The sequence below is a fragment of the Canis lupus genome, chromosome 12 (assembly GCF_048164855.1).
Source record: "Canis lupus baileyi chromosome 12, mCanLup2.hap1, whole genome shotgun sequence".
Classification (NCBI taxonomy): domain Eukaryota; kingdom Metazoa; phylum Chordata; class Mammalia; order Carnivora; family Canidae; genus Canis; species Canis lupus.
This window is the reverse complement of record NC_132849.1, coordinates 22,132,792-22,204,880: the sequence shown is the minus strand read 5'-3', so window position 1 is coordinate 22,204,880 and position 72,089 is coordinate 22,132,792. Positions and strand designations below refer to the sequence as shown.

General features: G+C 35.4%; 1 long non-coding RNA gene across 1 annotated transcript; it reads left to right on the top strand.

Annotated features, from left to right (window-relative positions):
* The first annotated feature begins 25,307 nt into the window (after positions 1-25,307).
* LOC140600665 (uncharacterized) lies at positions 25,308-51,384 on the top strand. The gene is made up of 3 exons (XR_012003837.1): positions 25,308-25,357; positions 27,672-27,804; positions 51,265-51,384. It is a non-coding gene; the product is annotated as an uncharacterized lncRNA (long non-coding RNA).
* The last annotated feature ends 20,705 nt before the right edge of the window (positions 51,385-72,089 follow it).

The following is a 72,089-nucleotide window of genomic DNA, read 5'->3' as shown; positions in this document are numbered from 1 at the left end:
GAAGAGTTCTTTAAAAATCTTAAACCAGAATCCATACAGATAGTAAATGAAGTAATTTTATTATATATTTTTTATGTATAAATTATGTTTTATTTCAATGGTGGAAAGATCCTTTGGCAACCTACATATCATGCAAGTCTGCCTAAACTAATGTCAGCTTTGTCATGATAGAGAGTCATGAGAGTTCTTTGGAACATGAATTATACTTCCTTTAATCAGGACATAGAGGTGGCATTCTTTCTAAATGCAACACATTACTGTAAATCAGCAGACCTGATTCTAGTCCTAACTATACCATGAACTAACTCCACACAGAAGATAAGTCATTTAACTTGGGGTGGGCTCAGTCTCTTCATTTCTAATAAAGGACTTTATATAGCTACCCCTTAAAATGACTTCTAGACCTGAATGCCTTACAATAATTGTGATTTCTAGCCCCCGAGCTTCCATTTTACCAATGTCAAAATATGGCAAAAGATAGATTTGTGTTATATGGATGGAAACAATGCAAAAGATTTCTCAGTGCCAGGTTGTACAAAACTCTGTACTCTCCACACCTCAGCATTTTCACTCTCAGAGTAAGGATTGATCTTTAATCCTTTCCTGACCAGCTTGAGAGGTAGACTTACAAGGAAATAATAAAACTGAGTCTGACTAGAATGCAAATTCTGAACAATTAACAGTAAATTGGGAATAATCCAGGCCTAGAGGGACCAGACCAGTTTCTACCCTAATTGAGAATCTGGGGGAAGTGTTATCTATTTCCTCTTTTCTCAAGTTTACTGGCTCTGTCTATACTGTAGCATAGTGCAAGAAACTTGAAAAAATACACAAAAGATTTTTCCTGCTTAAACTGGCTCCTAAATACTCGATATTAAGCTTGACTTTAACATAGAAAGGTATTAAAACCAGATTAAATTTAGCTCACATCCAAGAATATTTTCCAACCTATTTCTTTTCCTTGCATTCACTTCTTTTCCATCTGCCCACAAATTTTCTTCACACTTAAGAGTGGCTGCCTTTTTTTTTTCTTTTTTTTCTAAAGCCATTGTACTGGTAATGGCCTTTCTAAAACCCTAGGTCTCATCTACTTTTCCATATTTTTGAATTTGTAATCTCAAGCCATTTACCTCTGTCCTCATCATCCTGGTTACTATTCTTTAATTTCTTCATTACTTTTGTTGTGGTTTATTTGAACTTGTAATTTCATTGTATGAATTAAAGTTCTTCATGACACTTACTTACATTAAAGATGCTTAATCTAATTATACTGTGGACACAGCTTGCCCACTCATACTCAAGTGCTCTTATGGCACTTGCCACTTTATCCTCTGCTAGAGAACTGGTATTGTTTCAAGATTGCATCTTAAAGACTTTATAAATTATTCTGAGAAAATTGATGGACATGTGAATCAGGAGACCTGAGTTCTATCCCAGGTTTTACCATCACCGATCACTTTGGTATATTTTTTTTTCTTTTAAGTTCACTTCAACAACGTTACCAAATACATGTATGACCTAGGCTCTGTACTTAAAGTCTGAGATCCAAAAATAATAATAATAATAATAATAATAATAATAACTGTTCCCTGACATAAGGGACACAAGTTAAGACAGGATGGCAACATAATGCCAAAAAACAATGATGGATTCTTGTTCTAAGTACAATACACAAGGAAGGAGCAGACATATCTTACCTACAGAGTGGAAAACTCTCAAAGAGTAGGTCACAAATGACCTGAGATGCCTTTTGTAGATGAGCAGCAATTTGCTAAGCAAAATGAAAGAAGGAGTCAGATAAGATAAGCAGGGCAATATGTGCAGGAATTAGGAGAACACATAATTTCTTGTCGAGAAGAAGAAATAATACAGGTTGTTGGATCCTCCTCCCACAGTCAACTCTACTAAAATTAGAGAGGGGAAAGAGAAACATGGAGCTTAGAAACTATACTGGGGAAAAAAGACAGTTGGATGTCTTAACTTTGTATGTGCTCTTGAGGTGAAATGGGGATGGTTGGCTGCAGCTGAGATCTTGGAGAAGCAGTAGAAATTCTCTTTCTTTTTGGGAGGAAACGTTTTGAGTTCAGCTCTTACCATTTCCTGGAGTTGCCTTAGCAGAGTCAGTGCAGGCTGTTCTTTCACACAGAAATCATTAGTCTGGGCATCCTCTGGGTTGGATGGAATTAGGGTTTTACAAAGCCTCCCTCAGATTAAGAGGTAATGTCAGTGCTCTGGGTGGCCTTTTGTACTCCCTCCCTTCCAAACACATAAGCCTATGTCAAGAAAGCCTTCAGATTTTCAGAAGCTTCAGGTAGATTATGATCTACTTACCTCTTACTAATTTGCTAATTCCTGGTAGTGAAAGGTGAGTTCCTGACCAGAGGTTTTCTTCCATACTATGCCTGAGGTTCTCTGCCTCTCTTCTTCTCTATCTTCTCACTCACCTACAGTGACCCAGGTCATGTCTGAATTTCTGTACTTCCTCACCACATGTTAAGAGACATAGTAATGATACAGAAAAGTTAACTCATTTACCTGAGGTCACAAGGCTGGACAGTGGTAGTTCTGGGTGATGAATCAAGGAATCCTATTCCAAGGTCCATGTTACAATACATGTATTACGTATATTGATGTATACAGCCTTCTGCATATGGAGAAAGCAGGGTCACATAAAACATCTTACACATACACATTAAAGCACAGCTCAGAGAGATTATTGCTTGAGTTATTAACCACTTGGGCATGTTTGAACATCACAGCACTTATTCCTGGCAGGAGTCCATAGGAGCTTCTCTATTGCAACCCAAGAGAAGAAGTTAAGTACAGCTAGCAAGAGGGACACCTGGCCTCTGGGTTTGGACATCACTTTTGAAGATAATCAGTAATATATTAAATTCTCAGGAAAAGTATAAATGAGGAAGGAATTAAGCCTTCTAAAGCATCCATGTGCATAAACCTATTCCAGAGCCTCAAGGAACCACAAGTTTGAACATAACAAGCTGCAATGCTTACTATCACCTCTTTTATATAAATTAGGGAATTTAGGATAAGATGCTGACATTAGGGATCGAGTTCTCAGAATGAAACATGATCTGGGTATGAAAACAGAAGGTAATTTGCAGCATAGCAAACAAACAACATCCAGTTGCACAGTGAAGCAGTTTTCATAAACAGGGAAATCATCTAAAATACCAAATCTCCTCTGACTCCCATCAGAGAGCACAAAGGGCATAAAAAGATAGAAGAGGGGTTTGGAGTTTTTACATAAAGAAACACTTGAGACAATGGGATGCAGGAGGAAAGCATTCGAAAGGAAATTTCCTGCTGAATCTGTGAATATGAAAATGGCCATTTTGGTGAGAGCCAGTCCAAGCTAATGTCAATCAAATTCATCCTGGCCAACTGCCTTGAGACTGTGTGCCAGGTTCATGGATAGTTTAAAGCAGTCATAACCTTTAAGTCTTGAGACAAAGGAAGCAGCAGAACCACTAGAAATGATCTCAGAAAATGAAAATATAAGATATTGTAACTAAATGCAGATCTTTGTCAAAGTGAAAAGGAAAGAATGCCCCACTTCCACCCTTGACTTACGAGTAACAATTGTTAGTGGCACCTGGGTGGCTCAGTTGGTAAAGTGTCCAACTCTTGGTTTCTGCTCAGTGGGGAGTCTGCTTAGAGATCCTTTCCCTCTGCCCCTCCCCGCACTCATGCATGTGAGCTCTTTCTTGCTCTTTTTCTCTTTCTCTCAGATAAATAAATCTTAAAAAAAAAAAAGTAACAATTGTTTAAGAAAAATAGAGTTGTAGCCTTGGGTTGATATGCCCTATAGCCAAATGTATAGGCACAAGAGGCTGCTTGTTTGATTCACAGTTTTTCTGTGATCCAGATCATTTTACTGCCATAAGTTTGACATGCAGGTATAACAACTCACAACCTCTGCTTCAGGCATAACTTACCTTGGTTGTTATTAGTTTTGTGTTTTGTTTTGTTTTCCCTGAGAAATCAAAGCAGATCCAGAGGTTTTTCTCACCTCAGTATTTCAGGTATTGCTGGAGTTCTTACCAAGAGTTTGTACTAAACTTGACCCCAACTGTATGTGATTCCTCTTTCCTCTTTTACTCCCCCACCCCTTAGTTTCTGGTCAGGTTTTTTCTGAGCTGCCAATCCTGAGTCACTTTTAGAACTCAACACAAGTAAGGGAAGATACCTCATAAATTGTGTCCACTTGTTCCTCTTTTTCCTGCTGTCATTGCAATCCCCCATAAAAGAATGGGTGTGAAGGAAGTCAAAGGTCAGCACATAAGGATTTCTCAGAAACAAGGCTGATTCTGTTGCAGGTATTGTGCCTTTTTTTTTTTTTTTTTTTTAAACAAGGATTTCCCTGAACTGGGAAGTTTCTCAGCATTCAGCTCTGTTCAGCCCAGCAATTATTGAGATTATTGAACTTCTATCATATGTCAAACGTCATATAGCCACTTCGAGACTAAAAACATAAAAATAGCATACTCACTCTTCAAATTATGATCTTCTAGTAGAGGAAAGAGTGATCCAAACAATTATAATATAAAGGATAATCCAATAAGTTCTGTAATATACAAGAGATATGGAAGCACTGAGGAAAATGGACTTCTTTTTATTGAGAAAATCTGGCAAGGATTTTGATAAAAAGGAAAAAGAAGACTGGGTTGGGTAAACAGAGAAAAGATGAAAGGTAAGGAACATTTCAGGAAGAGTAGAGATTTTTAAGTAGAAACACCGAAGTTTGTAAGTGTATATTTGAGAAACAGAATAGTTCAAGTGGTTGACTTATGGAAGAAAATACAAGGAAATGACTAGGGGCCATATGGTGCTTTTACCTTTGTCCTGTGGTCTTTTGCACCTGTATTTGGAAATGAATTTCTTTCAGAATTACTGTTCAATTTGTGTGTTAGTCTAGCTTTTGTGAGTTGTGTAGCTCTCTAATGAAATGGCCCTGGCTAAGTGATTTCTGTAGTCTTTTCACACTTAAGGCTCAGTAGATTATGCAAAGGTCATAGTGGATGAGGAACACTAAGACAATTTGCTTTCTCCAGAATCAGTATAATTTTCTTGATGTTCCTTTTGTACAGTGTTGTTTACTTAAAAGCCCTTAGGTAGATCTATAGTCTAAGCTTAAGTTTTCATCTATGAATGAATTGTTATTTTGAGCAATCACTTATCCCATACATATTTAATTCTTTCTACATACCAGATTATGTGCTAGGAAACAGTAGTAGAATCAGAGAAACAAGTATCCTGCTCTTTGGGGACTTAACTTTCATGCATTTGAATTAAAAATAGAATGATTATTGGTTTTCAGCAGAACTTCACTAAAATGTTATTTTTATGTAGACTCATTTATAAATTCTTTGAAGTTTAGTGTTTGGAATTACAAAATGTGTTTAATGAAACCTGATTAAAACATGAAGTTTTACTGAATTTTATTAATATTCACCATGGACACAAAATATTTTGCAAACTATGAAATGTTGTACAAAAGTTAGTTGTACTTAGTAACAAAGTTACTCTAATTTTTCTGGCTTTTTAGAATTTCTTACCCTGACAAACTATGGAAATACCATACAGAGCATATCTTAAATTCAGAAAAGTAATTATTTTTAATAAAGGAAAAAAATGAAGAACTGTGAGGTAGAATCTCATGCCGGTGCCTACCACAGCACAGTGAGTTCTGAATTATTAATGAGATGAGAACCCAAAGGATATCTCACATGGTTCAGTCCTGGGCCTTATGGCAATGGCAGAGGGGATAAAGAGATTTAGAAAAAAAAAATAAGGAGGATAAATTTAGTATACTTGAAACAGATTGAAGAAAAAATGAGGATAAATTTAGTATACTTGGAGCCTAATTAAGTATGATGACTTGAAGGAGAAAAAGAATGAAAGTAGTTATGAGCCACTGTGCTGATGTGGCATCACTGATCAGTGCAGATAATATAGGAAGAAAAGCAGGGTGGGGTTCAACAAGATAATTGCAGCTCAAGCTACTTGATTGTTAGATGCTGTATTAATATCTGTTGTTATATGACATGATCCAAAATTTGAGCAGCTTGAAACAACAAATATTTCTTAGTTCATACATTTTGTGGAGCTCGGGTATCTGGAAATGGCTTAGGAGAGTGATCCTGACTCGATCTATCATGAGGTTGCAGTGAAGCTGTGGGGCAGGTCTGTGTTCCAGTTCCAAGCTCATTCATGTGACTATTAACAGATAGCATCAGTTCTCATCATGAACACCTCTCCATAAGACTGCTTCTCACATGCTTTCCTCAGAGCAAATGATCAGAGAAAGAGGGAGAGGAAAGAAAACTCAAGAGAGAACCCACAAGTTTTTTTTATAACATTACTCTCAGAAATGTCGTGTCATCACTTCTGCCATAAGCTATTGATCACAAAGACCAATCCTGAATACAGTGTTCAAGGGTACCACACAAGAACGAATTTATCAAGAGGTAAGCATCATCTTAGAAACTTCCTACCATAATTCAGTTAGGGATCTCCAAAACCTGATAAATTAATAGATGAGATACTGAGAAGGGCAGGGGAAGGTCAGGGTTAGAGATAGAGATTTGAATATTTTTAGCCTCTGGGTGGCTATTAAAGGCCTGAGTGTAAATGAAATGGCCAAGTCAAAGATAGTAGACCAGTCACCATCACAAGAGTGCATGCAAGCCTTCCCTCTCCATGCCAAGTGAGGTAGAGGAAGAACGGGGGATGGCAGCGCACAATTTCCCAAAATCTTTATTATAATTAAAAAAAAAGGGTTTCTAGAAATAATGCCTGAACTTATCCCACTCACATATGGTATCACCTTCAGGAATCTGTGTTATATTCACATATTTGTTTATTTAACAAATATTTAGTGAGAATCTAATACATATATTATGTCTTGGCAAAAAATGTTTATGTATAATAAAGACTTAATATTTTTATTATGGAAGAGAAACTCATAAATATTGCATCTCAGGTGGAGAGCATTCGGGTACAAGTAGAGAAAGAACAACCCCTGAAAGAGACTGAGAAGTTTCCAAAAACAAGAAGAAAAGTAGATTCCATAAGTCAAAGGAGTATTTTATGAAGAAAAAACCTGGTAATGAAATTTATAATAATAAATAAGTAATAATAAATAAGAAACAAGTAAGAAATAACAGAGAATAAACAAAGAAATAAGAAATAAATCAATGTGAATAATATCTTAAATGTCTGTTTATACTGGAGATCATAAGACAACTATTTTTTAACACTCTTAAAACTCTTGATAGTTTGGTCACTGCACATACAAAACTTTCTCTTTTTTAAGATTTATTTATTATTAGAAGAAGAGAGAGAGTGAGTGGGGAAAGGGGCAGAGGGAGAGAGTCTCCAGCAGACTCCCTGCTGAGCGAGATCCCAGCTGGGAGTGGGGCTCAGATCGCTCAACCCTGAGACCAGGACCTGAGCCAAAATTAAGAGTCGAGAGGCTTGACTGACTAAGCCACTCAGGCTCCCCATGAAACTGGTCTGTCTTGATTTGTTTTTCAAAATACACATCATCTTATACCAAACCAGGTAGAATTTTGAAACGGGCTCAAGTTTTAGTGTCCAGTTTTTCCTGTTAAAAATGAGCTTGCTTATTTTTTAAATCTTATCCACTCCTTTAGAATAAAATTTTATTAAATCTGACCCCTAGGAAAATAATCTGTATGCAGAACCTCTATTGTAGAATATTCTTCTAAGAAATAACATTCTCTTAATTTAACCAGATGCATTCAGTAATGATTTATTATTTACTTTCTTTTATATTTCACATTCAGTAAGTGAGCAAATCCCACTGGCTTTACCTTCAAAAAACAGTCAAAGTTTTAAAGCTTCTCAAAATCACCAATTGCCTTCTGGTCCAAGCCTCCCACAAGTTCTCACAAATACAAAATATTACAAAAGTTTCTAACTCTTCACCCTGGCTCCCTTTGACTCTCAGACCAGTGCTGATTATTCCTAGAACAACAGGCCAGAATGGGCCTAGTGAAATGTAGATTTAGATCACAGCTCTTGTCTTCACCAAATCTGGCTCCTTTCTTAGGGCTAAGAGTCAATTTGAATTGTATCTCTTACTCTAGGGTTTTAATTGCCTTTATAGTAAAAGTATATAAGCTTTAGCACCAGAGGAAAAAATATCATTCTCCCTTGTGTGCCTAAGTGGCATGTTGATTGGTCCTTAACAGAAGTGAACTATATTTTCCTTCCAACAGATACAGAGACTGATTAATGGCTTCTGATTTATACAAATAAGCTACATCAGATTACATAAAACATAAGACACTGACCTCCATTCATCATCAATATAGTTTTAATGTAAAAAATACAAAGCCATGGTCATTTTACTTCTGAATTCCTTTTACAAGTCATAGTTCCTTCCTGTCATCAGTTCTATTCACTTTAATGACAGTTTGTTTTAATTAAAGCAGCCTACAATACTTTAAGAACCTATTTTTAAAACCACTTACTAATATTTTTTCAGAGTTAAAAAGCTGTTAATGTGCTAGAGGCAATAGAAATTATGGTGACTAATAGACAAAATAAAACATTTGATCTATATCTCTTCTGATTAAAAAAAATATTATTATTATTATATTACATTTTCCAACTAAGAATAGTGGTAATAGGGGATACCTGGGTGGCTCAGGGGTTTAGCGCCTGCCTTTGGCCCAGGGCGCGATCCTGGAGACCTGGGGTTGAGTCCCGTGTTGGGCTCCGGGCATGGAGCCTGCTTCTCCTTCTGCCTGTGTCTCTGCCTCTCTCTCTCTCTCTGTCTCTCTCTCTCTCTATCATGAATAAATAAATAAATAAATAAATAAATAAATAAATAAATAAATAAGTCTTAAAAAAAAAAAAAGAATAGTGGTAATATTTTCCAGTGTCTTGATGTCAAGATCAACAACTTACATTCTCATATTTTTTAAAAATAGATTTTGTAAGGTTATTCTGGTTCTCAAGTTATCCTAAAAGGCTGTCCTTGAAACTGAGAACTGCAATTACACCGTAATGGATACATTAGCACTGTTATGTAAATTTGTTTATAACACATTTTCCAGCATGACATCCAAGTAGGTTTGGACTAGAAGATTTACTTCAAAATAATGAATTCTTGTTCAGAGGCAAGTCCATGTAGGAATCCTGGGTCTCAGTATACTAAGGCTACCAGACCCCTAACTACTCTCAGCCTACTGGCCATATCCCCTACTCCATCCATCTCCACCTCAGTTATCTTTCCCAATATATAGACCCAATCATTTCTCTACTGTGAAATCTATGCTAATAACTGTCCAGAGATCCTTAAGATATGCATGAAAGTTCTGCTACAATTTTTTTTGTCACAAATTGAAAATGAGGTTCCTACATGGGAGCCTCATTATCTAATCTCATTTCTGTGTTGCAGTCATCCTGGATCTGTTCACTGTTTCTCAAATACTTGTTGATATAGCTCTGTTTGCCTGAATGCCTTCTTCCTATGCCTCAAAAATCCTTCAGTCTTTCCTTTGCATTTTTAAAAGTAGTATTTATTAAAGTAAAATTCTGATCAAGCTATCTTAAATCATGTTTTAGAACAAGGTGAAGGTATAAATAAATAAAATTCAGAACGGTTGCAGCAAAAAAAAATATGAACCATCCATTTCCATTATGTAGATATATAATGAAAGTTAACAGTGGCTGTTCATTTCATCCTTTTTCCTCTTTCTGAGTAGGTTTGTTTTTTACACAGTTATTATGATATAGGGTATATTTTATTTTTGTTTTCTTGTAACATTAGATTGAGTATTTTTCTGTGTTATCACAAGGAGTTTGTAAACATTGTTTTATGATTTCATTTCCTTCATTGAGTGGCTAAACCAGATTACAGCCATCTTCAAGCACCAGTATACTCCCACTTCCTTGCAAATGATCATCTTCCCATGAGGAGGCTCACTCATGCCCCCTTGCTATCCTTTAAAGAGGGGGTTACTGATACCACATTCTCTGTGCCCTATAGTTCTTGGCTATAGCCCTTACCGTGAGGCAGGATCAAGAGTCTGGAAGCAGCCTTCTTCCAAATTTGAGCAAACAAGGATTTTTTTTTTTAAGTTTTTGTTTTTTTCTATCATAATTTTAAATTTACAAATAAATTACAAATATAAAGAAAGAATTTCCAAACACCCTTCATCCAAGTTCCTTTATTTAACAACTTACATTACCATAGAATATTTACCTTATTAACTTTATCAAAATATGTCAACTAATGTAACTGATTTTTCTGCTAATGCTTTTTTTTTTTCTGTTTCAGTCTAACTCAGGATCCCACGTGGATTTAATTGTCATGTATTGTAGGTTTCCCTTGTGAGAGTTCTTCAGTCTTGTCTTTCATGACATTTTTTCATGCTTTCACTTATATATTTTCCATGTCACTTGTGAAGCGTCAGTTAATATGTAGATTGCTTTTCAACTTGAGATTGTCCAATGTGTCTCATTAGACTGAGGCTGCACATTCATGGAAAGAATGCAACATGACGTCCTTGGGACGTCTTTTCACAGTGTACATGATGTTGGTATTTCTTACTGGTCATGTTATATGCAGGACTTGACGAAGATAATGTCTGACAGGTACCTGCACTGTAAATTTTATTTTTTCCCTTTGAAATCACTAAATATTTGAGGAAGCATACTTTTGAGATTTTGCAATATTGTGTTTCTGCTTTGATTTTCACTTACCCATTTCTGTATTCACCAATGGATCTTGTTCAGGAAATCGTGTACTGAGATATACGAAATGGTGATTTTTCTATTTTCCTTATTATTCAGGTATTTATTAATTTGGATTCTTTTGCAGGAAACACTTGTCACACCTCCTCACCCCCTCATTTACTTAATCTTTTACTTGTTTAAGTATAAACTCATGGACATTTGTTTTTATTATTTTTTCAGTTCTTACCTTACACTCTGGTATTGCAGGATGCCCCAGACTTGTCTTTATTTCCCTTGACCAAGTCCTGGAATTAGCTAATTCACTAAGGAGATATATTGTGTAAGGAGTATATTTTCCACTTGTACTACAGAATGATATTAGAAAAAAGATTTGCTGGGCATGCTCGTTGCTATTGGATATCAATACTTCTGGTTCCTCTCAGTTGATAGCATTAATAAATATGTGAGTACATTAATAATAATAATATATTATTATATAATAAATGAATAAATATGTGAATAACAAGGAAAATAGAAAAATCACCATTTAATATATCTCAGGATATAATTTCCTGAGCAAGATCCATTGGTGAATACAGAAATGAGAAATGATAACATTAAGGAAACACACACACATACACACACAAATAATGCCTATACACATCTACATTTAATTCTGTATTTGTGTGTGTATGTGTGTTTTTAATGAGTCTGTGTTGATACTTTTGACTGTAGTCTAACACTGCAGACTTTATTCTGGTTTGTACCCTTTCCTTAACTATAACTTCTTTCTCCAGCATTAAGAAACCCAGATCTCATCATTTACTATCTATCATCTATCTATCTATCTATCTATCTATCTATCTATCTATCTATTTATCATCTATCAATATTTAGTATACAAATAAAGTGGTTTCAGAATTCCTAACTGTACCCCTATGAGAAACAAGTGTACCAATGAGGATACAGTGTTTGTGAGAAGTTCTTTTTGTCTTTGGATTTACATTATCCTTCCTTAATCATGTTTCCAACTTAAGTGGCACATTTCTCTGTGAGAGCTTTTCCCAGGCCCATCACTATTAAAAAGCTCCACCAATGACACTTCTGCTTGTGCTTTCATAGAAATTAGACCACAATTCGATAGGTGTCCTGCTCATCCTAAGAATGTAGACATAAAGAAGACATAGTCTCTGCTCTCAAGGAGCTTATTGCCTCAGAGCTGCTTGGAGCCTGTCTTTTTGCTCACAGTATTGGATAATGTGGCTATAACATGCTGTCTGGCATGAGAATGAGTTTAGCAAGTATCATTTCAGTAAGTGAATGAGTGAGTGGATATTCTACATAAACAAAAAGTCTGGAAAGACATATGAAGGCGGAAGTCAAAAAGGTGTTTGATAGTTAGGAGCCCTGGCTTTGGAGTTGCACATACCTAGATTTGAATTCTAACTATGCAATTTACTGTCAGCTATTTAAACTTAGGCTTCATGGGAGTAGAATTACAGGCAGAAGATAACTGAGAAGATCACATAGATGCCCAGTCATTTTTGGGAAACCAAGAAAATGTTGGTGCTAGCAGAATATCCAGTGAGTATATGACAGGTGAAGTTGTTGCCATGACTCAGAAATGGAAACAAACACAATGTTAAAAAAAATCCTAGATACAAACATATGGACATTTATTTTTGTTCATTTGACATTATTAGATTTGACTATTGCTTTTGAGAATCTTTTTTTCTTAAGAGAATAAAGTAGACTTCTTTAAACCTCCTCTACCACCCCAGCCAAACTCTAACCTCTGAGTAGTTTTAGACTCTCATCAGCTATGGCTGATGTGAAAGTTACATTTGTGAAGTGGCAAGCAGGGCCCCTTTGAAGGCACAAATCGTGTGCCACCTTTAGTTTATATTCCTTTCCCTCTCCCTGTACTTACACATAGACTGGTAATCCCTCCTCTGAGTAGTTAAAGATAGTTGCTGGTTCAACTACAGATATTTTCAAATCTTAATTGCTCACTGAGTAGATATCAGTAAAATCTTTCTTAAGGTGTTCTGGTAACTGTTAAAATGACTAAAATCATCAGATTGAATTTGATAATACTTTTTTTCCCCCTTAAATGAGTATGGCATTTGACAAGAGTACACTCTGCTAAAGTAATCATTCGTAGGCTGTGGTCATTTTCTCAGTATGGATCCATTTCCACAGATCTCTGTTTTCTGAATCATTCCTCATCATGGTGTCATAAACCTTAATTTCCTGATGAGCAAATCAGGAGAGGACAGAGGACATGGATTCTTTAGTAGTGTCTATTCCAAAGTAAGAAATGTGATAAGGACATATTGGAAGCATATGAATTTTGTAATCCCCTATAAAACCAATCATCCTTCTCACTGTGAAGCAAGTGAATCTATTGCTTGAATCTATTTCATCTAAAGAGAACTTTAAGAATTTACAGTGAGCTTACAATTTATATTTCTGATGTTCATCATTGTGATATCCTAAATAATTCAAGAATTATTTGCAGAGAGACTATGTACAAAGGTGTGGACAAGTTTAAGAGGACCAATTGGGATAGTGCAGACTCATGGTTAGCAGCAGCAAAGCTCTTTTTTTTTTAATTTATTTTATTTTTTTTTTTAGTAGCAAAGCTCTTATCAAGCTTATGCTCAAAAAGATGAGGGCAGTGGTTCTCATCTCAAAGTATGAACCTTGGACCAGCAGTATTAGCATCATCTGGGAACTCAATAGACATGCAAAATTTCAGGCTACACCCCTGAATAAGAAATACTGAAATTGAGACCTAGCAATCTACATTTTAACTAGTGATTCAAATGCATGCTATTATTTGAGAAACAGTGAACCAGAAGAAACAGAGGTCCCTAGGGAGAGAAGCATGTCAAACAGCATGTCTTGAGAGGAGTACTGACCTTTAACTGAAGAATATAGCTCAAATTAGGCCGAACCTAAGTACAGGTTTGCCTGCACAGTTGAGGTTTATACAAACTCTTTTACAAGTGTAATCATTAGTAGTGCCTCTTCCACTTTCAAATATGTCCCAATTTGGAATAAAATTATATGCCCCTCCCAATCTAAGTTATGTTGCAGCAAGAGAGCCAGGGGAACAAATATCTAACCTTTCTGCATCCTCTTTCTCATATCTTTTGGCAGGATCCTCAGTATCCAAACCCTGGTTCAGTGGCAAATGAATGATGTGGATATAATTCACACAGATCAACTAGAATGGACACAAACCAAGGTAGAGAGGGGTAGAAAATGGAATTGGAGTGGCAAGTAGAAGCTATTTATCACATCTGGTGCTTGTTTTCTTTACTGATTTAAGGGAAAAAAAGTGAAGAAATGATGTGTCACTTATTTTTTTATAGTCACTTATTTTTTACTTCACTGCTTTCTTTATTCTTTTTTTGAGTCCTCAATAGATGCCACTCCTTTTCCTCAGCTAGCAAATTATTCACTTCTGACGTTTCTACTGAATTTCTTTGGTCCTTCCACTTTTGAAACTGAGAGGCTGAGACAGGATCAAAGTAATAAAATGTTGCCCCAAATGTGCTTCTTTTACATTAAATTTATCCCACTTTAACTCTGATCTCCTCAAAATCCAGCCATTAAATTTCCTTCAAATTGTTCTATGAAAGAAGGTATAAGATTGTAGCCTCCTTACTACAGATGCCCACATCTTGTCCTGGTCTTGAGTTAGGAACTAAAATATTTTGATCTGGGTAAGTTCTTTTAGATAATTTAGATAACATTTATTCATTTAAATGTAGACTTCATATTAACTGCATCTCCCTTCTTCAGAAATATGAGTGAACATGGTTTAAATTACATTTTCTGACCCTATATCAACCCAGAATGTTGTCCATTGTTTCTATCTATTCCCAGGACTGGCTTTCTTCTCTTTACCTCATCCATCTTGCTTTTGTATTGTCTCATTTCAACTGACAGTAACCATAGGTGCAGAATTCTGTTTTTATACCATTATTATTGGGTTTTTAAAGACTTGTACTCTATATTGAGAGGTAAGAGTATCACACACCCCTTCCCATATAATGTATATAGTCTTATCACAGTACATTCTGTTTTATTCTATAGCGCATAGAATAGCACTGTCTGAATTGATATTATTCATTTACTCAGTTATTTTGCAATATTTACATCACTATGCTATAAGCTTGTTCTGTTTATTTGTTTTTTGGTTTTTGGTTTTTCTTTGTGTGTGTATGCGTGTGTTTATTGTGGTTGCCCCACACCTAGCACATGGTAAATGTGCAACAAATAGTAGCTGAGTGAATAGCCAACTGAGTAAGGGATAAATGAATAATTGAGTAACAGCACATGCATTTCACCTCTTTACTTTTTCCCGCTGATCTTCCTATCACTTTATTTATTCCTCTTCCTTTCCTTGCACCTCAAATTTGTCTTCATCCTCTCTATTCACTCACCTCCTCTCCTCATTCTCCTTGTCCTTCTCCTTTTCCTCCTCCAAAGAAATATCTTCTATATTCAGGCACCCGTAGGATATTCATTCCACAAACAGACACTTAAAATTTTTTTCCAAATTGTCTTTCTTAAAAAAGTTAGGGCTTCCTCTCACTAAAATAGAATTTCATCTCTTATGCAGAAGATATGTATTGAGCCCTAGTTCTGTGTCAGTACTGTATTAGATAATGGGACTACCAGAAGGAGCATGGCAGACATACTTGTTACTCATGTGGGACCTTACATGGTGGGGAAGAGAAACATTAATCAAATGATCAGTTATGCATTTTAATTATTACAAACTGAAATTAGTCAAATGAAGAAAAGTGATAAGGAATCATGAAGACATAGAGGAACCAGATATGTTCCAGAGATTCAAAGAAAACTTCCAAAGGCAAGACAAGTTCATGAAAAATTTTGAGATCAAATTACATCTTTTAACCTTACCTTTACAGCAAAAGAATATTCTATAAAAATCTAAATATAGGCTTTTGAATTAAAATATTCCTTCAGCTATAGTACAATGTAGGGAACAGATTGGAAGGGATCATAAATAGATGCATAGAGACCAGTTAAAAAAATATTACAGTTGTCCAGGTGAAACATGTTGGCAGTTAATAGTTGCAGATATAAGGAGAAGTGGACAGATTTCAGCAATATTTCCAAAGGAAAATAAATTTAACTAAATGAGAATTTTACCTCTAAGATAGTTATTTCCTCTGAATTGTGGAATCAGAGAACACAGAATAATTTAGAGCAGCTATTCTAAAAACAGCAGTGATCTTGAGCTGAAGGACATTCCACCCCGAGGGTCAAATCCCAAGCCAGTTTTCCATTAATGGTGCTGATTTTTAACTATTTTCCCAGCATAATATGATACAATATTTAAAATATGAAAATGGGGACACCTGGGTGGCTCAGTAGTTAAGCTTCTGTCTTCAGCTCAGAGGGTGATCCCAAAACTCCAGGATTGAGTCCCACATGGGGCCCCCTGCAGGGAGCCTGCTTCTCCCTCTGCCTGTCTCTGCTTCTCTCAGTGTGCCCCTCATGAAAAAATAAGTAAAATCTTTAATTAATTAATTAATTAATTCTGAAAGTGTGTAAAAATAATACAGGGATTAACTAAATTTATCACTCAGATTGAGATAAAATGTTTCAAAAATAAAACCATGCTAGAGCATTCCATTACAAGAATAAACAGCAATTTTTGATGTTCCTCAGGAGAAGCTTTTAGGGATTTTTTTATTTTCTTTTTCTTAAATATGTATATGACGATTTTGAGTATTGTACTTTGGAACAGAATTAGCAATCATATTGCATATGCATACATCTTTAATGGTACTAAATATTGCCAATTTGTTCCTGGAAAGAAATGTACCAGTTTATCCATCAGTATATAACAGTATATGTTGCCTTACATATTCCCTGACATTTGGAATAGACACTTTTTTTAAACTTTAATGATAATAAAATTATATTCCAGGTACTACTTAATTACTACTTAAGTTCTGAATCTTGACAAATATTTATTGGCCACATGTTTCTTCTATAAATTACTTGTTTTCTCCTCCTTGAAAATTATCTTTTCACTTCTTCTGTTATCTTTTAATTAATAATGTTTTTCATTAAAGTTAAGTACAATTAGTTTTACCTTATAAACAATTGCTCTTGGCTCTTTTATTTTTTGAGAAAGCTTTCCTTTCCTCAAATGTATAAAGACATTATTTTGTTTTGAAGTTTATTTTTGGATTTATGATTTAATTCACCTGAGATTTTTTTTTTATAGTGAGTGTGTCTTAATTTAGTATTTCTTTGTGAGGACCTAATTATACTAGTACTGTCAGTTGAACAGTCTTGTTCCTCTAATCCTCCACATTGTCAGTTCATTTACACATTGTTTTCAGACATGCAAAATATGTCTGACTTGATTTTGTTAGTGCTATTATTTTCCTTTACCATACTATTTTAATTTCTATCATTTAGTAATAAATCTTGATCTTCAGTAAAGTAGGATACATACTTTGTTTTTATTGAAAATCACATTATTTACCTTTTAGCTTTCCATATGTCACTTAGAAAAGGTTTTTCAGTTTGCTTTGGTCTCAAAAACATTGAATTTATAGAGAATTAGGAATAACTGACATTTCTAAAATACAGTCATCCTGGGGTGCCTGGGTGGCTCAGTCAGTAAAGCATCTGCCTTCAGCTCAGGTCATGATCCTGGGGTCCTGGGGTCCTGGGATCAGCCTGTGTTGGGCTCCCTGCTATAAGTTTCACCATAAAGATAAAAATTTCTGATTAAGTATAACCTCATATATATATATAATTATGGATGCATTTCTTCAAATTTCATTCTTTAAAGAGTTTTAGATATAACTGTTAAGTGCTATCAATTTTATATACATGTTGGATATCATTTGATGACACAGTATAGATTTTCTGCATTTATATTCATGAGTGGAGTTATTACCTAATTGACTACAGAGTGCCCATATAGTTGGTAAAACTCTATTCTGGGTACTTCTGGGAGGTGTTTTTTGGATGGAATGAACATTTAAATTGGTAGACTGACTAAAGCAGATTGCCTTTCCCAATGTGATGGGACTTGTCTAATCAAAAAAAGCCCTAAATAGAACAAAAAGCCTAACCTTTCTCCAAGTAGGAAAATTTTTTTTTCTGCCTGACTGCCTTCAAACTATGACATATTTTCCTACCATCAGATTCAAACTAAAACATTGGCCCTTCCTGAATCACAAGCCTGCCTGTCTTCTGATGGGAACTACACTAAAGGTTCTCCTGGGTCCCAGGCCTTTGGAGTCAGATCACCATCAGCTTACCTGGGTCATCGGCTTGCCAAACTCACTCTGAAGATCTTGGGACTTGTTAGCCTCCTAATCATTGAGCTAATTCCTTATAATAAATCTATTTCCCTCTCTCTTTCACATTCATACACATTTTATATATATTATTCTTTTTCTCTGGAGTACTCTGAGTAATGCATATAGTGTTTTTGTCTAATTTTGGTATAAAGTTATCCTAGCTTCATAAAACTAGTTGGAAAGACTTTACTCAGTGAAGTAATCTGCAAAAAAATAGGAATTATCTATTCTTAGAAATTTTGTAACACTGTTAATAGAATAATCTGAGCCTTGACTTTTTTTTTCTAAACTGATTCACTTTCTTTAGATATGGTAGGAAGGATATTCTGGAAAACCTCCCCACTTTAATTACTGAGTACTATTCAGGTTTTTTGTTTGTTTTAATGTTCATCTCATCTATGTATTCAAAATATTTTTTAAGTTAACATATTCTTTTCTTTTCTAACACTTATCTTTTCCAACTGTATATGGCCTTCACAATAATGATCATTAGGGTCTTTCTTTTTTTCCTGATCAAATGACCAGAAGCTTTTTTATTTAGTCATTTTAAAATACCACCTTGCAGCTATTTTTTTCCTCATCATTCTATGAGTGCTTTATATTTAAATAATATCTATCATTATCTTTATTGTTCTTATTTTTGCATTTTTTATTGGTTTTCTTTTCCTGATTTCTTAAATTTATGATCATCTCAATAAAAACTTAAGATAAAATTTCTTCAAAGTACTGTCTTAGCTGCATGCCATATGTATATTTTGTTATAGAGTATTTTCATTTTCTTTTTAAATTAATTTATTTTCTGTTATGATATTTATTACCTAATAAAAGAGTTACTTAAAAGGGGCTTTTATAATTGTCAAGGAAAATAACTTTTCAATTATCTTTTGGCTTCTGAACATTTCATTGAATTATGCTTGCTTCTTGAAATTTATTGAGCTTATATGGTGTACCACATGTCTCATTTTATTTTTACATATTTATTATTATTATTATTATTTCTTTTTTCTAGAGAAGGAGAGTGTGTGTGCCCATGAACAGGGGGACAGGCAAAGGGAGAGGAGATAGAATTTAAGCAGTTTCCATGATAGAGTGGAGTCTCATCTCAGGACCCTGAGACCATGACTTGAGCCACCTTAATCAACTGAATCACCCAGGGGTGACTTAACCAAGTCACAGGGGCCCCCACATTTCCCATTTAAAAAAATATATTGTGTATAAAAGTTAGAAGAAAAACATTAAGTCTAATTTGGGAGTATCATTTTCTAGAGTGACTCCTATAAAGTTTGTCATTCTGATTCTCAAAATCTTTATGTGTCCTTATTTTATCTTTTTGTCTATTCAATCATTCTAATTTTCATTTTGAGAAAACTCTGTTATGATGGTGGATACCATGATTTTTTTCCTTGAAATTTCTTACAATTACATACATTTTTGCTTTATAGATTTTGAGCTATATAATTCAGTCTATAGCAGTTTAGAAGGCTTGTTGTTTTCTTGGTGATTTGGTTTATCATTATGTATTGATCACTTATATCCATATTAGACCTTTATTGTCAAAAATCTGTCTATTATCAATATATCAACACCGACCTTTTTTGTTTAATATACATGTGACATTCCTTCTATGTTTTTATTTTCAACTTGCCTATACATTTTAAGTTTAGCTATTTTAAAAAGTATAAAATAAAGTCAGACTCTATTTAAGAGATATATTATACTAAGATATTTCTTAATATATTTACAAAAATGAAAGCAGAATTTTTTAGTTCCCAAGAACCACAACTGAGGATTTTATCTTGGAAGTTTTCTCTGCATAGATAATATAGATTTGAGTCCAAAGCCTATAATAGAGAGACTTTTAAATACAAAGCTTTATAAGAGGCTCGTTTTATTTTCTCCAGTTTGATACAGATTAATTTTCTTATTGTCTCATTCCTCCATCTTTATTGAGACTGTACACCCTTCCAGGATTCTTACTCAATACAAAAGTCTCATTTCCCACTTTCCAAGACCTACCTTCCCTTATATAAAGTTTTAACTGCAATGCACAGAAGTTCCCCTCCCCCCAACAGTGCTCTTTCCACCTCAGATCTCACTTCTGATTTCATCTTCCTCTTGTTTTCTGGTCATGGTAGAGTTCCTTACAACTGCTTTGAGGTAGTTTTTTTCAGCATATCTCAGTATTTAAAGTAGAGGATTTTTCATAATGTCCATTTTACCATATTGGTAAGTAAATTATAAGAGGCATACTTTTTTAAAGTATCTGTCTATCTAACTAGCTAGCTATCTTATCTTCTAAGTATCTTATAGTTTATCACTTAATATATAGAATATGTATTTACTTATCTAAATGTGGCTATGTTGACAAAAAAGGACATTTAGACAATGAAATGTATTCTGCATTTTTGAGGATCTTACAATCTACTTGTCTAGGCAGTTCATGCATGTAAGTATATATATCACAATAAAAGCATTGCTAGATTTCTATGTACTAAGTGTCAAATAAATGGTCCACATAGCTAAGTGCTACATACAGATATACAATTAATATTAAATAAATTACCCCTCACCCCAAACACACACTCTAAAAATAATTTACTATATAACTTACTCTTTAGGATCTACCAAGTCTACCAAACTTCCTATATAAATTATAGCTACAGCTACACACTTGGTAATTTTGTTTTTACTCTGCCACAGAATTGCTTTTCTTATAAGTTATGAGCATTCTGGGCAATTGTCTTTTTGGTTTTCATTTTCTTGTCCTGCTTATCCACTCATATCTTTGCAAAGTAGGGCTTTGGTTTAGATATAGAAATTTTCTTATTCTTTGCATCATGAAATGTGTTCTTCCCCAGCCCTGGGCTTTGCACAATTAATTCAGTGCATGGAATTTCTTTATTTTCATTTCTCAACTCACCCTTTTCTGTCACTCAATTCTGTACTAGGGGCACCTTAACCCTCACTCTGTGAACCTGCCAAATTATCTCCCTTTCATTTTAGTATCCACTAATATTTTCCACATGCAAAATACTGAGAGGTATTTTGGGTATATCTATTTGTTGCCTCTGAAATATTTCACATTTAGACCATTCCCTTCTTCTACTCAATGCTGGATTTCTAAAAGGAAAATTAACCACTTCAGGCTCCTGCTCCTTAAGCAAGAGAAAATTTATTCATTTAAACCCTAAAGAGAGGCACCTGAGTAGCTCAGTGGTTGAGAGTCTTCCTTTGGCCCAGGTTGTGATCCTGGGATCCCAGGATACAGTCCCCACATCAGGCTCTCCACAGGGAGCCTGCATCTCCTTCTGCCTAGGTCTCTGCTCCTCTCTGTCTCTCATGAATAAATAAATAAAATCTTAAAAAACAAAACAAAACAAAAAAAAAAACCTAAGCAAATTGTGTTTCTCCTAGGATCTTTTTTTTTTTTTTTTTTTTTTTTTTTAAATTTATGATAGTCACAGAGAGAGAGAGAGAGAGGCAAAGACACAGGCAGAGGGAGAAGCAAGCTCCATGCACCCAGAGCCTGATGTGGGATTCGATCCTGGGTCTCCAGGATCACGCCCTGGGCCAAAGGCAGGCGCCAAACCGCTGCGCCACCCAGGGATCCCTCTCCTAGGATCTTAATCCATTCAGGCTGCTATAATAAAATATCCCAGACTGGGTAGCTTATAAACAGAAGAGATTTGTTGCTCACAGTTCTGGATGCTGGAAGTCATGATCAGGGTGCTAGCATATTTAGTGAAGGCCCTTTTCTGGATTGCAGACTTCTTACGATATCCTCCTATGATGAAAAAGTCTGGAGAGCTCTGTGGGGTCTCTTTTAGAAAAGCTCTAACTCTATCCATGACCACCCTCATTGTCTAATTCCACCTACATGACCTGATTACCTCCCAAAGGCCTCACCTACTAATACTATTACCTTTGGGGGTTAGTAATATGAATTTTGGAACAAAACTTCAAACACAAATATTCAGACCCTGCACCCAGCTTCAGAAAAAGCTGTTTAATTTTGTAATCTCTCTTCTTTTCATTGCTCTACAATCAGTGAATCCACATCCACTTGCCATCCACTTGTTCTTGTACTGCCCATGAAAGGAAGACAGTATTCATATGGCAAAAGATGTATGGTTCCCCATCACCAATTTGGCCTTTCTTTTCAAAAAAGACTTAGACAAAATTATGGATAAAAAATTTCAAAGAGTTTTTATTTGAAAGCATATTATGTTTTAAATACAGCTTACCAGGTAGCTCCATAAAATATAGGATTTATCTTACAGTCTTAGGTATTTATATCAAAAATTATAGTGGTCTTTATAAATTTATTCCTTTTCTACAAGCTTAGGATTATGTGAGTATCAAATCACTGATAATTGAAAAATGAGTAATTAATTGACTAGATAATTAATTTGATTAATTGGAAAATTAGTTTGATAATTGGTTAGCTATTTGGAAAAATACTTTGCACATTTGGCTGCAGAGGGAACAAACCTTAAATAATAGAAGGCATGCATTGGTCAGAAAGTGAGCTTTGGAGTCAGGCTATCTATTTTGAATCCTAGTTGTATAACTTAATTGGTATCAGAAGTGAGAATATTTCTTAACCTCTCTGAGTTCAGTTTCCTCATCTTTAAATTATGATAAGACTATCCTTGATTCATGTATTGCTTAGCATGGTAATTTACAACTTTTATGTAGTCAATAATAATGTCATCCCTAGAAATTGGCCTTTTTTAGTGAAGCTGTTTGTATTCCTCTGGCTTACTTTCTCTGTTGGTTATTTCAAGTCAAAGAGGGAGAAAATCTTTGCTGTGGCTTCTAATTAGTTAGATTCTAGTGAATAGCAGTAATATATATATATACCTACAAAGTCATTTTTACCACAGTTACTTTAACCTTCCTTCTCCTACATTCTACATTAAATATACAGATAGAACAATAAATACACTTTGTTTTTGTTCTTGTAAATCGCTATTCATATGTAATTATTGTGGCTAAAGTTTTGGGAAGAGGCATGACCTGGTGTTGTAACACAGAATTTAGCAAACAAACTACCTCAATCCTCCCATAAGCATTTTTTTTGCTATCAGAACCTACTAGGTTCCTAAGAGAGAAACCTGAAATTATAATAAAAGTCAGCCAACATAGTAAACAGAATTGTTGAATTAGATCTGGGACTGGTTAGCTATGCTTTTGCTCCAGTTATCATTTCTAACATTCTTATCTTTGACTCACTTTGGTTTGCTCCTTCTGACATTTTAACTCTGCAGTTGAGTCTCAAATTATATTATGACCAGGTATTACTGGTCAATACCTTCAAATGCTTTCCACGTCACTTAGCATAAAGGCCCAAATCCTCATCATGGCCTACAAAAAAGGCCCTTTATTATCTCCTTCCACATATTCTTCCTTTGTTTCTCTGACTTTATCTCACGATTCTCCCCTTTGTTCATTTCATCTATACCAGCTTCTTTGCTGAGTCTTGAATATATTCCCAACATAGAGAATTTTTATGTGTTGCTCTTTTATATATAATATTTTTGATCCAAAAAAATTACGTTTCAATCCCAGCAATAGAGATTATTTTTATTTTATCATATCAAGTGTGGAAGACAGAATAATATTGCTCCTCCAAGATACCCACATTCTAATCCCCATAACTTGTGTATATCTTACCTATAATGACAAAAAAAAAAAAGACTTTGTAGAGTGATAAAAATTAAAGATTTGAGATGAGGAGAGTATTCTGGATTATCCAAGAGGACCTATTGTAATCATAAGGATCTTTATAAAAGGGAGGCAAAGAGGCCCAAAGTTGGAGAAAAGGATGATGAAAGAAAGGGAGAGAATACTATGTGAAAGGGAGCCATAAGTGAAGGAATGAGGAGAGCCTATAGAAGCTGGAAAAGTCAAGGAAATTAATTGTCCCCCAGAGGCTCAAGAAAAAATACAGCTACCGACATCCATTTTAGGACTTCTGACATCGAAACTGTAATACAATAAATTTGTGTTGCTTTAAGCCAATAAGTTTGTGGTAATTTGTTACAAGAGTCATAGGAAATGAATACATCAGGTTTTCCCTGATAGCCTCTTTAGTGTAGGATTGAGCCATATGATTAGTTCTGCCCAGTAGCCTGTGAGCAAAAGATATGAATGACCCTTGGGCTAAAGCATTTAAAAGCTGATGTATGACTGTCTCATCTCTCTTCCCATAGCACAGAGACATCCAAGGTTGTGTATTCCTGGGCAGCCTTAAAAAAGTGGAGCTACCATCATCCTTGGTAACTCACTGATGTGAAACAGAGGACCTTACCCACCCTCACTGAACAAGCAGTGAAAGCATTCTCTGGTTGATTTATCTAACTGAGATTTCAGAGTTAATTTTCTTTTCTTTTTTCACAGTTAATTTTCTTTTCTAATTCCTTCTTTTTTTTTTTGTTGTTTTTCTGAAGCATAGACTCACTACTCTGAATAAAATACCTCTCCTTCAGTGCTTTAGCCAAGCACTTTCTTTCCCTTTTTAGCCATTATTTCTTTTCTCCAGGAAAGAAATTCCTTGACCACATTAAAAAAAAAAAAAAAAAATCAACCTTTTGCTCTGGCAATAAATTTTCCTATGGCCTTGGTTCCATTTTGTTTCTTTTAATTTTGTTCTCTTCTCTTCTCTTCTTTCTTTCTTTACCCTGTGACACTCTACATTCTTTGTTTATTTTTATCATTCGTCTTCCCCACACTATCATTGCCCTAATATAGCCTAGTGGCTTAATATAGCCTAGTGGTATATGCAAAAGGATTAGTAGAATTTGTGAATGTCAGCTTCAACAGGACAAAGATTTTTATCTGCTTATCACAGCTTATTCCCAGCATCTGGAATAGTGCCTGCCATGTTTCACAGACACATGCAAATCTTATGGATGTGACCATCTATTCTTTAACCCTTTTGTTTCTAATCAAAATTGTTTCAACATATTTCCTGGCTTCAATTTCTGTTCCAGGCTGCTCTAACACTTCATTCCTAAACCATTTCTCCAATTTTTCTATAAATTCTACTATGCAAAGTATGGCAAGAAGTCTTACAACTCTTTTTCTCCCCTGAACTTCAATAAAACACGAAGGACAGAAAAAGAAACAAGAATGTTTGGACCAACAACAAGTCACATGCTAGAAATTGGGTTACAAAAATAATTATAACTCCTCTTCAGAGAGCTCATGACCTAGAGTGGTGGTATGTAATCAAGTCAAAGTTATAATCAGTAAGTAAAAACATGTAACTTTTATTAAAATTCTGACTTTAAAGTACATAGCATAAGGAAAATTTCCTGGAGTATATTATGTTTAAACTGAGGAATTTGTCATTTATTCAGGAAAAAAAAAGTATTGACTACTCACTATGTAACAGTCATTATAATAAGTGCTAGGAATATACAAGTAAGCCCCGTCTGTCAGGACAGGACACTGTCACTGTCCTCATGCAGCTTAGTGGTCTAAGGAATTAGTGGAGGCTTGTGAAGAAAGTGTGGCATTTGGTTCAGACCAAGTAGCAAGAGAAATTGCACGTTGGTTATGATGAATGGCAGATAATCTGGAAAATCTGGCTTACAGGAGCACATGGGAAAGGGATAGGACATAATGAAGATCAGTGAAGGCCTTATATCAACATTTTTAAAGGCTTAGAAATGTCTAATGAAGAAAATTTAGGGTCATCAAATCATTAAACAGAAGAGTAACATGATCGTGTTTGCAACTTAGAAAGATTGCTCTGTAAGGAATATAGGAGATAGATGAGCAGGAACCAAATATAGGCAGATGTCCTATTAGCATCCTATTATAACAATTCTATAGAGAAAAGTATAAGATACTTTGAAATTAGACATGGCAGTGAGTAGAGAGAGTAGTTGAATGACCTAGAGAAATTTAAGTTTTCAAATCTCAAAGGAAAAGATCGTTTCAGAAATAAAGTCAGTCAAGACATTGGACACAAACCTTTCAATTTGATATATCCTGATTAAAACTAGGCAGGTGGTAACCTTAATTTAATTGGTATTTTCTATGTGCCCTCATAATGATTTTCTCCCTCCTGGATCTCAAACCATATGCTATGCTTTAAGTGCTGCTTTTCTTTTTTTTCCAAGACATTCTTAGATAATGCCTGTTAATTTCCCCAAAAGAGATTCAGTTTAAATAAAATCCAAATGTTTCAACCTAAAAGGAACATACCAAAAAACAAACAAACAAACAAACAAAAAACTGTGAAAATCATAACTTGTGACAATGATGGATGTCTTCTTTGGTTTTAAATTTAGAACATATTAACTTCTAATGGTGAAGTAACTTGCAAAGTTCTTAACTTACTATCATTTATTTTGTTCTGTGACAGCTTTTCATTGTTGATCATGGACAGTTGGAATTATATCTGGACAAGTTTCCAAATCTCTGAATTTTTGTTGAAATATATATAATGACTTTACCCAATCCCAAGAAAGTACTAAGAGAGAACCCAAAAGCAATCCTCTGGTAACTACTGTGCTGAGACATTTGGCTTAAAATGGCAATTGTGTGACCTAGTGCAAACTCGATGTAGTTTAGGAAGCTGCATAAAACTTCATGGTTCTTAAAAATATTTCTGAAGCTCCAGAAAGAGTGTTGCCTAAAAAGTGGGATAAGCAATTTTCTGTTCTTTCCAACTAAGCCAGTGCCTGTTCATGGCCCTTCTAGTCCTATTTCTTCAATGGAAAGAATAGATGATGAAAGAAAAAGTTGGGGGAAAATCCCACCAGGAGAGAAATAAAGAGACTGTCTGTCATGGGCAAACAATTGCCCATGCTCAATTACCCCTAAACCTGGTAATCCCTAGTTAAGAGAGAGCCTTGCCTGTCAGACTACATGAGGAGAGGTATTCTCCACCATTCAGAAGAGGTATTTGCAAAAGGAGAGCAAGCATTCAGAGTTACTGTGACCTGAATAGTGATGCTTTTAATTCTTAATCTTTGTCATAATAATGGCTTTGAGTTAAAGAGGCTTAACTGTGCTAAGCCTGCACTTTAATTACATTGTTATAAGCAATCTTTACAATAGCCCTGTATGCATGCAGTTGTTTCTGTAAATACAAAGAGGAACATGAAGCTCAGGAAACCAAACCTAAGTCACATTGCCCCATGCATGTGGAAGTAGAAGAGCAAACTTGAAATTTAAATATCTCTGATTTCTTCAATCATCTTCAGTCTTTTGTGTTGTTATGGCCTATGTTGGGTTTTCACCCAGTAATGATCCAGGGTAGTCTCCCTTCTCCTGCTCCTAGGGAAGGCTTTGGGCTTTCCGAAGTAGTTTGAATGCATCTTTACTTTAAGTCACTGACATAACAAAGTATTAACATGCAAGCCCACAACCTAGTTCATTTGTTAGGAGAGGATTCTGAGTAGAGAAAAACCTGAGTTTGCCAGAAGTGGAATAGAGTCGGAAGGTGGTGGACATAGTGGACATTCTCAGAGATTGGACAAAAGCAAGGAGGTGCATGTAACCGACTGTCAACTCTGTATTAATAGGCCCTATCTGCTGTGTTCCTAACAGCTCCAGGACAGAGGAGCAACAACCAGCATCACACACAGATGCTTGAATACATGTTGATGCATCCAAGGAAGATGGAGGAGGACAGTTAAGCCATCACCTCTGTGGTCTGGGCTCATGGCTTCTGTATTACATGGTAAGAGAACCACTGCTAGTGAATAATCATTAAATAGTTATAGTCTAGATGACACTGGACTGTGACTGTGCTGTGCACATGCAAAATAAATAAATAAATAAATAAATAAATAAATAAATAAATAAAATGAATGTACATTAGTGAACCCATTTAGGGGTGCCAGGTGGGATCTAGCCCATAGCCATAGCAAAAGATAAGTCAAACTGAGAAAAACTTAGAAAGGAAAACTATCAGAAGGAACATCAGAGAAAAAAAGATGAGAAAAAATAAGCAGGGAGTTTGAGGCAACCTCAGAGTTTTGTTTTTTCCAATAGAAGATAAAATGTTATCTTGTGCCTTAGTTAAAATCGTAACTGTCCCTTGACTACTACCATCTCCACGTTGGAATAGTATTGTCCTGTGACTATACCTCATTACACTCTGTGATCCAGATTTGCAGGGGGAGGGGAGGAGTGTTGTTTGTTTTGTTTCCTGCAATCTCTTTATTCATTACTGTTCCTGTCTTTGTCTGGATTCTTTAATATGATTCTTTTATAAGCACTATCTCACCATTATGGCACCCACACTGAATAGCTGCCCTCCGAAGAGCCTTTACTTTTGACCTTTACCATAATCAAAATTATTTTTTAGCAACCTCATTTTAAAAAGACTGCTTCAGATTTACTCAATCATGTGACTGTGACTGCAAAGGTTAGCAACTATGTTACTGTAGGATGTGAATGTAGTTACTCATTGACTGGAACAATTCTAGTAATGTGGAGAGCACTAAGAAACAGCCAAATAATACAGGGTCTATTTCATGTGGCCAGAATGAGTATTGAGTGACTCCCAGATGGAACTGCAATGGACATACTCTCTAAAGGGATGCTGAAAAGTCAGATGATATGATAGGAGCTCTCTGCACATGAGCATTTCATGGATATTTAACAAAAACTGTAAGAATCATGTAATGAATGCAAATGAATCTCTGGACAAGAGCTTTCCCAAACAAAACTTGAGACATAAATATCTTCCTAGTCTTTGGAAATAGTGTCCTGGAAGTGCATGAAAGGCATCCCAGGAGAGAGAAAAGAAGTGCCTCAACACTGGACCAGGATAGGAGGTGTTTGTTTGAGACAGTGTATGGTACCAATTTAACATTCTCCACTATGTTTAGACATGTTGAAAATTTATCCTGCAAAGTTTACTCAAAAGTGAGAGACCAAGCTTAATATATTATGTGTCACCCCAAGAGTTCTATAAGAAAAGAGAAAGAGATGGGCTTTTTTGAATCTTGGTTAAAGGATTCAGGGGAGAGAGCATACTCTCACTTCTGTTAGCATTTCAGCAGCTCTGAAGGCGCTCATAAAATGGACATTAGCAGAGGCAGATGGAGTTATGGCAACAAAAGTAAGCATGATGGCAGGGTGTAACTCTGGCAAGGTTTGGGCCAGGAGGCAGGGATAATGTTGGCATGACTTGATTGAGGAATGTTATGGCCATGAGCAGCAGAACCTAAGTAGTAAAAAAACAAGGCTGTACTACCTGGATAGAACCACCAATGAGAAGAGGTGACCTCCACTGTGAACAGGGGATAGAAGTCAAAAGGAAGTTAGAGCCGCAGTGCCTCATTGACAGCACAGAGACTAGCACAACAGGCAAAGCACATTCACTCTCAGTGTCTGTTTTACTCAGACTTTCTCTTTCATCTCTTCCTGACTAGGGTTGGCAAGGAAACCATGGGAAACAAGGAAACAGCAAAGATCAATAAACCCCAGTATTTATTCTCAGTATTTAATCAGAGCACCCTAGGATGTCCCTGCAAGAGAACCAAAGGAAATTTTTTTTTTTTGTACTTGAACTTTGTGAACAGTATTATACAGAGTAGAGTCTTGATTATTTAGTAACTGTGAGACATTGGACAAAAGTACTTAAACATTCTGATTTTACTTTTTCTAAAATATAAAAATCTGTGATAGTCATACCTAATTTGCAGGAACATTCCAAGGATTGAGGTGTATATGTGTGGTAATGTTTAACATAATGTTTTATTCATCCCAAATTCACATACACATAAATCCTAGTTTATTTTTTTTCTTCCCCTTCCCAACTTCAAAAGAAAGGCTGGGTGGTAAAATTTAGGTTAACAGTGAGCATAGCATAAAAAGAACATTTGACTTGGTGATTTGGTTTCTAGAACCTATTTTGCTACTAAATAAGTCAAGTGTAATTGCAGATTATTCTTAGTTTACAATTAAATTTAGCTCTGCTATATGAGAAGCTAAGAATAACATACATAACCTGTCCAGATTTCAGTAACTATCAACTAGATGAATGAACTGGGGTTTTTGTTGGACCTATCATTGGAACTCTGGCATAGAGTAATTATACTATAAGCCAGACACATTTCTTCTGCCTACAAAGAAGGCCCACTATGTTGTGAAGTCAGAGATGAAGAAAAGATAATTTCACTCGTTAAGCTGTAATTGCCACATATTTTACAGATTTATACCAATTTTTAAAATATATAAGAGCAAATATCGTGGGATGCATGAGTGGCTCAGTGGTGAGCATCTGCCTTTGGCTCAGGTCGTGATCCCAGGGTCTCAGGATCAAGTCCTGCATCGGGCTCCCTGCTTGTGTCTCTGCCTCTCTGTGCGTCTTTCATCAATAAATAATTAATATACATATATATATATATATTTTTTTTTTTAAAAAGCAAATATCCTACCAATGGTATAAAATTCACCATCAGGTATTAGCAGTTTCAAGGTTTCATAGAGGAAATTGGTTGGCTGGTTAAATGAGGCTCAATCATTGCCTTGAATAAGAATAGCACCTATGTGATAGTCAATTGGACAAAAGCCACTGGCAAGAAATACCTGGCCTTATGCTTCAGAGCTTTAACAGATTGCTGGCTGAAGTAAGAAAAAAAATATTCTTTTTACATCTCACAGTGAAATTAGTCCAGAGCATTCTGGGAACTCACTCATTTCTTTACAACATCTGGAAAGGAGACTGAATATTGATCTCTTTGGACTGCTATGTTTTATCGAGGGTGACGATTTCTATAATTCAAGGGAAAGGTTATTTGAGAATAATGAAGACATTTTACATCGCAAACCCCAATACACATCCAGATAAAAAGCTAAATCCCTGTCCTCAGGTTGTGCAATTGAATACAAAAGGTAAAAGTAAAAATGTAGCGATCACCGCTGCTCTGCTGCCAACTCATCACAGAAAATACCTCTTATGGCTGGGGCCTGGTGTCATCTGCAACATTGTTGTTTGCTGAGGAAATGCACACAGGTCAAAGCTGACAGAAGAGCAGACTGGGCCTCCTATGTTGTCCTTTCTCTGCCATTTCAATTGCATTGCCCTGGGGTTGTGTCATCCTTTTGTTAACACTGAATATTCATCCCTTAGAAAGCACAGTTATAAGGACAGCAAGTACAGTGCCATTTGCCATTTTCCCATTAATTAATCAGTTATAATTGACATTCAGGATATACCCACATGTGACTTCAGAATCATTCCAAATATGAAACTGTCAGCACTCATTATTGATCAGTTACAGGTAGTGTGCTATTATTAATCTATTTAAACCTATATATATCAATCCATTATGGAATGACTGAGAAAGTTTGAGCCCTCTGTAAACAGGGTTCTCCTCTTTGTGTATATCTAATGTGACCGAATACTCGAACATTATCTTCCTGTAGACTTTCTCTTCCTCGTCAAAGCTATATTTCAGAAATATAATGTTCCATGCTGATTTTCACAAACCACATATATTATTATTTTTCAATATCTACCTAAACATATGATTGAGCACATTATTAAAATTAGAGGCTGAATGAAATCATTTCAAAGAAAATACTTATGAATTCTAAAGGTGCAAATGTATGGACCTCTAAACATGAAATGGTATTGGTAAAGATGTTTATTTTAGAGAACTTACCTTTCTCTTGATTTCTGTAAATACACTACTTGAAAGCCTCAGAATGGAAGAAATGGGGCATCTATCTGCCTACTCTGTCTCATGTAATTTTGGCCTTTATCAAGATTCTTTAATGCATACCAAGAACAAATAGAACTGTGTCATAATTATACTACACAATTCCCATTCAACTAGCAGTGGCATTCATTCATTCGTTTATTTAATAAAGATATATTTCACAACACCTGTGAACATAAATCTGCCTATGTGTAGCCTGTTGTCCTATTAGGTTGTAAAACCTTCTTAAATAACAGGAACTTGAAATCTGCTTTTAGGATCCCATGTTCACCCTCACAAATAAATTGAGTAAAACCACTCCTATCACCCAACCTTGCTTCACTTGAGTGGTGAAAGGTATTACATGAAATAGACACCATCAGTTCTAACTCAGCCATCCATATCACCAAGTAATTAGCCTTCAGATTTATAAAAATAAACTTCTCAAGTGCCCCAGAACTTACTTAGCTGCCAGATACCTTAGCTGCTAGGCATATAAAGCATTGTGATAAGGTCAATGAAGGCCATAGAGAAACTGCAATATCTCAATTCAATTAGAAGAGAATATTGTTTGTAAATATATATTTCCTGCTGTCTTGCTTCTCCACCCCATCCTGCACCCTTTTCACCATTCATATTCAAATGAAGAAGGGCAGTAATTTTAACAAGACATTGTGTTTTTTCAGGACATTCTCTTCTTTATAACCATCATATCTCTTTCATCCCAGTCTTTATTTCAGACCATAAGTACATCTTCTGGCCCTAAAAGACTTGCATTTCTCTAGAAAATATTAAAATATTACGTTTGAAGGTGTCAAAATTTTTAGATCTTGATGTTCTGGAAACATTCTCTCCTCATATTATTTTCACTTATCTTTACCTGACAGGTTTCTACAAAGTAGTTTTTTGTTCAGTCACCTTAGAAAGCCCAACATGAGATGATACCTTTAGGCTGAATAGCACCCTCTGATTCATTCAATGAGCCACTTACTCTGCCTACTCAGCTCACTCTGGCAGGGACACTAGAGACCTCAGGTTGGGAATAATCTCCCTTCTGTTCTAATTGTGCATGGATGTGCTTCTACTGAAAAATCAATCAGTAAACAAATATATTGAATATATGCATTATATACAATATATATATGTACTGCTTTTTAATATGAAACAGGGTTTGAGGATGAACTAATTATATAATGAAAGTCTTTGCAACCATAGTTTTCATCAAAAAATAGTAGTAAGTAGAAGTCATTCTTTTGTGTTTGGTGTAATAAAATTGAAAGCTTTATTTTTTTTTAATCCACTTGAAAAGTTACACGGCTCTTTCCATATTTCTAAAAATAGTTTTATTTATTTCACAGAGAGATAAAGCACAAGCAGAGAAGTGGGCCACAGAGGGAGAGGGAGAAGCAGGCTACACAAAGAGCAAGAAGCCTGATGCAAAACTCGATCCCAGGATCCTGGGATCATGACCTGAGCTGAAGGCAACTACTTAACTGACTGAGCCACCAGGTGCCCCTACATGACTGTTTCCATTTTTAGATGGAAATTTCATCACTTTGGTGTGAGGCCCCATGATCCCAAAGCCACTAAGGAATATACAAAGAACTGGGGGAATGAAAGAAATCAAAAATAAACATAATTGCTTTAAAGAAGGTGTGAAAATGGAAATTCATTAACATATCCTTTGACCAAAGTGAAGCAAATCAACTGAATTTTCTGAGTCATAAACTAGAATACCAAAAAAAACCATACTGAAGACAGTCTGTAGGAGGTAATTAAAATACTAGCAAATGTTTGCTTTGTGCAAGGTGCTATGCTAAACACTTTAAATAGATCGTGTATTAAATCTATACAGCAATCCTGTTAGAGTAGTATTTGTATATCTCCATTTTAGAAATAAACAGAATATCAGTGAAGTTAGAAATCTGCCCCAAGTCACACAACTAGCAAATAGGGAAGATGGATTTGGAACTTAGTTGAATTTAGAACTTTCTAGCACTAAAACCCAGTACCTAAAACAGTAGAGGGCCCAAAGCAAGCTCTCCATAAATGTTATCAGTGTTATTTATTTATTTGGTTTTTAAAAGATTTTATTTTAGAGATAGTAGGAGTGGGGGGAGGGGCAGAGGGGGGGAAAGAAAGAATCCCAAGCAGACTCTGTGCTAAGTGCAGAGCCCAACCCCTGGGGTACAAAGTCAGGACCCTGAGATCATGACCAGAGCCGAAATCAAGAGTCAGATACTCAACCGACTGAGCCACCCAGGCACCCCTTACCAGTATTATTTAAATACTGTCATTCTACTGCCTTACATAAAGCTGTAAAAGACCATGTACATAGAACTGGCTGCTACATAGCTCTAGTGATTTTGTGGGTTCTGCAGGTTCTACTCAAATACTATATCCATCACTCAGACTTAATTTTAAATTCCATGGTGGGATTTTATCCCTTTAACATTGTTCTTTGATTTGCAGAAAAGTTTAAATTATCCTCAGGAATATAAACTATAAAGCAGAAACCTCGTTGAGACTATGTTGAGATTATGTGTAGGAGGACTAATAATGATCATCTTAACAAGCAAGAGAACTTACTCTATATATAAATTTCAATGTTATCCCCAACCCCCATGTTCACCAAGCACCAATAGTAATGGACCAGTAGTTATAATAATACCAATAATAGTGATTTTCTCTGTCAAGAACTACTAGAACAGGCTTCATGAAAAGTTGCAATGTTTTGGAGACCCCATAGAACATTTTTCACCCAAAACTTAAGAGTCAAAAAGTTTGGGGAAAAAAGCTGAAGAAATTGGAGACAGGAAAGTTGCTTGAGTGGGAAAGGAAGTGATGTTCTCTTTATCTTAGGTTCTCTTTATCTAAGCTTCTACATAGCTGGACAGTTGTCCAGGATTAAATTAGATCTTATAAAGATTGGCGTATGACTGACTTACTTCTCTTTGCCACATAATAAACTGGTACTAATACAAAATGGCAGTATATGAAAGGTATAGAAAAAGAGAAGCATCTAAAAGATATCTAGGGAAGTGGTTTAGAGCCTTAGTTGCCCATAGATATCACTTACAGATACAAACTTCATGTCCTCCTGTCTCCACACCTTTCACAAAGGTGATTGTCATTCCAGATCAAGTGTAAATGTGACATCTGCATTTGTAGCTGTTGGGAATTTCCAAAGTAAAGAAATTTCACTGTAAAAAAATAAGAGGAACTCTATAAGTTCAAGTCTATCAGGCAGTCATTTCACATGAGAACTTCTATTGACCACTGATGAGTTTTATACTTTTGTGGGTTTTTTTCTTATTTCATTATTTTAATTTATTATTATTTCATTATTTTAATTTAAAATTATAATACATAATAATATATACTCATAAAAATGCAAATTGTTTTTGAAATAAAATAAGCAAAATTTACTTCTTCCCATCCGAATACCTTTCCTAGAAATACATCCATCATAGACTTCCTGCATTAAATGTTAAGTCTTACAAATTCATGCAGATATGTAAGTACTTTCTGTGAAGGCAGGAATATACTGTTCATATTATTCCATAACCTTTTTCAAATTAAAAAAAAATAATTTGTGATAAAATACACATAGCAGCTTCTGGTTTCTGGTCCAGCATGTAAGAAACTTGGAAGTCTTATCTCCGTCCTAACAACAAATAAAAAGCTGAACAAACTGAAAAATAAACAACTCTTAAATTTGTAAGAGAAGAAAGGTCAGACGGCAAACTGTTGCTTCCAAATTGGAGAGACCAATTAGGGTGAATACAGAGAATTGGAGCTTATCAGGGTAGAAACTCATGAGCAAGAAACTCTATAAAAGAGGGGCAGCTGGGTGGCTCAGTCAGTTAAGCATCTGCCTTCAGCTCAGGTCATGATCTCAGGGTCCTGGGATTGAGCCCTGTGTTGGGCTCCCTGATCAGAGGGAAGCCTGCTTGTCCCTCTCCCTGCTCATTCTCTCTCTCTCTCTTTCTCTCTCTCAAATAAATAAATAAAATCTTTAAAAAACAAAACAAAACAAAAACCTCTACAAGAACCAGTACCAGGGTAGAGAAGCCTGAACTGTAATTGATGAGACATTGGAGACTTAGTGTGAACAAGTCTGAGAGACAAAAACTCCAGGAGGACTCAGTCATTCAGGGGATCCCAAACTTTTGCAAGTTTTATCTCCTGGCGCTCAACCAGGTTCTCACAGTGAATATCTAAGAAAAATCCTCTCGTTCTTCTGGCTGGTGGAAAGGGAAGAAAAAAAGCCCTTTTGAAATATACAAAAATATTCTGTTCTTCTTAATAGATCCTGCTCTCAGAAGAAACAGTTTTAACTAGAGCATAACCTGCTGGGCTTTTACCAGACCCTAACTGACCAGGGGAAAGGAAATACCCAATTCCAGCTAACTTTAACCATTTTGTCCCACCTAATGAGGAGAGAGAGACAAAGAAACACTTGTGAAGTTCACAATCTGGAGGCATAGGCTCCCTGAAAGAGTGAGATCTAATCACAGAACTATAGAACACTTCTCCTTCCACATTTTACCACCACATAACTAACAGCTTATTTACAGAAGTTTCTTTTACTCACCACATAATGTCTGATTATTAAGAATTATAAGGCATACCCAAGACAAAAACCACAGTTTGAAGAGACAGAGAAAGCATCAGAACCACACGCAGCTATGGCAGGGATATTGGAATTATTAGACCCGGAATTTAAAACAACTATGATTAATATACTAAAGGCTATATTGAACAATGGAGACAGCCTGCAAGGACAGATGGGCAACGTAAGCCAAGAGATGGAAATTCTAAGAAGGAACCAAAAAGAAATGCTAGACATCAAAAACATTGTAACAGGGATGCCTGGATGGCTCAGTGGTTGATCATCTGCCTTTGGCTCAGGGCGTGATCCCACCGTCCATGGATTTAGTCCCACATCGGGCTCCGGGCATGGAGCCTGCTTCTCCCTCTGCCTCTGTCTCTGCCTTTCTCTCTGTGTGTCCCTCATGTATACATGAATAAAATCTTTAAAACAAACAAACCAACAAACAAAAACATTGCAACAGAAATGAAGAATAGCTTTGAAGGGCTGATATGTAGACTGGACACTCTGAACTTGAAGATATTTCAATAGCATCCTCCAAAACTGAAAAGCAGTGAAAAAAAGACTGAAACAAACATAACAGTATTTGAGAACTATGAGGCAACTGCAAAAGGTGTAACATATGAAATGGGAAAACAAAGGAAAGAAAGAAAGGACTGAAGTAATATTTGGAAAAAATAGTAGAGATCATGAGAAATTGTGATTTTTCTCTAATTAATGGCAGAAAGAGAACCAGGAATCTACAGATTCAAGAAGCTCGGAGAACACCAAGCAAGAAAAATTCCAATAGAAACCTAAACCTGGTATGTCATCCTCAAACTATAGAAAAACCAAAGATAATGAAAAAATTTCTGAAAGAAGCCACAGGGGGAAAATACCTTACCTATAGAGAAGTGGAGAATTGTATCAGACTTCTCTTCAGTACCATGAAAACAAGAAGACAGTGGAATGAAATATTTTAAATATCTAGAGAAAAATATCCAGCAATCTAGATTATATATTCCACTAAATCTTTTAAGGTAAGGAAAAACAGACTTTCAAGATAAACAGAAATTGGGAGAATTTGTTGCCAACAGAACTGTCTTGAAAGAAATGTTAAAAGAAGTTCATCAAAGCGAAGGAAAATGATATAGATGAGAAACTGAGATCTATATAATGAAGAAGGAGCGTTAAAGTAAGGAATAAAAATTTTAAAAATAATTCAATTAAAGGTGGGAAGAGGACCTGAATAGACATTTCTTTTTCCCAGGAAGACACACATGGCCAACAGACACATGAAAAGTTACTCAACATTACTCATCATCAGGGAAATGCAAGACGAACCACAATGCGATGTCACCTTACACTTGTCAGAATGGCTAGAATCAAAAAGACAAAAAATAACAAGTATTAGTGAAGAAGTGGGAAAAAAAGGAAACCTTCATGAACTGTTAGTGGGAATTTAAATTGGTGCAGTTACTATGGAAAACAACGTGTAAGTTTCTCAAAAAATTAAAAATAGAAATACCATGCGATCCACTAATTCTGCTGAGTATTTACCTAAAGAAAACAAAAACACTAATTTGAAAAGATATATGCACCCTTATGCTTATTGTAGCAGTATTTATAAAAACCAAGATATGGAAGCGACCCAAGTGTCCATCAATAGATGAATAGATATTGTATTGATATATATGAAATGGAATTTTACTCATCCGTAAAATATAATAAAATTTTTCCATTTGTGACAGCATGAATGGACCTGGAGGATGTTTTTTAAACTAAATGAGACAAAGACAACCATATGATTTCACTTATATGTGGAATCTGAAAACCAAAACAGATGAACAGACAAACAAAACATAAACAGAACCATAATTGCAGAGAACAAACTGGTGGTTGCCAGAGAGAAAGGGAAGGGGATGGGCAAAAAGGAGTGAAGGGAAGTAGGAAATATAGATTTATAGTTATGGGCCAATTATGGAGGTCCAGAGGCAAGATGTCCCAGAGACTTGTGGGAAAACCTCTGATGGGATCTATGATGCAATGAGAAGTATCAGTGTTCATTTGATATGTTCCCAGCCCTGGCTCCTATTTGCCCAGCTGCTCTTTCCCTCTGCACTCCTCCCTGTTGTGCAGCTCATGAGTCAGTACTCTAGATGAAGAGTGTCCTGCACAGCTGAGGAAACCAGGTGATCAGTCACATGCTTTCACTGTTCCCCACAGGAGAAATCACGGTTGGAGATAAACTCCATTAGTACTGATCTGAACCATGCTGAGGGAGGAATGATCCAGGTAAAGTAAGACTTCCTTCCACTCTCCAATGTGTCCAACTTTGGATATTTTTGCTCCATCCATGTACTGAAACTTTTCTGCTGGACTCCTGGACTTCCACAAAGACTTTCTTATTCTTGGGTGAATGCCTAAGTCAGTATTTTCCAGTCTCACAAACAATATCCAGCCAGGAAAGGCTGGAAGCAATTCATAGGCCACTTTAGGGTCTATAGTTGGGACCAAGGTCTATATGCCTATTATCTAATGGAAGGGTAGGTGAGACTTCACCTGAGCACCTTGGCCTATGGTGCTATATCTCACAGCTCCTACAAAGGTACTTTTGTCAAAGGTACTTTTGTCTGTGGATGGATGCCAAATTGTTTTTGAGGGTAAAAATGAAGAGGGGTATCTTATTTTGCTACCTTGATTATGTCACTGTTCCTCAAAATGCTCTTTAAATTTTCTTGACCCCAGATTTTATATCAAATGGAAGGTTGGGGAAAAAGTTCTGGATGGCCTGATCACTGCCAGTGAGTGTAGGGAAATCCTTATTAAAGGGATAATTACTCAACTAAAAAGCTTTTCATAATTCTTGTAGTTAAAGATCTAGAGAATATGAGCTCAAACAGAGGAAAATTCACCATATAAAAGAGTAGGCCAAAACAAAGAAAAAAAACATGAATATAATGTAATAAAATTATTGGACATAGACTATAAATATGTGGTCCAAATTTTACAATATTAAACATGAAATGGACAATAAGAAGTAAATAAGAAAAAAAATCAAGTTTGTTTAATTTAAAAATAACCTCTACCACTTCATGCCCACTAGAATGGTTATAATAAAAAAGGAAAAAGAACAAGTGTGTAAACATATAGAGAAATTGAATTCCTTATACATTGTTATTGGAAATCTAAAATGGTTTGGCTGCGGTGGTAAACATTTTGATGGTTCCTCCAATTGGTAAACACAGAGTTACACAACTGTGCAACTGGAAAGTCGAAAATCGGCATGGCAGGCCAGCAGTCTGAAAGTTTGGACAGGAGCTGGTGTTTCAGTTTTGAGCCCAAATTCTGCATGGCAGCAGGTTGGAAACTCAGTCAGGATTTCTATGTTTTAGCCTGGAGGCAGAATTCCTTCTCTTTCAAGACACTTCACTGTTGATCAAACAACTGGACACCGTAGCCTCGCCACTTTGACATGTAAAATTGACCTTCACAACCACTTTCTAATAGGAGCTTGCAGTGCCAGAACACATTTGTCAAATCCCTTTCCTTTGTTAAACTGATGGTAGAAGGACATTTTAAGACAGTGCTTTTGTCAGTCCAAAATTCTGACCAACTCATGTTGATTGAGCATGTAGCATTAGTTAGAAACCATTCATCATTTAGAGATGTTTCTTTTTTTTTTTTAATTTAAATTCAATTTGCCAGCATATAGTTTAACATCCAGTGCTCATCCCAAGTGCCCTCCTTAGTGCCTGTCACCCAGTCACTCCACCACCACCTTCGTCCCCTTCTGCAACCGTTTGTTTGTTTCCCAGAGTTAGGAGACTCTCACGGTTTGTCTTTCTCTCTAATTTTTCCCCACTTAGTTTCCCTACTTTTCCTTATAGTCCCTTTCACTATCTTACATTCCATGTATGAGTGAAATCATATGATGATTGTCTTTCTGCAGTATAATCTAGCCTATCCTGGGTGGCATAGCAGTTGTGTGTGTGTGATATCTATATTTAAATTAAGAAAATATATCTTAAGGGATCACTGGGTGGCTCAGCGGTTGCGCATCTGCCTTCAGCTAAGATCATAATCCTGAAGTCCTGGGATGGAGTCCCACATCAGGCTCCCCACAGGGAGCCTGCTTCTCCCTCTGCCTATGTCTCTGACTATCTGTGTCTCTCATGAATAAATAAATATAATCTTTAAAAAAAAAACAGGAAAAGAAAATATATCTTAAAATGGAGGCATTTTAGGAGATGAAAGAAAGACCTGAATCTACAGCATTTTAGCAAATCTCTCATACTAATGACATTTAGTTCGTAGTACTAGTGAGTCGTAAGTTATCCAAAGTTGCCAGTGCCCTAAAACTCATCAGGCTGTGACCAGATACATTTAGTTGAGAGAGATCTGAGAAAATTGTTTAAATCCAAGACCATCCTTTTTACTGGTATGAATTGGATTTCACAAAAATATTTCATACATCACCATTATGTAATGTAAAAGACTTACTGTTGATTTTAAATATTTGGAGATTGCTAACCTACAGAATGAACAAACAGTATAAATTGGATATTTAGAGTAGGACTTAATTATTCAGTGTTATTACTAGGAAGAAGCATAGATGGGAGGTAAATTACACGGTCTCCTTTATGAATTAAAAAATTACTATCAATCAAAGTACTAATGTTAAAATCTGTTTATTTTCTCTGAAAGCATAATTCCTGATTAAAGATCTGCCATAAAGATGGACTGCCCTTTGGTCAGTTCTATGCAGCATAATAAAAAGATCTCTAGACCAGGAATTATATGGAGTATATTCCTACTTACACTATTGTGAGAACTTTCTTATCTAATATCTTAAATATACTTAAAAGGAATGATGGAAATATCTGCACAGCAGCTGAACAAAGCAGGAAATATATTTGGTATTAAGTTAGTTCACAATGGCTCAAATGCACCTTATAGGGTAGCATCCATAAAGTCAGCCAGGGCTGGGATGTCATTTATTGTATGCTTTGAAACAGGTTCACTACATACTTTGTAATGTGCTTGTACTAGCTTTCTTCCTAATATGGGGAGATAATTTGTGACAAATTGTAGGTAATACATAAGTTATGTCCTCTTTCCAATATGTCTTGACTCTAAGACATTGTCCTTGGTGTATCAGAAATAAAAATGTTCAATTAATATTTAAAAATTCAACCTCACAGCAATAGAACTCAAAAATAGGGGATGTATAAATGACTTGCTTTTTAGATTGGTCAAGATTTTATAAGTTATTTTTTTAAGATTTATTTATTTATTCATGAGAGACACAGACAGAGAGAGAGGCAGAGACATAAGCAGAGGGAGAAGCAGGCTCCTTGCAGGGAGCCTGATGTGGGACTTGATCTCAGATCCCAGAATCACAACCTGAGCCGAAGGCAGGCGCCCAATAGCGGAGCCACCCAGGTATCTCAAGATTTTAAAAGTTACTGATGGAAAATCTCATATACTGCTGGTAGGGTTGCAAATTAGTAAAATACTTGCTTCCAGACTATTTAATAGAAGTATTGATTTAAAAATTGTGCTCAAGTGTTGAGTCAAAATTCTGCACATAGTAGTATATTATCCTTAAGACAACATAATGGAAAATAATACATGTACAAAAATGTGTATTACTGTATTGTTTGAATTTGTGGAAAATGAGGCAATCTAAATAGCTATTTATAGGTATTAAATAAAATATGGCATAGCATTTTCATAGATAAAATGGCAGAGACAATTTTGGTCATATATATAGGAAGTATATATATCATCCCATATTATAAGGCACTCATTTAAATGTTTTTATAAGCAAAAAAAAAAAAAAATGTTTTTATAAGCATATATGCATAATATCATATATCATGTCACATTGAATAAAATATTAAATATAATAATATTAAAATATTAAGAGCGTTATATGCAGGCAGTGCAATTACATAATTATATATAACTAAAATACTTAATTCATTTGAATTTTTTCTTGAGTAAGCATATACTACTTTCATAATAAAATAACATTCTAGGATGAGTTAACAGAGTCACAGGTGGTCTCTAAATCAAATTACTGACTAAGTATTTAAACTGAAGCAGACTATATTTTTTATTGGTTTCTTTTGGTAAAAAGATGACTTTATTCAAGAATGTAAACTAGTAAGCATAGCAAAACTAACTTCAAATCGTTATGATATACAAAGGCACATCACTTTGCTTATTAAATATGTTTTCACCTCATCCATGTGTCCCACATGGTTTTATTATTCCCATTAATTCCAATGAGTCTGAGTGTGGTGAGCAGGGAGGAAATGTCAGAAGCAGTGGAAGGGTCATGATAATAGCATGACCTTTCATTATTCAATTATTAATTTTTCATAATTATTTCACATATTTATTCTTACATCCAGAAACCACTTTGTTTCTTGGGTTAAAGATAGATACAAACACTGAAGTGCTGTATTCTATAATGTATTATATACATTATACTGTATTCTATAATGGAATCTCTTTCCAAGTGTGTGGTAAAAAAAAAATGCTAAATATAAGGGTGACAAAAAACACCAAAAATTATTAAATGAAATCTTCTCACTAAGGATTGCTCTGCAATTGAGATAAATGGACTTGATGAACTAGTGGTTTTTTATTGCTCTTCTTAATCTTCTTAATTTTAGAAGGAAAAATGGCCCATGTAGTGCTTTGGGGCTTAACTATTCTGAACATAGAAAAGTGACTGAAAATTAATTTAGCAACTATCTTGATTAATGTATAATCCTTTTATTACAGTCCTCTCATTCTCAGTAATTTGGGGAGGTTCTATGAAATGACAGCTGCTGAAAGATTCGTTAATATGTTGATGATGGAGGTGCCAAAGGTTTGTAAACTTAGGACATATTCAGGGGGTATGATTTTTCCATGCTTAAAGAATTTCAAGGCCCATAGCAAAGACTTTCAAATTATTCCATATAAGAAAGAGAAAACTAAGAAAACAGATCTCTGGGACCAGTCTCTACTTCACTGATGAAAGACCCAATTTTAACAGCTATGGGAAGGAGGTCTTGAAAACCATAGGGCTCTCCTCAACCTCTGTTGGGTAGAGGTTCATGGATTTTTATGTAGTTGCCAATAGAAACAATAATATAACCATTCTTTAGGCACAGATATCTGAAAATAGCTTTAACTATGACAACAAATTTCATGCTCAAATTAATACTTTTCCTTTAACCTACAATTCATTCATAATTAAACATCATGAAAATGTTAGAAGAGTTTGTCAGTTCTACAAGATTTTGATTAGATCATTTCTACCTCCATGAGAGCTTAATTCTAACCTCATGTTCTCAAGGCAGTAGGTGCCTAAGGTAGCTCTCTTCTCAGCTGGATAATATTTATCTTCATCTGTAGAGCATCTATTACTGCAGAACCATTCTTTGTGCCCTGGTGGTAGAGTAGAAAAAGAAACACTGGTCTTGGAATGAGCATATTTAAGCTTAAATCTCAGCTATGTTAATATCTATATAAATTTAAGAAATTTGCCGTGTCTCAATTTCCCAAAGTAAAATGTGAATAAAAGTATCTCTGCCAGTCATTATAAAAATTTGCTGAGATGGTTTACTACAATTTCACTCAACAGACACATCCTATGAACCTACTATGTGCCAAAGCATTGGTAGGCACTACAGCTACAGAGGTGAAGCAATCAGAGCAAGTTTACTGTTACATAGAGGAGAATATTAAAGTCAACAATACGCCATACAAATAATGGCAAGCATTACTAAGATTCCAAAAAAGAAATTATGAGAAAGAATTACATGAGATACTACTGTTAGGTTGAAGACAGTCTTCTGTAAAGAAATGGCATTTAAGCTGAGATCTTAACAAATTATTGAGAGACTGCTAAGCAAAGATTGGGAGGTAAAGCATTGAGGCAGGCCGAATGAAAATCAAGGTGAGAAAAAACTTTGAAATCAGAAATAAATAGAAACAAATAGAATGCCCTCAACAAGTGAATGAGTAAACTAACTTAGTACATCTATACAGTGGAAAATAATGCAGTGATAAATGAGCTATCAAGCCACAAAAAGACACAGTCAATTCTTAAATACATATTGCTAAATTATATAAGTCAGCCTGAAATGACTATATACAATACAATTTCAATTATATGACATTCTGGAAAAGGCAAAACTGTAGAGGCAAAAAAAATGAAAAAAAAAAGTATATATACGTGTGTGTGTGCACACACATATATATCAGTGTTTGCCAGAGGTTTGCAAGTAGGGAAGGTAACCTTCACTCATTGAAGCACAGGGGATTGTTTAGGATGATAAAAATATCTTGTATAATATTATAATTGTGATATATTACGTTATATAGTTGTCCAAAAGCATTGTACTTTAAAGCAAAAAAAATGAATTTTTAACACATGAAAATTTTAAATATTTAGGGTTTGGTGGAAAATCCAGAATGGAATGCAGAATGTGAAAAAATTAATCTAATTGTATTACAAATGTATAAAACAACCTCCTTAAATGGGGATGGAGAAAAAGCTGCTGACCCGAGTAACTTTGGAAAGTGGAGTCTGGAAATCTAAAAGCAAAAGATACTGTACATATGCACTATACTCCAGTTGATAATGTTGTATCTCATGGGAATATGGGTTAACAATTATAATGTTTTTATTAAACATGTATACTGGAAATAAAAAATAAGTGAATGACAATCGTGGTAGGCAAGTTTTTCTCTGTTGTAGCATGAGGTTAGACAAGCAAGGGGAGGATATTGTAAAGGTCTAAGTGGTAATGGATTTGAATTGGAGATGTCAGTACAAATTCATTTTCACTTAATGTAGATACAGGCGGATACTACACAAATACTTATAGATATATGTATATTCTTGTGTTTATCTATATGTGTATATTTCCATGCTCTGTCAGTTAACAGAGCCTAGAAATAGTGACATGCCAGTAGCAATGAACACACTAGCACTAGGTTTGGTTCCAAGGCTCCTTGAGAAATTGCTGATTATAGGATGGGGCAGTAATATACAAGATGAACCTGGATCATACGGTGGTGCACAGGAAAACCAAACAAAAAAAACCCACAATAATGGGAATATATCAAAGGGAAACAGAAGCCAACAGAAAGAGCTACCAATAGCCAAAATTGGAAGAATTTGACCACCAAAATAAAGTGGTGGGTTAAAGCTCAAAGTATAAAGTAAATATTTATGAGTTCATATTGATATAAAATCGTAATTAAATAAATTAGTAAATGGGGGAGAAGAGACAAATCTCCCAGTCAGAAGAATTCCAAGTAAGTTTTGTATATACTCTGCCCTGAAGGAGAATGAACATACTTTTTACTTTAAAAAAAAAATATATTTATATATATATATATTTTAAAGATTTTATTTATTTATTCATAGAGACACAGAGAGAGGCAGAGACATAGGCAGAGGGAGAAGCAGGCACCATGCAGGGAGCCTGATGCGGGACTGGATCCAGAGTCTTCAGGATCACGCCCTGGGCTGCAGGAGGCGCTAAACCGGTGCACCATGGGGCTGCCCTAACTTCTTACTACTTAAGTATGGACTGTGCATAGTGATTTACTTCTATAGGGAAGAGTACGACCAGTAAGAAAAGGAAAGTAAATTTAGAGGTGCCTGGATGGCTCAGTTAAGCATCTACATTCAGCTCAGGTCATGATCCCAGGCTCTTGGAATCGAGCCCCACATCAAGCTCCCCACTTGTCAGAGAGCCTGCTTCTCCGTCTCTCTCTGCTGCTCCCCCTACTTGGGTGTGCATGCTCTCTCTCTGTCAAATAAATACATAAATCTTAAAAAAAAAAAAAAAAAAAAAAAAAAGAAGCGAATTTATACCGGAGAGCTCTGACAAACATTACCTTAGCCAGACTATAAAGGTCAGCATCAATAGTGATGTCATGTTGAAAGTACATATGCTTGGTATAATGCAATGAGAGGAATATTTTTTCTCTGTAGTCTTTCTCCCCAACTTTAATCTCAAGTCTAATCATGAAAATAAAATCAGACAAATCCCAGTAAAGGGCCATTTTACAAAATACCCTAACCAGTATTCCTCAAAATTTTCAGGGTCATCATAAACGTGTAAGTCTTAGTGTCACAGCTGTGAGGAGCCTAAGGAAACATGATGGCTAAATCTAATGTAGTATCTCGGATAGGATCCTGGAGCAAAAAACACTCATTGGATAAAAACTAAGATAATATTAACAATGTAGGGATTTGGGTTATTAATATTTTATCAACATTAACTCATTAATTGTAAAAAATATATCATATCAAAGTAAGATTTAATAATAGGGGAAACTTGCTGAAGGATTTATGGAAACTGTCATATTCTGATCAGTTTTTACATAAATGAAAAACTGTTCTAAAACTAAAGTTTATTTTAAACACTGAAAAAAGTCACCTGGAACAGAGTAAGTAAAGGAGAAGGGTGATACTTAATGTAGCTGGAAAGCTAGATACAGGTTAGGTGACACAGGGCTTTGCAGTCCCTGTAAAGGTATTAGAAATATCTTCTCAGTACACTGGGAAACAATGGAAAACTTTAAATCTGGCATATGATATGATCCCATATATGACTTAAAATGATAATAAAACTCTAGCAGTTGTGTACAAGAATGGATAGGAATTAGGTGTGGGTGGAACAAGGATATGAGAATTAAAATGGCAACCCTAAGGAAGTTCTTATAATAGTACAAGATAGAGATGATGGTAGCTACAAAGATTCTGATAGAAAATCTTTAATGATTTTGAAGTATATTTGTATATAAAATGGGAAAACATAGTTATAGATTGAATATTGGATTGAGGTAGAGTGAATTGTCCATAATAACATACATTTCCAGCACTCACTCTGGTAGCAGAAAATTTACAGAGATGTATAGAATTACCAGGAAAATCCTTGGAGGAAAACACAAGATTTTGTTTTGGATATGTTGAGTTTGGCTCAAATTTGGAGATAATCAATTGAATATGCTCAGAAGAGAGATCAAAATAAGAAAAAAAATGGATAGTTAAGACATTTTAGGTGATATTCACAGATATGAAAATGAATGAGATCATCTAGGAGGATAGAATACAAAGTAAAAAAATATAGAACTAGAAAGAACTGAAGTATTTGGGCAGGATAGTAAGAGTGGAGAAATAAAGAGAGCTTGACATGTTAGAACATGGAAATTGTATCAAGAAAGGGAAGTTTGTGGGTCTATTAAGTGCTGCTATGATGGGATCCCTGGGTGGCGCAGCGGTTTAGTGCCTGCCTTTGGCCCAGGGCACGATCCTGGAGACCCGGGATCGAATCCCACGTCGGGCTCCCAGTGCATGGAGCCTGCTTCTCCCTCTGCCTGTGTTTCTGCCTCTCTCTGCCTCTCTCTGTGACTATCATAAATAAATTAAAAAAAAAAATTTATTAAAAAAAAAAAAAAAGTACTGCTATGAGTTCTAAGCAGATGAGAAAAGAAAATGTTTTATTGGATGCAAGAATATAAGGGTCATTTTTGTCTTAAGAGCAGTTTTTGTATAATAGTGTGCACAGGAATCACGCACTGGGGAGTGAGTGATTAGTGAGGAAGTCAATACTGCAGATGTTGAAATATTCCAAAAAGTTTGAGTGTGATGTGGAAAAAGAAATAGGACAGTAGCTGGGAAAATATATGAATTAAATGTGAGATAGTTTTAGATAGATTTACTCCTAGGTATTTGAGGAGAACACTGGGTTCATTGAGAAAATGAGAAGTGATAGAATCTGGAACACATATATTGGCATTTCATATAAGGAAGAATACTTCCTACATGGTAATAAGATAGAAGGAAACAGATAGAAGGAGAAGACAATGACTAAGGCAGAGAATAATACTTTAAAAAATGGTGGTGGAAGAATGGGGAATTTTTAAATTGCTTTTATTTTCTCAATAAAGTGTAAGCTGTATTAATTAGCTAAAATTGAAAGAAGAAAGGAGATACTTTTTTTAGTATTGTAATTCAGGTATACATAAATGTTTTTTAGAGTGAACATACTAGAGAAATATAATCAAACATCTTGCAATGTCAAGTACTCTTTTAAGGAGATGATCATGACATTTTAAACACAACAATATTCAGGTGGCTGGATGCAGGAACAGAGAATGCGAATGGTTTTTGTTTGTTTGTTTGTTTTTTGTTTTGTTTTTACCTCAAAGTGAGATTTTGATAGAAGCAGAAAGTACAAATAGAGACGGGTGAATTAATAGAATGCTAAATATAAGTATGGGTCATAAAATATCACCTGAATGAAGAGAGAAGTAAGTAGAGGCAGAAAGAGTATGTTAAGTAGTACATAAAAGGTAATGGAGTCAATGGATTTTAAGTGACAGCAGATTGTATTAGGAGAGATCATTAATGTAAGTTGCCATGACAAACAAAACCCTCAAATTCTCATTGAATAACACTGCAAAAGGTAATTTCTTTGGGAAGAAAAGTTTGAAATGTATTAGTGATATTTTATTCCATTTAGTGACTTGGCTGCTTTAAATTGCCTCCATTATGTGATGCTGTTATCTCAATGCATGGCCTTCAAAGTCATTTAAGCAGATGAAGCAAGGAATGTAAGATTTGCACATTTATCTTATCACTTTACAGTCTATACTTTAACCAGAATTAACCTCATGGCCTGAATTTGCTCCAAGGAAGTTTGATTTTTGGGGGGTATAGTTGCTAAACACTTTCTCTGCCACAGAAGCCGAAGGTTGTTTTCAGTGTCAGTGTTAATTAGATGAGCTGGAAATATGGAAAATTATAAAGTGTCTTTTGACATTCTACATTTTGGCAATTTAGTGTGTTGGTAATTTTCAGTGTTTGTTAATAACAAAATCTATGGCATGACCCTAGCCTTATATGACTGAGGTAGAGAGGATAAAGAGGACTCTGGAAATAAGGCTGTAAATAATTGAGCACAGACAAAACTTTCAATGAAGAAAGCCTGTAGATTTCAGCAACCAAGTATGGAAGAGAAGGTTAGAGATGTATGGCATAAACTTGAAAATGGAGGGGAAGTTTATGACCTAAAAAAGATACAAAAGAATGAGAATGAAGACATTCCCAGGTCCCCACCATGAGATACTTTTGGTGTGAGAGGATGTGAAATCTCTTCTGGAGGGGGGATATGAAAACATATCAGAAGAGAGTCAGATTTTAGGTAAGACAAGATGATGGGGAAAATGTTTCAGAAAAAGTTTGAAAATAGGGAGCTTGTATATGCACAAACCAGCAGAAGGGTAGAATTTGGGTGTGGTGGTATCTGTTGAAGACATAAGAGTGAGTATAGGTCATTACATGGGTGATTTATCAGGGAATAATGAGTAATCAAAAAGGTCTGAACTCTGTACTGAAATCTAAGTCTTAAATACAATCAGTCTTAAATACTATCAAAACATCTGAAAGAAAACATTGGAAATAAAATATGTGGCAGATAAAATATAAATTTATTGTATGATTAGTGTTTTTCTATTTCAATTTTTTATTCCTTTTTGCCTCTCCATCTAGTCAGCAAATTTTCCTAAATAAGTGATCATATTGTTAATGTCCCTATATTTTTCTTAGCAATTATTGAATATTTCTGGGCATATTATCTATGTCCTTCTAGCTACCTAAGATTAACTTGCCAAAATAGTCATAGCATATTTTTACCAGGCCACTCTTAAATTAATAGGCCTTTTCAGTGACTAAAGAAATAATATAGAGGAAAAGTCAATGTGATTATTTGAAATCTATCATTAGTTATTCCTGAATAACTAAAGCTGTTTCTTATGTGATATGTTTCATAAGTGCCCTCCTTCTCTCTTTCTTTCTCTCTCCACACACACACACACACACACACACACACACACACACACACGTTTTCTATACACAGTCTTACAAAAATAAAACTTAAGAATTTAGTGTGCTTGGAAGAGACAAGAGGGTATGAATAAAAGTGATTGAGGTAATTTTCTCTCAAAATTAAATTCTCTTTGATGACTCAAATAAGTTTTTCAGACTCTTCAGAGTACTTGATCCATAGCTGTACAAAACGAAATTTTTCTGTGTTACATCTCTCTCTCTCTCAAAATACAGGGTTGGTGCTGGGAATTAAGAAATTGTCAAAAACCTGATAGAACCCAGATTTGTTCCAGAAGGCTGTTTGAGAAATTAGCTACATTAAATTGAGGCATAATTGTAGGACACAGGGGAACCTAAATATTTCTGAAAAAGAAAAAAAAAAAAAAAAACCCTCCTAAGTGGAAACTAACAACCAGGAAAATTTATGAGCAATATCTTCTACCCAAGATTAACAGGCTCCCTATCCATACTTACACCTACCTCCCAATGCAACATTGCCAAGGATATCATTATTACTCTTACTCTTCTGCTTAGAAAACAGATGGAAGCAAGTTACGATGAAATTGAGGAATATAGCGAAAGCTGTCCAATAATGGAGTAGACTGTTTTTACTAATAGGGATCTCCCAATCCTAGAAATATTTGCCTGTGTAACCATCTATCAATTATAAAGTAGCAATGATACTTTCATAGGTTTATAGACCTGGATGTTTCCTACTACCTCCTTACTCGAAGGACCGTACGTCAATAATTAAGTACAAATGCACAACATTTCTGCTGATTTTACTACCTTCGAGTATCAGGTTAAGTGAATAATGGGTGATTAACACTTTCTTTGATTTCCTGTTGGCACAACACATGCCCCAAGCTTCCTCCCCTCTTTCTGCCTGAACATAGAAGACTACACGGTGAAAGTTTGCTTTGAGCTTGGTTCCTCTGGAATTCATGCAGCTTCAGATCAATGTCTGTCTACTTATAGGCTTAACCAGAACCAGCACTGCCACTGACTACTAAAGGGAAGAATAAGGCTCCACAAAGAGATGTTCATGTACCCCAACCCCAGAAGCCGCTCTGCTATTTCTATGGAAACCTTCACCAGACATCAGCATGCTGAACTGTGTAAGTGAATGAGCAGGTATGTTCTTTTCATCACCACAGCTCCTAGAGAGCAACCACTTCTTAGAATGAAAGAATGTGGTGAATACCATTCTTTATTCTGACAGATAAATTGTTCAACAGAATGGTGAGTTCTTTTCAGAAATTGCATCGTGCTATTCTTTTTTTTTTTTTCTCTCTGTCTCATAGCTAAGCATTTCCTTCAGAATGATTTATATAAGATTGGGGAAATGAGGAAGGAAAATGACTCCCATTTACAAAATACCTACTGTGCACTAGATACTTTGAATGTTTTTATTTTTAACATTTTCCCAGGAGAAAAAAAAAATGGTTTACATGGTTTGATTAAAATGGCATAGCCCTCAAATTGGAAAGCCAAGACTAAAATCACTCTAGGTTTGATTGCAAAGTCCAATGTGTTTTTTGTGTCCTTAAAAATGAAGGCCTCTGGGAAGTAGACAGGCAGACAGTGGAGAAGGGGCGTGGATCCAAAACCCAAAAAGCTGAATCAATGAAAGAAGATAAAAAATAAGGCATTGAAGAGTAGTGGAATGGATTGGGAATGAGCTTGGAAGTATAATATCAGAAATCTAGGCATAGATTCAGTTCAGAGCATTAAACCTCAAAAGTAGTTAGCAGCTAAGGAATCAAGATGGTTTCATGATAGGAACCATTGTGAGATCTTGAAATTAATTTTATGATATATCAAGAGTGCTTGCCTTTTGCTGCCAATCTTCATTCATTCTGAGGAATAATAGAGGAATAGCAACTAAAATGTACCATTTTATTAATAGTAAGTGCTGTTCACCTTAGGAAAGAAAAAGAGCTTTGGAAAAAGGCAGATTTGCTACATGGCCTCAGCATGAAGCCTAGATAAGGCCTTCTATATCATAATAAATCTATATAGTACTGTCAACCATATATTCAAATATTCAAATTTCCTGAGAGAGGATGACTGGGTGGCTCAGCAGTTAAGCATCTGCCAGCGTTCTGGGATCGAGTTCCACATCAGGCTCCCTGCGAAAAGCCTGCTTCTCCCTCTCCCTATGTCTTGCCTCTCTCTGTGTTTCTCATGAACAAATAAATAAGATCCTAAAAAAAAAAAAAGAAAGAAAGAAAGAAAAGAAAACATATTTCCTGAGAGAAAGGAGTGGTGATTGGGCAAATTAAAACAGCCGTTCCCTATATGAGCTGCCTCTTTGAGAATTGTGCAATGGTCATGTATCACACTCTGTTCTCACTGTTGCTGAGGTCCTTCTAGGTATTCAGTCTGTCATCTGGGTACCATAGCCTTATGGTATGCTTAGTCCCATCTTGTCTTGGATTTCTGATGTCCATTGGAAGAAAGGGATCTTGGGCCTCTGCTACACTTCCTTCAATTTATTTCACAGCTTCACAGCATCTCCTCCAAGAAAAGCCTCAGCACACTGGAACAACGATTAAGTCATGGCTCCCACTACTGCCGCAAGTTGCTATACCTAACAAAGCAGGAAACCTTCTTCGAATATCTGTATATCTTCTTTTCTACATGGGAGTTCGTCCTATAACTACCTCTGTCCTCTCCCCTTGGTCAGTTTATGAACTCTTCTTCCCCTTTATCACATATTCACATTAGCCATTTATCTGTTTTGCCAGCTAGACTGTAAATTCCTTGGGACCAGGGACTCCGTCTCATTCACATTTATATTCCCAGTATCTATCAAAGTACATGATATGCCACAAATGCTTTTTAATTGTGAGTAGTTTTGCAGCATCCGTGTCATTGGATCCTACATTGCCAGACCCACATAAACAATTCTAATCCTTTTCCCATGTGACAACTTTTGGTATACATAAGACACCTACAATGTCCCCCATTACTAATCTTTCATTCTTTGGTGATTACATCTCCTGTTATTTCACCAACTTTTCATGGCATAATTTCCAGTTCGCTCCTCAGATTGATGGCTTTGTTTTTAATGTTTCTCTAACAGTGTAGCACCCTATTGAGGAAGGATAGCTCAGAGGGATGTGCCACCCTTCAAACTTTCTTCCTCATAAATGTGTTTGACTATAGTCCTATACTTATGGGTGGCTTTCTCACAGGCAGGTGAAAAAGTTGAAAATCTTGATGAGAAGGAGTGTCCAATTTCTTTCACTTTATTTCTATTGACCCATTTTCTTGTATATTTCAAGTTTCTTCTCCCTTTAGATACCTATATCTTTTTGAAATTGTATCCCTCTTTTATGAGAATTTCCAGTTTCTCAGATCCAACAACAGGCTTTCATTTTCAGATGGCGATATGCATGAATTTTATCAAGTGAAGTAATGCCTTTTATTTGCTTTCCCTCTTCTCCTGATCAGATCACACCTGGCAAGCAAGATGAAAGGCAATCTTCATTTGAGAAGTATAGCTTAAACTATTCAGCTTTGCATTTAAGGTCATCATCTTCCTATAACATATTCTACATTCAAATATCTCATTTTAGCATGTATCTGACACTGTAGTCAAAACATAGACACTTCCATTTGATACCCTCATAATCATTCTCTGTAGAACAAATGTAAATATGCTTAATACAACCCTACCTTCAAAATATTTTCTATATATTTAAGTGTTTATATCTACACAATTTATTATATATGGATATTATATATTTATGTTACATATATTTATATTTATATACTTATATTTATATATTTATGTTATATATATTTATAACACCTACATATATATATACACACTCACATTATATAAATAGTTTTATTATAGTCTGAACTCTATCAGTGCTCTCACAAATGTTCCTACCTATACTGAGAATTTCTAGATAATGAAATCTCATCCTTTTTTTCTATTCCTGTAGGTAAGTGTTAGTTATCCAACATTGCATAACAAAATACCCCTATTGTAGAAGCTTAAATAAAAAACAATTACTATCTGCAGTTTCTGTTGGTCATGAATCTGAGTATAGCTTAGTTGGGTTCTTTTTTCAGTTTCTTACAAGGCTACAAACCAAATGCCTATTCAGGATGAGTCATCTCAAAGTTTAAGTACAGAAGTATCTGGTCCAAGAGCACATGATTGTTAGCAAGATTTGTTTTATCAAGAGCCGCTGGACTAGAGGCTGCCCTCTGTTCTACATGGGCCATGTGGGCCTCTCCAAAATGGCAGCTTGCTAATCAAAGAGTATAGGTCAAGAAGAAAGTAGTGAAAGAGTACTAGCAAGAGTCACTATCTTTTGTAACCTAATCATGGAACTGACAGTCCATCACCTTTGCCACATTTTGTCAATTAAAAGTGAGTCAATTGGACCAAGCCACATACAAAGGGATAGAGTTAAATATCAGGAGATGGTTATCTCTAGGGCACATCTCAGAAGTGAGGCCTTTGGTGGGGTCTTACACCAGGTTAACCTATTAGTGTTAAAAATATGCTGTTGAATTGAATTGATGTAGTTTTTCACACAAGTATATTAGTGGATGATAACTTAAAGTGTGAAACTTTCAAGGTCATTTTCATTTTATAAAAAAGATGCTTAGAGATAGCAAAGCCTTAAATGATAAAGGTGGAAAGTTACATACTTGTTTCATATTAATTTTATCTCATATTTATTTCCATCAATCTTTCTAATCATGGTTAAACGTCTGTATCTTTTTACCCATTCTGATTCCCAATAATTTCTATTACTGCTCTAAAACAAAGGCATAGAAACAGAGTCCATGGTATATATACTGTCTTGACCTATGTTTGTTGTTGTTGTCAATTGTAATTGCTTGTTAACAGGTTTAATCCCTACTGCTTTACTTGCCTTAATGAATACTGTTAAAATGGTATTAAAAATCAAATTAAATTGGAATTCAGTGATAATAACAATACAGTATAGCACTTTCTCATTAAGGTTTCTCATTCTGATATGAACTCCTGCATATTTCAATTTACATACTATGCTAACCTAAAATAGGACTTGGAATAGACATTGTAAAATATTTGGTTATTCTGTATCTCAATATCTTGAAAGTCATAAAATGATGCCAAGTCATAATGGCCTACTTGGACTTTGCATGCGCAATTACTCACATCCACATTATCAAGCCACTTAACCTCTGTTAGAAAGTTTATTTCTATTCTGTCCCAAATTCTTGTGCCAACACTAGTACTCAAGAAGGATCCTAAGGATTTCTGTGGTGTAATCTTAAGAGTTTAGTAGTAAGTCTTACAGCCTAGTATCTCAGTCTGCACTGACTAGGTTCTGTTATAATTCTCAAATGTTTTAGTGCATTTGGTTTGTTCTATTGGCCTCTGCCACAGAGAGACTTCCTGCCTTAGACTCAGTCAATTGAGCTTCTAATCAATGTATTCCTACCTTGGACTCTGCTATTTTAGTTTCTATCTTGTAAACTAAACTCTCTCTGTAGTTGAATTTCTTCAGTTGAATCCCAGTTTCCCTGTGACTAAGATTCCAACATCATTTTCCTTCTTACTTCAAATGTCCTTTTTATTGGATAAGTACCAAATTTTCTTGGCTACACTGAAACTCCAAATATAGCAACACATTTGTATCTTTGATGATTTATTGATTTATAACTTGGGAAGTTCATATTTCACTTCAATTATTTTAGCATATATTCCTTTCCCTGCAAGCACTAACATCTTTTGCTTTCAATTTCAGGTTTCTGATTTTGAGATATGCCAAAGCTCCAAGTTGTATGATTTTTTTTTTCAGCCTCTGCCTGTTCATGCTTCACCTAGCAGCCAACAATGAAACCCTAGTCTCAAAGGCTGAGTCTCTTTGTCTTGAGACAGTGAGAACCCAGCCTAGCATTATATTGAGAAATTTCCTTCCAGGAGTCAATGGAATCAGTATTATACTGCACACTCAGGCTTACTTATAGACTGTCTGGAGTTGACTGAACCCTTGGGCAATGTATTTATTACTCAGGGTTTGTTCTCTGTTTCATATCATAGGTAAATCAAATAGTGGTGATTGATTAGGATTTGTTTTATTTTTATATTATAGTGAATCCACGCAAAAATGGTCACTGACATTGTTTCAGTGACTTGAGAAGAAACAAGGCTGAGGTCTGAAAGAATTTTTAAATTTTTTGTCATTGAATCAAAATGGTTGTTCTGCTGTTGTCATCACAGGAAGAAGAAAGGGCTGGATTGCAGAAGCGCTTACCCAGTATCCACTCCTCTATTTCTTCTTTAGTAAGAGAACTCTGATTTCAGGGTCAGGGAGCAATGTGCCCAACTTAAAAATAAACTAGCAAGAAAACAAATAAAAAAATAAGGGGGCACCTAGGTGACGCTGTGGTTGACCATCTGCCTTTGGCTCAGGTTGTGATCCTGGAGTCTTGGGATCAAGTCCTGCATCCAGCTTCCCAGGGAACCTGTTTCTCTCTCTCTCTCTTCTCTCTCTCTGTTTGTCTCTGCCTCTCTCTGTGTGTCTCTCATGAATAAATAAATGAAATCTTTAAAAAAAACTGAAGGAATTAAGAACAAGCATAATACTCAGTCCTATATTTCTGAGACTCTCTTGCAGCTGGATTTTGTGCTATAACAAAATTTGACCTATGAGTAATGCAGAAGTCACAGAATAAGTATTTTTGGTAAAAAATTTTAGAATGAGTGCTAATTCAGTTAATGCATATACCCTTATGTTGTTTTTCCCTTCTTCTTCCTTTCTGCCAGAAGTATTAATACAAAATTTGAATTCAGCCAGAGCTGATAATCAGCTACTCTATCCTAGTTTAGCTTTATTGGTTGTTTATGCCCAGAAACCATGTCAGTTGGCTAGGTATCTATTCTGATTAGTTCTATGTCCATACTATACTGGTGATTGTGAATACTGAATACTGCTGCTTGTTTCTGTCATATCTCTTTAGTAATGATCAGAAGAATTTCTGTAAGAATTATAGTCTTCTCAGCTGTTATACACTCGAGCCATTACATCAGTCCTATATTATCTACTTCCCAAATATTTTGTTGAGTATAAGATGAACCTCTTCTTTTGTTTAAGTCTGGGATGTTTGTAGTTTCTATTACATGAAGCTGAGCACAAATGCTAACTAGCAGAGATAGTTACTTGAACATTGACTTATAACCTCTTTAAAGGACTCTCTTTGGATATACACAATTTGTTTAATATACCTATTGGCTGGAGTGCTTACATTCGAAATACCCTCTGGCTCTAGAGTCTGACCCCATATTTTAGCCAGCCAGCTATGTAACCCTAATCCCACTATCAGAATCTTGAAAAATGTTTCCACTGAGCTCTATACTTAACCTAAATCGCTTGCAGTCACAAGCAAGTTCTTTAATCAACCTTTACATACTTTGCTGTTTTCTGATATCAAAATTTTCCCTATCCTGCAGCTCCCTCCAGTATATGGCTATCATTTCCTTGTTTAGACACTTTGGACACTGAAGAGAAATTATATCTTAGAAGTAATTTGCTAATGGGACATCTGATTTAATGTAATTTTCAGGTTTGACCTCCACTTAACTGTGTGCTCTTTGAATGTAGCTTCATCCACCTGTAAGGCTATCCCATGTCTTTTTTGGTTAGAAACTGTCTTTCTCTAAAACTCTGCTCAAGTATTGTGCTTTTTTTTTCTTTTCTTTTCCCCAAGATTTCTCTAACTCACTCAGGAAAAAAAACAAAAAACAAAAAACAAAACAAAACAAAAACCCCTCTTCCTTTTGTGTGATCAATGTGTCTGTCTTATGCATACTTTATGATTTATGTCACTATGGTTTGTATGCTGATATTGCTTTTTAATCTAGTTTCCTCATTCATCCTCCTGCTTAAACCACCTCTACCATGCCAACACTTTATTAAATGCCTATGTCAAGACTGACACTTTTCCAACTGTTATTGAATAAATATATGGAATGATATCAAGAAGAAAGGAAAGACTAAAGTGGAGGAAAAATAGGAAAGCCCTCTTTTATCAGTGAATTGTTTAGACAGAGTAGCCCAGCAAACCTGCAAACCAAATCTTTATAAGTAGAGCAACAGTTAAAGTTTTCTCCACCCAAGAAATGATCCTAATTATCACAAACCTCCTTATTACAGGAGATTAATATAGTTGAAAATTTAAAGAGGCTCCAGAATCTTTTTCATACGTTTCTGTGCAACAAAGCAGGCATTTAAAATTTTTCTTATTTCATAATCAAAGATATTTTGTTAAGTAAAAAAAAAAAAAAAAAGATGTGGAATAAGAAATATAGTGTGCTATTATTTGTATAAGGAGAAACAAAATATGGGGATGCCTGGGTGGCTCAGCAGTTGAGTGTTTGCCTTCGGCTTGGGGTGTGATCCTGGGGTCCGAGATTGAGTCCCACATTGGGCACCTTGCAGGGAGTCTGCTTCTCCCTCTACCTATGTCTCTGCCTCTCTCTTTCTGTGTCTTTCATGCATAAATAAATATTTTTTAAATTTTCATAAAAATGGAGAAATAAAATATGTGTCTGTGTGTAAGTGTGCATGTGTTGATTTGTATTTGCACAGAAGAACTCTAAAGAGCAGTTTCCATTGATGGGAAGAATGTGGCCTGAAACAGGAATGGGAGGGAGATCTAATTTTCACAATTTTCATAATATGCTCCTTTCTAATTTGTTAGGGTTATTCCATGTAAATAGGTATATAATTAAATATTTAGTATGGAAATATTTGCGATACAGTAAGACAAATTTTGTTGAAGATAGAAAAAAGAAAGCATTAAATGAATGAGTACATTCTTAGTTTAGAATTATCCAGGGGTTTGCATTGATTACCAAGAATATTAGACTCGCAGATTTAGTTGTAACAGGATTATAGGACCTCCTAAAAAGACCAAAGATATCTGGTTTGCTGCATTGTGAATTAACTACATTCACTCATTTGACAAATTGTTCTACCATCAGGTACACATAGTTCAAGCTTTCATCTCTAGAGATAGTAAAGCAAAGCTACTGGTTCACTTAATCTCTACAGACAGCTTTCATGGAGAAATCAAACAAACCTAAATGAGGATTTTTCTTTCCAATACATTCATTACCTGAGCTGTTGCTTTTCTCAAATCTTTTTGTCCATTTGGTGAAATCAGACCAAACAAGATAGTGGCAATGTCAAAGAGAAGCAAGATTATCCCGAGTGAAGATGAAAAAAAATGCTTTGTGTCAACTCTTCTATCAGTGGCAGATTGTTCCTGGCAGAGATATATTTCAGCATGAACTCAAAAGTTAACTTTTGAGATGATTTATAAAGCAGAGAGGCAGGTCATAGCTATCCAAAGTAAATCCATTGAGAAATATTGACAAAGCAACCATTTCCTACCCTTTCTTCATATCCTGGTGCTTAAATGGGGACCTATTCTTCTCAGGAGGACACTATCAGACTGAACTGCTGGTTCTTTGAATAGAGTTATAGCTTTGCTGGTGTGAACTCATTCTCGACAATGGATTTCTATCAGCTATGAATCTCCATTCACTTCAGGGAAGCTGTAGTTCTTGAAACATTAGACTCTGCACCTGAATGGATTGCTATTGACAACAAATCTTTAGCAATAAGAGTAAAAGAAAGAAAGAAAACTCCCTTAGTCATGATAATCACAGCTTAAATAAGTAGGACATTGGGATCAGTATAAGAGGCTGAGTTGTGCCCCTTACCACTGCCTTCCCAAAAGGATAAAGTCACTGACAATTCTTGGGTGAACCTTGCCTGTCTCCCTCACCCTCTTCCTTGGATATAGGCTTTCCTTATAAATCTACCTATAAACTGATTTCTTAGCATGTCTTAGAACAGAGCAAAATCCCCAAAACAGCATGATTTCTAACTTAGCAAAGACTCACTTCTAATTACAGCCATAGACTGAACCTAAAATATGGCCACGGCTAGTGTAATGCCCTCTTACATATAATAACTAGTCGAAGAGAAAATGTATAGGAATGACTTCAAAACTACTCATTTACACTCCCAGAAAAATTAGTGAAAGACCACGGGCATGCTATAAAGTAGATATAACAAAATAACTTCAGAAAATATTTAATGAAAATGATTTATTTTAGAAGATTCTGAAGAACATATCCTGCCTATTGATGAAATAGGAGCTATAAATAAACCATGGTCAATAGTATCTGTGAGTACCTACTCAGGGCAAAACTGTTTCATTTTCACCACCATCTCCTTGAATCCTCACAGCAATCTTGGTGACAAGTCAGGTTCTCCAGAAGTGACTTTGAAGCAGAATTTAATAGATAGAAGTTTTATGAAAGAGTTACCTAAGGATGAGCACATCTGGAGGAGAGGAAGAGGTGGCAAGACTGGACAAGAGTCCAGTTGCATAGCAAGCCTATACAACAACTTAGGCTAATGTCAAGCAAGCTCTAAAACTAAAATGTCCCATCGAAGTTGTCTCATATTAGCCTGAAAAAACAGGCCTTTCTGCAGCTATTTTCATCTGTCTTTGCATAGGGGCTGTCCCCAGGAGAACTTGGTTTGCATGAGGTAGCAACTGAGGCAGTCATTGAAAGGGCTGACAACTGAAGGCTGCCTGAAGATATCATTATATCAACCAGGACACGTCCTTCTTCGAAGGAGATCTGGGCAGCAGCATGTCCCTACATCTATCATAACCACTTTCTAAAATACACGAATATGAGAATCAGAGAGATTGGGAGAAGTTAATGTATGTAAGATCCCACTGCAAGTATTAAGTCTAGAAATCATAACAGGGCTTGTTAAGAAGTCCAGAGCTCCTCCCAGTACTCCAAGCTGCCTCTTCAGAACTTAAAAAATCTGAAAGTCTTTAATAACATCCAATTTAAAAATGCTTTTAATATGCTATTTAAAAACCACCTTCCAGGGATCCCTGGGTGGCGCAACGGTTTAGCTCCTGCCTTTGGCCCAGGGCGCGATCCTGGAAACCCGGGATCGAATCCCACTCGGGCTCCCGTTGCATGGAGCCTGCTTCTCCCTCTGCCTGTGTCTCTGCGCCTCTCTCTCTCTCTCTCTGTGTGACTATCATAAATAAATAAAAATTAAATAAATAAATAAATAAATAAATAAATAAATAAATAAATAAATAAATAAAAAAAAAATAAAATAAAAACCACCTTCCCTCGTTTATATCCTAACATTTCTCAGGATATTCATCATATTGACTTCCTTTCCTTAGCCTCAGAATAATCATCTATGCTCCTTTTAGAAGAATCCATCACTTGAACACTTGTCTATTTCTCAATATCTCTGAAAACTTTCCCCGTTAATTATTCTTTCCATCTTACTTTCAGTTTCCCACTCATGCTAATATTCCCATGCCATTTAATTCTACATCCAAAGTTTCCTGTCTCTAAAAGAGAACTTCCTTCTAGTAATGGTGCTTCTCACACCACTGCCTCCACTTCCATCTACTTGATGCCAGCAGAATTCTAGAATCCTTGAGCTTTAGCTTTGTCCCTGTTTTCTAGACTCAAACTGTTTCTCAAAGTGCACTGCTGACAGGAATTTGTAAATGAAATACTTTTTTTTCTATTTCTTCCTGAAATCAATCTTCCTTCCCTTTTTTTCACATCCGTACATCTTTTATTGTGCCCTGTCACCTACTCCTCCAATTCTCTGGCCTCATTCCCAATTCTCTGACTCTGAAGTTTTAAATTCTTTATACTTCTCTCTTGGCTCTCTCTTTCCTCTTGTTTGTGTTTCTCCAGTGGTGAGTTCATGTACATCTACATCTCAAACTGTGATCACATTTTTTTACTTCATGACAGGAGTTTACAACTTTACTGTTGTACAAATAGAGTTAATTTTCAAACGTCAGTTTTCTGGTAATCTTACTAGTCATTGATGAAGCAATGCATTTTAATTGTCTAATGTCTTTAACTTCATTGTGTCCTTCCTCAACACTTTATTCCGCTTGTCAAAATCCTAATTATTCTTTAAACATTGCAAAACACCAAATCACTTATTTTATTCATATACTTTAATTAAGAGTATATGTAATGATCTAATAAGGTCCTTTAAAATTATCATCTTGTAATTGCCAGAATATATGTAGAAGATAAAAGGCATTAAAAATGTTTGTTCCGTGATTTAGGTAAATAAAACAACACTGATTCAGTGGCCATATGGAAATATTCCCTGACTGAACATGAACTTGCACATTCAATAAATATTTCTAGAATGCCAATTATGTGCCAGGCACAGAGCTAGTTATAGAGGACACAGAAAAAAAACAAGATTTCTGTACCCTAGGAATGCATGAATAGTATGGAGACACATAAATAATGTATTACAGTGGAGTTCTATGATAGAATACTGAAGAAACATATGGTATTTTATATGTCACATTGAGTAGTCAGCAAAATCTCTGTTTATTGAAAGGTAGTGTATTATATTGCTTTTTATTGAAGGGGAGCAGAATATGCCACCCTAAAATATGCCACTTTGGCATACTGATTATTTTGAATTAAAGTTATTTAAGAAACCGCCAGTGCAAGAATGACGTTCTGACCTTCCTTTGTTCCCCCGAAAATAGGAAATCTGTTTCCCATGTGAAAGATATGCTCCCTGTGCCAGAAGAGTAGAAGGCATGCTTATCATTAGAGATAGGGAATTTAGGACCAAGAAAGCTGTATAAACAAGCTTATTACTTTTTTGCTAATTCACTACACTAAGCCCAAACTCTTTTGTTTTGTCAATTCTTCACAAATATATTGTTTCCTTGTTTAAAAGGCATAAACACTGCCTACTTCAGTTACTTTTTTAAGCCTCATTTGTCTGGAGTTTCCATATGTACAAAATTAAATTTTAATTTTAAATTAAAACAAATTAAATTTGTTATATTTTTTCTCCTGTCAATTTAATTGTTAAGCCAGCCAAAGAACTTAGAAGGAAATAAGGGAAAAGTTTTGCTCCCCTACACTATTTTTCCATTGAGTAATTTTGATTTTAGTCTCTTAGTTTTGTTAGGCTATTTCTCTATATGCATACTGTAAAACACACACACAGACACATACATAAATACAACATATATTCACACATAATCATTTAAAATATGCTGTTCATAAAAATAATGGGATTGTATTTCAACATATTGTACAATACAAATAAAACAGGTAAAATCAGTCATCGACTATAAGCACAGAGAATCAATTAGTAAACTACTCCAGCAGCCCTTTCTGCATACTACTACTTCAAAAGCAGTATCAAAATTAGTTTATTAAATAAGTGAAATGATTGAATGACTATTTTTTTAAAAACTGGAGCTAATTCAGCAAATCCTCAAAAATTGAGGAGCCTAAAATCATCAAACATGACGATATATTATACGCATACACACATATACACTATATATATATATTATTATTATTACTTCAATAATTATTTGTGGCTCATTTGCTATCTTTGTAAAAGTAAAGACATGTGTTTATTTTTCTCCAGTGGTAAAATGCAAATAATGATATCCTCTTTTCAAAACAATAACTCAAATAAGAGATAGAGCTATACAGTGGGAGAACTGGCTCCACCTGATGCTCAGATGATTGTAAATAAATGATAGAAGGCTTTGCGACAGAAGGGTATTCAGAAACATATCTTGAATATATGAACTATTCTTATGTGCCAGCACTATGCCAAAACTAATGTGTATGAGAATCACTAGTGTATGTATGTAACTGAAACAGGAGTAGATGAGGTGCTAACACTGTTCTCATATTTACAATCTGTTTGGAAATACAAGCCTAAGACAGTAAACAAAGAAGCAGCACTCAATTGTATTCAGTGTTTTTTGTGTGCTCACTGTAATGCTTCTCAAAAATTTTCACCAAGTTACCAGACAAGGCGTAACACATAACCTCTGTGTGTTATATGTATGTGTGCATGTGTGTGTGTTAGAAGCAAAAAGAGGGAGAAAAAGAGAAGGGGAAAGAGAGAGAACCAGAAGGATGAAACTGTATTTCTTGAGCAGCATTGTCCACAGTGTCAGGAGATACATATTGAAAAGAATGGACATTAACTTTTATATCCCCCTCACATTTCTTATTTTATTATTCTTAAATTCTCTCTTCCAGCAGCCACCAGTAATTAGATGTAAGTCCATTAAATAAGAATGGCATGCTTGTTGATCTTTAATATCAGCAAAGAAATGGGAAAGACCATTAAGAAAAGGAGGGGTATAAAGGTAGGGTTTTCACTTTGCAGCCATGTCGAGGGTAGGAAGAAGTTCCCCAAAACATCAATGGATCAATGGTAGGTGTTAAGGAATAAAATGAAATATAGTAAAACTCAATGCCCTGGAAATTTGGGTAAAGAAGTACATCAAGGGCAGCTTGCTAGGAAATATTAATCAAAAAAATCACTACAACTGAAATGCTAGAATCTGTAGGTAAAGAGAAAATGAATGAAGAAAAGAGCTAAAAAGGGGAAGAATGGAGATTAGTGGAACCTCTGATCATGCTAACAGCTTCTGGACTGAGGTTTTGATTCATTGTGACACCCAAGGCATACTTCCTTCTAGTGCATTCACATCGTGTTTTCCTGAATCAAATGTAGATCTTGAAGCAGATTCTCCCAATTCTTCATATTGTAGGCCGGTAGTTGTCAAATTAATCTTGGTTTAGAATTATCTGAGAATGTTTAAAAATACAGGCATTTGGGCTCAAACCCAGAGATTAAGGTCACTGGTTGTGGGATGGGGCTAGAGAATTTGCATTGCAAACATGTGATTCTGATGCTGTTGGTTTTGGAACCTCACCTGAAGGACAACAGCTACACAGTGATCTTCTTTACTACGAAATAGACATGTACTAATCATGGGTTTAACTGAAAGTTGTATTTCCAAAAAAGACTGAGTGTGTCCACAGACCAGTCTGTGTTTTCAAAAATAAAATCACAATGTGCAAATATCTTTCAGGAACACTTTAAAAGGTAAAATTTATTCAATCCTGGACCATTGTCTTCACAAATAAGAAATAAATTGATTCCAGTAACCCGTTGCAATTACCTGTCTTTGCTCATGCCCTAAGCCAAAATGAGAAAGTAATAAGGCCAAGATGGAGGAGATCTCCTTTGTAGAAATCAACCAAATTAACTTCCGGCAATATATGACTGGATTCTATTTATTTAATAGAAATATTCTGAAAATAGATGAGGAAAGGTAAAAAGGAATACTTGCATGGAGTTGCATTGTCTTTATGACAAAAATCATGCTATATTACCTGTTGGTATCTCAGCATTATTCCGCATAACTTTTGCCATCTTCTCTGTATTGCAGAGGCTAGAGGCCAGGAAAACACATTTCCCAGACTCCCTCTCCTTGCAGGGCTCCAGTTTTTATTGGACTAATGAGAGGCTTTTGGACACGATTTGGAAGAAAGGAAGTCATCACTGCTTCTATTGTGGCAGGCAGGTGTCTGGCCCACTGAACAAAGGCATGAGGGTTTTGGTGGAGGGTAGGTGTATGCACCTTGGTGGAAGAATAGTGTAATGTTTTGCCAGTGATTTCCTATTCTTACTCAGCTTGGTACTTTGAGCAGATAATATCACTACGGGGTATTCTCCACCGGTCCAGCATTTCTCTAATTTCTGCACAAGAGCAGAGACTACCTGACATTCTCGTGGTTATTATAGACCACTTTTTAATCTTCCAGACTGTATTATTGTCATATATTTGACTATAGAGTCTATTGGAAATAAGACAATACTAATTTTTTTATACCAGTGAAAGTCAACTGTAAGCAGGTAAAATGATGTCAACTTGGTTTGACTTTAATGATGTTTAAACCTCATTGTAATCCTAGTGACACGGATAAAGAATTACTACTACTCATTTGTTTCTTCAGGAATGTTTTCAAGACTTAGGTGACAATTTGTACTTGACTTAGCTCTAATTTGCAACCATGTTTCCAATTTCAGACTTTTGTCTCCAGTTTCAGTGACTGGTACATAATTGTAGATGGATGAACTGGGGTTGAAATAGGGACAGTTACCGTCACAGAATCCTGAGTCATATTCATTTTTGATGTTTCTTTGTTTACCAACACTAAGCTCCTGCCTTTTCCACCTTAGAATTTGATTCCTAAGAGAATATGCTGGTAAGTCCTTTGTTAGGGGTCTCACCGTTTCAGAATGCATACCCCCCAAAGAAATGTCTCTTAATAACACATCTAACAACCATCTAAACACTTCCAAAACTAGTGTTGAATATCAGTATGTACAATTTTTTGAGATTTATAGTCCTGATTGGTTTTTTTTAAAGATTTTATTTATTTATTCATGAGAGACACACACACAGAGAAGCAGAGACATAGGCAGAGGGAGAAGCAGGCTCCCCACAAGGAGCCCAATGTGGTACTCGATCCCGGATCCCGGGATCAGGACATGAGCTGAAGGCAGACGCTTAACCACTGAGCCATTCAGGCGTCCCCTGATTTTTTTTTTTTCTTATTCAAAACTACATCCTTCTTAGACCTTGAGATACTTTCTAAATCTAGTATCATGGATAGAATATGATAGTATGTATTCTGAGATTACAAATCATAGATTGATTAAATCTCAAACTTGAGAACCGAGTCATAAACTTTGTTGTCTTATGGTCACAATTTCTTTGGTTATGGTACTCTTGTAAGATCATAATGCCTAGACTAAAAATTCAGCTTAGCAGTGACATTCCCTAAAACTAATCAATCATTACTATTTGTACAAATAACAAATTTCAAAGTCTGGTTCACCTGTACACTTTAGGTGGCACAAAGTGCATGGGCACAGAATGCTCTGGACAGGAGATATTGAAACCAGATTCTAGCCCTCAGTTTGTCAGTAATGAGCTGTATAGTTCCTGGGTGATGTGATGAGCTGCAGCGTCATTCAGTCCCAATGTTCTGTTCTGCAAAACAAGACAGTTCTTTAATAGTCAAGGAGAAAGCCCATCACAACTATAGCATTTTTTAATACTTACAGTAACTTCATAGTATTTACTTGGTGTGACTTCACTTACCTTTAATTCATTTACCTTTCTTTTTAAGAAAAGCCTTGAATGTAATTCTGTTCCACTGAAATAGACCTATGCTTTTAATACACTTATTCTATTATATAATTATAATAAGAGTGATATTCAATTGAGGATATATTGTTATAAGAAAAAACCATACTCCTACATGCCAATTAGTTCACAGTGGTCCCTCCATAATGATAACCTAGGCCAGTGATAAATCACTTTAAAAAAAAAAAAAGGACTTCCTCTATTTGGAGTATATATAACTGGCTTTCACAAAGAGTTGTGCACTTCAAGATACTGACTTATATTTAATATGACAGTTGGATTTGGATTAATTGTCACATTTCACCAGATTTATGTTGGAAATAGCTGCAGAAGTTCCTGAAACATTCTTGTACATCTAGGACCAGTGCAGAAAGTAAGCTATCATTCAAGCACTCTACAATTAGTGCTTGACACCCAGGATTAGACAAGAGAAACGCTGTCACTCAACCCAGGATTAGCTTTCTTTTTTGGAGTGACCTTTTCCCTTAAGACAAGTGCCTTGATGGTTCCTGACATTTGGTACAAAAATTTAAAAAAATAAAATAAAATCTAAAAAGGTCAAAAGTTTTCTAAAATCATGTTGTGTAAAATGTTTGGATCTTGCTAAGTGACAGCTAAAAGATCTCTGGGTACTATTAAATGCAAACATTCTTTTTCCCTTGCATTAATGCAACATTAAGATGGTTCTAGTTTAAAATAAAAGTCAAGAATGCAAGAGGTATCATTCCTCTAGCGGCAGCCATTTTTTTTTTCATTCTCTGTAGATGGTTTGTGAGATTAGTAACCTGCCAGCTAAAAATAAAGTCAAGTATCCATAAGATTGTGGAAGGAGAACAGTCATTATTAGGAAAATCTAAGCCTTAAGCATTACCTATGTGATGCAAGGAGTACTTTTAGTTCAATTAAACCAGAGAAGAATTTGTATTTGTGCATCTGTTACTCAGTATTTATCAATCCTAAATCCAACATGAGAAGGTATTTTTCTCCTGAGTTTGTAGTGGGAATCCTTCTCCATAAGTCTTATACCATTTCTGTCTTCAGTGCAAAATCACTAAAAAGGGATTGATTTATTTATCAACTAGTCTATAAAAGTAAACAAGTTTGATTTATATTCTCTTCTCATCCAGGCATCCAATTCATTCAGCAAAATCAAATAGATTTTCTAGCAGACATTGGATTCATTTGTTCATTCATTTGCTGGAGGCTTAAAGGATGAATTGAGAGATGAAAGGATGAATGTCCCAAAGGGAAAGATAGGAAGAACAGAGATTATGCACCATAAAATTTCAAGTGGCCTCTGGCCATCCCCCATAATACCCTTGACAAAGTACATGCTGTGCCTTCTTCTCACTTAGGCCACATGGCTCCCGCCCTGGTCCACTAGGCTAGAGCATTGTGGGTGTAGGGAAGCATCTGAATATGATCCTAGAGAAGTATAGAATGCCAGTAATAGAATGGAATTTAAGGGTTACAAATGAGGAAAGTGAGGCTCAGAAACATGATCTATTTGATATAAAGGCAGAATTTGCCGTAGCAATCACATGTTTTGAATCTTAGACCATAAGATGAGAAAGAAAACATAGGCTAATGAGCAAGTGGAAGTTAGATTTGTGTGATGAGCAAAAATATTAAACTGAATTAGAGGGAAAGTGTAGCTAGTGACTATTGATCTGTTTCTTTTACTTTTTTTTAAACATTCTTTTTAAAAATTATTTTATTTTTTTAAAAGATTTTATTTATTTATTTATCAGAGACAGAGAGAGAGAAGCAGAGACATAGGCTTCTCGCAGAGAGCCCAATGTGGGACTTGATCCCCAGACCCGGGACCACACCCTGAGCCAAAGGCAGACACTCAACCGCTGAGACACCCAGGAGTACCGATCTGTTTATTTTCAAGGCTGTTGTTTTTGTTTTATTTTGTTTTCATGAAAATGACTGATACATAGTGTAATAAGAGTGAGAAAGGGATACAAGAAATAAAATAAGAGCATTATCCATTAGGAAATCAAAGAATGAGAAAGGAAATGCCCACTACTTTAAGTGGGATAGTTGTAAAAGAGGTTATGGTTCAGGATATAAGATATTTCATTCAGAGTTATGGGAATTAATCCACTAAGTTTCTTTTTTATTTTTTATTTTATTTTATTTTATTTATTTATTTTCTTATTTATTTATTTATTTATTTATTTTAGTTTAGCATCCTGTTTTTTGTTTGCTTCTGAGTTAAAATAAATGGAATGCAGGCAAAATCAAGGAGTGGTCCAGAGAAGGAAGGAAAGATTTTTTTTAAATTGTGATTGGGGCTTGATCCCCTTTCTGGGGCTAATTTAATTCTTTATTCATCAGAGCTCTTAGTAATATGGCTTTTTATTAGCCATTCCCTATTTGCATCCATTCATGTATGTTTAAAAATCAGGAAGGATTTCAAAGATTTTTTAGGTAAGTTTAGAAAGGTTCAAAATAAATAACTCTCTTTGGGAGTAATTTGGGGTATTGGAGGACAAGTTTCTTAGAATCGCCTGCTGAGGTTTTTTTTTTTTTTTTTTTTTTTTTTTAATTTATGTAGTATCTTATCTTTCCTCTGTTAAATCCTGATAGACTCACCCAGTCAGTCCCTCTCTTTGTCAGTGGCTCTCAATTTCCTGATGATATACTGTTACCCAGGGAAGGAGATATAGCTTTTAGGTATACAGAGAAAGAAAAAAAAATAACTTAAAACCTAGCTGAATTGTACAGTTTAAAGCAGAAACTTGGTTTATTATTGTCCTGAATTAAACATAAAACAAATAAAAATGTCAAAATAACAAAATTTCCAAAATAATGGCTTGGTTTTTCTTTAAACTGAATATTTTTCACCATCAGTATATTTGGAAGATGAGCTCAAAGAGTTTTGAAAAATAATGAAATGGAGATTTCTTTTATTAAATAATTTTTCTTTTGACCAAACAATCTCATTCTGACTACTGTGAAGGTAGAGGACAGCACAATAACAATTTGTTGTAAAAAGAGCAATTTATTATTCTTAACAATTTGTTCTAAGAATAACACAAATGAATCAAGTAAAAACACATTTAAGAAATGTTAGAGAATGAAAAGAAATGGGCCCAATGGTAAATGCATACCATATTGAATGGGAACAAGTTTCTCAGTTGTAGCTTCTTTTGCCATGTCATAATGTAGGTCTAGCATTATTAAAGAGTAACTAGCAATGTAAGTTATAATGTAAAATCCTACATTTGGGGCACATGAGTGGCTCAATTGGTTAAGCACTTGATTTTGGCTCTGGTCATGATCTTAGTGTCCTGGGTTCCAGCCCCAGGTTCTCCCCCTTTGATCCTATATCCTCCATCCTCTGTACTCAGCAGGGAATCTGCCTGAGGATTCTTTCTCTCCCTCTGCCCCTCCTTTTATTGTCCCCCTCCCCAAACAAATAAATAAATTTTTAAAATCTTACATTTAAATGTTGGCAATTAAACCACAGCTTTAAAACAACTATGCTGTCACACAGAGTACATCTGCCAGCCACATATGGACTGTAGACTATCAGTTTTTAATCTCAATGTTAAGAAAATAAAAGGTTTCATGATCTCTTGGCTCTTACAAGTGACTATCTAGTTTGAGTTAGTTACATGCCATCAGGGCTGTATGGATCCCAAACTACCATTCAAAGTTGACTGAAAGAAAAAAATATATATTTGCTGTGGTCTAAAGCAGTGAGTCCCAATATTTTAGGGTTTTTTTGTTTGTTTGTTTGTTTGTTTGTTTTTTTACCAAGCCAGAAAATTTCAGAATAAATATTGAGGATGTGTCAATGTCAAGAACATTAAAACAAAAATTTATTAAAATGCTAAATATAGTTACCATAATTAAATAAAAGGGTTTAAAACCCTTTTATTTAAAAAATGAGCAGGTCCTTTGAATAAAAAAAAAAAAAAAAAAAGGATCATTAACCATAATCACAACAAAATCTTTTTCCAAACTTTTTCTTCCCCCCCCCCCCCGCCCACAGACTAGTGACACTATAGATACCATCACTGTTTAGAAAACTTACTTTAAAACTTCCAAAGTTCTCACTCCACTCAACCAAGGTAATTTTGCCCCTCCTTCTTTCAATGGAATTTGACAAGTGAGGAGGGGAGTGGTTGCTACTGACACCTAGTTGGTAGAGACTCTGCTAAATATCTTAAAATGCACAGAACAGTCTCCTTTAAGAATTATCTAGTTCAAAATGACAACAATGCTGAGGTTGAAAAACTCTGCTTACTTGATTGGTCTTCCATTGACAGGAACTGTTAAACTCTATAAATGGCAGGGATAGTTGGCTTTTGGCATTTGCTCCCTTAATCCCTGGGCTTTCCACTACATCACCTTCCCTATCTGCACGCCATCCTGGTACTTTTAATGGGCTTATGATAGGATTATTCCACTGACGTCTAAAAGCTCATCTAAACCAAGAAAAATTGCAAGCTTGAAAATAAACAGGTATTTTTCAAATATCACATGTGCTTTCAAGTTATTTTTTATAATCACAAATCCAAAATTAATGAATATATTTCTTTGTGTTGTAATTGTTGAGAATCTTTTTCATTGTTGATGTGAAATTTATATAATGTAAAACTAGCCATTTAAAAAAGTGAACAACTCAGTAGCACATAGTACCTTCATAGTTTTGTGCAACCATTACT